The 72,089-nt window shown below is 39.3% G+C and overlaps 1 protein-coding gene across 1 annotated transcript; it reads left to right on the plus strand.

Annotated features, from left to right (window-relative positions):
- Positions 1-26,916: 26,916 nt before the first annotated feature.
- On the plus strand, positions 26,917-57,552 carry LOC137032370 (mucin-2-like; the record flags this gene model as incomplete). Its single annotated transcript, XM_067404126.1, has 7 exons — positions 26,917-27,705; positions 28,839-28,900; positions 29,084-29,244; positions 53,627-54,915; positions 55,742-55,803; positions 55,986-56,146; positions 57,545-57,552. Coding segments are annotated over 7 exons (2,532 nt in total), but the record flags the coding sequence as incomplete, so codon positions are not given.
- Positions 57,553-72,089: the final 14,537 nt, after the last annotated feature.

The raw sequence follows: 72,089 nt of genomic DNA on the forward strand, positions 1-72,089 counted from the left end.
TTTACTATTTCATTTCAAGAAACAATGAGAACAAAAAACACTTAAAGTGTATTCTTGAAAATGACCCTTCATGCAGTCCGTAATGTAGCTGTATGTGAATATAAACAGTCTGCAAAGTTGTAAAGCTGAAAGTGCAGAATCGCTGAAACAAGTCATTTGTATTTCAAATCCCATTTCTACAAAGTTCACGTCACAAATTAATTCATTTGCACAATGTCAGCCTATGTTCTGCATCCCGCAAAAACTTGAACCCCCCTTAAACGCTGTAGCTCATTCGAGATGTGTGGATAACATGTCCACAAGACGCTGTGCTCTGCTCTGTGAAAGGAAATTTAGTTTATTTTTTCTTCCAAAGGATGAGGCTGTGAAGAATCAGTTGTTAAAGATGGGACAGTACCTGCTTTATTTGTACCAACTTGCTCCTCAGAATCAAGTAAGTGTGATTAATTATTGATGTATTTTATTCCGAGTGTTCAAAATAACAGCGGCTAACCCATTTCTGCAGATTGTCTGTTGTTCTTACTACTTTGAGCAATGATAAAGGATGGAGCAAGATTTGTTTTACAAACTTTAATGCTACTTCAGTCATTCAAGTTAGTGCTCGGCTAACGTATGCGCTTGTAATTGATTCTGTTAATAATACAGTTCCCACATGTGGACCGCAATAAATTAGAAATATACACATTGGTCTGGAGATACACTTGTTGATGCTGATGGTGAGGAATTACAGTTGCAAAATCTCACGATGAACGTCAAACTGAGTAGCGCATCACTGAGAAACGTTTTGCTCAAGCCGTAATTGCTATGGAGGTTTGGGTTGAATAACTAGTTCTTCCAATATTTGATCGTCATGGTCAGATTGATATGCTAAAATAAATGCCATTGTTACTGTCTTTACAGTGTGTACAATTGCTGAGCTTTAGGAAGCTCCAGGGATGTAAGCTGGAGACCAATCACAACAGACTGGGCCATCTGGCCAATCAGAGCAGGCTCGCGGAAAGGAGGGAGTTAGAGAGACTGATTCATCCGATGAGTTGTTTGAGAATTATTGAAAAATGTGGTGATGTGCATTGTATATTATGAGAAAATGAAAGTGTTTTTTGACCTTTGATGCATGTAAACCTGTTGTGTAAGGCCTTCTAAACAGAATTAGGAACCTTTCAAATAGCATAATAGGGGCACTTTAAACATAAAAGTGGGAACACAAGACCATAATTATGACCATTCCATTACATCAATTGATATTTGTAGACAACATTGATAACATTATGACTGTGGTAATATTTGTAGACATTAACAATGTTAAAATCATTAAAATTATGCATAGTCATTGTTAATATGATCTAAAGCTTTCTCAGAGAGTTTTATTAAAAAAAACTGACAATCAGTTATTTGTGTATGTTTAACAATCCTAAAATGGCTTTGCACTGCATATCCACAATGTGAGAATGAAAACATAGTGCTGTTGAAGATTTGTGTTTTTCCATGTCTGCTGGATATTATATTATATTATATTATATTATATTATATTATATTATATTATATTATATTATATTATATTATATTATATTATATTATATTATATTATATTATATTATATTATATAAACCCCTTCTCAGAGAACTGGTTTCACATCATCTGTGTCCACCACATCAGTGGATACTTTAAGTAAGTGTAAAGTGGAGGGTGGTTCACAGTAACACCCACCACACCCATCTATTCACTTCTAAGAGTTGATTGTAATGACATGAATGACAACTGATTGATTTACTTTACTTGAACAGCAAGGTGACATTTAAACACAAAATGACAAGACTAAACTTCTTTATTCTTATACTTTTATGACTAACTATATTGCTGCTTATTGCTTGTTACATATATATCAAATATCTCAGAAATGTTTCACAAATGTTTAATGTCCTAATAATGATTTTAATGAAACTAGGTCAAAAGTGCAAACATATTACACAATATGAACACAGCAGTAAATGTACTACTGATCAATAAGAAACTGACAATAACTAAATTAGAGAATACCAGTGTGTTATTTGTAATATTCTAAACTGGAAGACAGATATATGAAAAAATATCACAAGTTCTTATGATACTGAATACTTTTCTACCCAATCCCCACTAAGAGTTTATCTATTGAGAATTGAAACTTTCAAAATATATTTGGGAAACGTTCCCAGAAGCAGTGAATGTGAAGAATGCTTTGGTTAAATAGGTGTCTTTTGACATCTTTCATGTAGAGCAAGCATGAGCGTTTGACGTAGAAAAATAAGCATACACTGTAAAAAAAAAAAAAAAAAAAAAAAACATCCTGTAAAAAACGAATAATTTTCAGGTTAATCTCTGAAAATTGAAGGTTTTTATGAGTTATTTTATCAAGCTGCTGTCAATCTACAGTTATTTACTTTTAAAATATAGATTTTCCATGTACAATGACTAAGAAATTATTTATAAAAATGTAATTAACACATAAATTCAAAAACAAATGTTTGCATTTTACAGTATTAATCTTTATTTTTAGAGAACCACTCACAACTACAATCAATCTATAAATTAATTACTTAGAAATGCATAAAAATAAAAACCTGTACAACCAATTTCTGTTAAACTAACAAAATATAGTACCGAATACATTTAATCAAAGGAACATGCACATGTACGGTATTATTTTGTATTTTGTACTTAATATACTAAAAAAATCATCTTTAGTACTTCTTAAGATCATCTTAAGAACATCTAAGTGTATTCATCAACTGTGCTATTTTGAGACAGCATTAAATATGAACTAAAATGTACTTTTAATATACTATCTCTGTATTTAAAATATATATATTTAGTTACCACTTGTACTATCAGTGCTATCTAAATATATATATATATATATATATATATATATATATATATATATATATATATATATATATATATGCAAATGTACTGCATGATGATCTAAATGAAAACATGCATGTATATTCACACCTGATAGTAGATAGACTGAGCTATGTTAATTTATCATTTAATTGGTACACATACTTTTTAGTTGTCTTTAGTTACAAATAGATAAAAAAAATAAAAATAAAAATAAAAACTAGAACAACAGCAGCAAGTTGAAAAGAAAAAGAAAAACTCCAGACAGTAATCTCAGGTTTCCATAACACAATGCGCACTATAAAAATGCCATATCATATGATATTGTCACATTTAGATTTTTATCATCAGCCTTTTGAAGACAGGCCTTGTCTTGTTGCTTAACAGCCTCTATTTATAAAAAGAAAAAAAAAAGTAATTTTTCTTTAGCATCATCATGGCTATAATAAATTGGTATGCAAACAATATATACTGTTGACAGACAATAATACAAAAAAATAAATAAAAATAAAAATAAAAAATCAATCACAGACTCTGTCAAGAAGCATTCCATTGCTCATTTATGCATTTCAGTAATGGCAACCCTCAGGACGTCATCCCACTCTCTTTAAAAGGCAGTATTGACACAGGTGAGCCTTAATTGCTAAAACTTGAGCACAGCACAACTTGCAAGCCAACTTAAAGCCATTGAGCCAAAAGTGGATTTACAATTTTCGTTTTACAGTTCATTGTTCAATATTTTTGCTCAAGGATTGGTAAGCACATGTTTGTGTTCATTTTAGTTTTAAGCGGGAAATTTTAATTCTAAATTTATATAATCAGAAATAAGCAAAAAGGATAACATGACAAAAATAAATAAGGAATTGTGTAGATTTGCTGTAGTCTTTTCACGAAGTATGTAAAAAAGCTGATTAAAGTAGAGGTGTGTAGAATGTGTCCTGTTACTACTTGTAATTTGTAAGGTGTTTAATATGAATTTCTTCTTTTTATACATGGTCTTTATTTTTTTTAAAACTCTAACATTTTTAACAGATATTTCGCCCCTTGGAATTATAAGGTTCTATCTGCATTCTGAACAGTTTTGAGATATTGAGCTTCAGAGTTTTTGCAGAGTTTAATTCGACTTTGAATAAAAAGTCCAAAAATGTACTCAACATTACCAAAAACATCACATAATGTAAATAAGTTGTCACAGAATAAGAATATGTGAATATACTCAATTTTGACAAATATATCAGATAGAACCTTATAATTTTGAGGGGATAATTTTACTATTATTTCTGATGCTGTTTAAACTTTTGGAAAATTGTTACACACAATTAAAGTACTGTTTTATTTTAGGTTTATTCTAGCAGATAACAGACAGTTGTATGAACCGATACTGGTTGTTCCTCTATAGGGTGCAGTACTGTTTTTATGTGTTTGTGCTTTGTTTTCCTCCAGCATATCTTTGATGATGAAAAATGCGTACGTGTATCCTCAGTGATATATTGCTTACTTTGCAGACTCTCTTCTTCACCACTTGACTCAGGATGGAGAGGAGAGCTTTATTTATAATATGGATTTTTATCTGTAAGTGAATTATTTTTTTTATTATTATTATTATTTAATTGATTAAAAGCAGCTGCAAGCAAAAATATATTTGTGGGAATTTTTTTCTCATTTCAAAATCTGAAGTCACATATACTAAGAAACTTATAGCGCCCTCTATCATCTGAAATGTAATATTTTGTATGTAATAATTGTCTGGTGTCCACGTCAACCAAGTTTTGTGAATGTTGGATATAGTGGTCACAGTGTACAGATATTTTATTTAAAAAGAAAAATCTGATAAAATGACTTTGGTGTGTGTAGATTTTAGATGCAAATTTAGTGTAAAATGGATGAAAAGGTTATATACATATATACACTACCTTTCAAAAGTTTGGGATCGGCAAGATTTTTAATGTTTTTAAAGGAAGTTTTGTTTGCTCACCATGGTTGCATTTATTTGATGAAAAATACAGTTAAAACAGTAATATTGTGAAATATTAATACAATTTAGAAAAGCTGTTTTGAAAATATTTTAAAATGTAATTTATTCTTATTTGGCAAAGCTGAAATTTGAAAAGTGTCACATGATCCTTCAGAAATCATTCTAATATGATGATTTGCTGCTCAAGAAACATTTATTGTGTACAATTGTGCAAAATATTTGTGTACAATATTTTTTTTCAGGATTTTTTGATGTATAGAAAGTTCAAAAGAACAGCGTTTATTTGAAATATAATCTTTTGTAACATTATAAATATCTTTACTGTCACTTTTGATCAATTTAATGCATCCCTGCTGAATAAAAGTATTAATTTCTTTCATTTCTTTAAAAAAAATAAACATAAAAATTCTTACTGAAACTTTTGAACGGTAGTATTGTATTTCAGATAAATGCTGTTCTTTTGAACTTTTTATTTATCAAGGAATCCTGAAAAAAAAAAAGAGAACACAACTGTTTTCAACATTGATAATAATCATAAATGTTTCGTAAGCGCAAATCATTGTATCAGAATGATTTCTGAAGGATCATGTGACACTGAAGACTGGAGTAATGATGCTGAAAATTCAGCTTTGATCACAGGAATAAATTAATTTGTAAAATATATTAAAATAAAGCGAAACATGTACAGTCATGCCAAAAGTTTACATCCACCTTGCAGAATGTGCAAAATGTCAATTATTTTAACAAAAATGCCCAATGTTCTTCAGAAAAATCCTCCAGGTCCCGCAATTTCTTTGGTTTTCCAGCATCTTTTGCTTATTTGAATGCGCTTATATGATATTAAGATCCCTCTTTTCAAGCCTCATACACAACTATTGCAAGGTGAAAACACTCACTGATTTGGTCAGTTAAACTGCTCAGGACAAACTCATTAACAACCATCACAAAACAAAAGACAGCCGTGGTTAATCCGGGTACTGACACACAGTACTTCTGAAGAGGGTAATTTTTATGAATTCAACTTTCCTTTTTTTTTCTTTTTTGGTCTTTTGGACTATATGTAAAAATCTTCTATGTAACATATCTTATTCAGGACAGTATAAACAAAAAAATAACATGCATTTTGTATCATCCCTGTATCTCTCCCCACATTCAAAAATTAATAGAAAAGAAGAATTATCCCGTATTGTTCTTGAGACTGTAAATATTATAATGCCACCTTGTGGCTGATTCTTGTCAAATGTATACAGCTTCAATTTCCTTAACCAATTTTTTTTATTGTTCCTCATGCATGTCCCAATTTTGCCGTGTTAGACATGTTCCTGGGTGAACATATTTTGTTGATCCTGAAACAACATTACAGTCCAAAAATTTAATCATAATCAAATCCCTACCCATAAGTTATCCCTAAATTCAAAGTGAAATGATAGGTGGATAACAATGATGTTGAAGCACCTAACCCTGCTTGTAAGCTAAAACCTGACATAAACTGTAAACTTGTCCCTTAAATCTTATTGGTTAATTGCAATATTGTTCAAGAATCAATAAAGATGTTGATCCAGGAACATGTCCCCAGTGAAAAAAAGTATACTTTATTGTATTTTAAATATATTCCCTTTTTCTATAGTACATTGCAAATATACTAACAAAAATGTACTATCTTTAAATATATAAGTATCATATTTTCACAATACAACTTTTAACACACTTTAAAATAATTGTACTTTATTATATTTTTATTTTAGAAAAATATACTTGAAGTTTAAGTTCAGTTTATTTCTTAAAAGTGTATTTTTTTGCACTTTATAAAAATATATTTGAGGTATATTTTAACTGTGTGCTGAAAATGATCATTGTAACAATGCACTGAAAGTATATTTAAAAAATACATTATTTAATATCCTGAAGCTGTAGTGTATCTAAAGTTAAATTTGAGTATATTTTTTAAGTTTACTTATTCATCCTTGGAATTCATTATATTACTTGTGCTTATTTATTTCAGTATGACTAATGCATTAAAAGCCCATTTAATATATGCAGTGTAGCCTATAATTTACAAATATGAGTAAATATGTTTAATAAGGTTACACTGGCAGAATCATTTTACAATCGAACACACAAATCTATATTAAACAACACACCAACAGCACAAGTAATGTTACATGCGAAAAATATGTCGAGTGGTTAAACTTATCGGAATTCAAATGTCTCTTCAACTTGGTCTGTGACCAGTCAGATTTTGTTGCTCACTGCTTTCAGCCAATCAAAGCTGCTGACGTCACGGTCCTTGTCTGAATCCCCTCGCTCAGTCACTCAGGGGCTTTCAGGTGAATTATATTGTCGCAATGTATAATTTATTTAATAAAACACTGAAAGCGCAATACATTGCTCGATCTTCTGAATTCTGACCAGTTCAATCAAGTGACTTCGCAGACTGACAGATGGCGACGACAACCGGGAATTTAATGGCCTACGCGATCTTGAAAGAACCGGAGAAAAGTGCTGCTATTTGGAGGTAAGTTGTAGTCTACCAGTTAAAAAACTTTTTTTTATTTTCTTTAACAAACGGAGAGCGATATTTCAGCTTAATATCTCCTTTTTGAGTTTGTGTGTGGTGGTTTATGGCACATTGTATGCATCACCAAAAAATTCATATGATTGGTCAAATCGGCCCGTATTCTGTACGATATTAATTCATAAAGTGTTGTATGCTTGACTATGTACCGAAAAACAGTATCGACATGCCATACTGATACAGTTCCCTGCTGCTGTATTTAATGTTCAGAAATACTATTGGTTCAATATAGGATTCAGACAGACTATTGTAAACGTGAATAAAGAGTTAAACATGCGGTCTGACCTTATATCTTTTGTATATTCTGTTAACAGATGCTGTTCTTCACGAGTTTCTGCGGTCACTGCCTCTGTGTAAGCGGCCATCAGACACAATAATGAGAAGATCATCAGAAAATGGAATATAATGTTAATTTGTATTTGTGTATAGAGGGTCACCATCAGTCCAATATGTTTTTTTTCTTTAATGTAAAACATAGTAAGTTTTGCTGAATGTATGTTAAGTTTAAATAAAAACCATTGGATTTGTTAATGAAATGTCTCTTTATTAGTGATGTTGTTACATTTTATTTATTTTAATGGCCTTGAAAATAAATGCATTCAACTGTGGGAAAATGTGTTAAACTGTACTTAAATAGTAGCACAATTATAATACTGTATTGTGTGAGATTATGTAATTCAAAGAACAGTAGTCAACATTTGAAGTGGATCAAAAAAGTTCAGCAAAGTTGTTCTAAGGTTTTAGGACAGCTTGATTAAAGGTTTTGATCCGCTTCAAATGTTGACTATATTATACAAAATATAACTATTAACAAAGTGTATTGTTATTGACTGAAAAGTGTGTACTTTTTGGTATTTGGAATAAGCCAAAGGTACTGAGTATACAGTATATACTATAACCTGTAAAATAATATATTCATTGTATATTGCTTGTGTGTTCTGAAGACACTCGTAATTATTTTGTAATGTACTTAAATCATAAATAAAGTGTACTTATAACACAAAGTGTACTTATAACACAAATAAAGTATACTTATAACACAAATAAAAGTATACTTTTAACACAAATAAATTATACTTATAACACAAAGTATATTTATAACAGAAATAAAATATACTTATAACACAAATAAAGTATACTTATAACACAAATTAAGTACACTTTAATATCACTAATCAAGCATGTAATTAGTCCCTACACAGGCATATACTCAAAGTGCACTAAGTATACTTGAAGTTGTTCAAATTTAGCACACAAAAGTACACTAAATATACTTAAAGTTGTATTTTAATTGTACTTAATTACAACTAAAATATACTTAGTACAAAATTAGTTGTTTCAAAATAGCACACTTTGGGCCCTATTTTAACTATCTAAATGCAAAGTGTAAAGCGCACGGCGCAGGTGCACTCAGGGCGTGTCCAAATCCACTTTTGCTATTTTATCAACGGAAAAACGGTCTGGGCGCCGGGAGCATTTTTGAAATGGGTTGTCCCTATTCTCTTAATGAGTAATGGGCGTAACGTTCAATAAACCAATCAGAGTGTCATCTCCCATTCCCTTTAAGAGCGAGATGCGCTCGCGCCATGGCGGATTGCTATTTACATGGCGGAATTTGTTGGCGGAAAAGCTGAACGCTTTTCAAGCAAAGAAATAGGCTGAATTGAAAATAGGTAGCCTAATTCTAATACACGCAATGACTATTCATCATTACATTTTTATATTTAAGTAGCCTACACAATAATATTCTTTTACACTGTAATCCTTTTGTTTTTAATATTTGGCATGTTTGTGTGTTACGCATCCCTGTGTGTAATAAGCAAAGTCAACGCGCACTGTGGACGCGCCCAGAGGCGCAGTTTCTAACGCGCTCTAACGAAAAAATATTGCGCCATTGACTTTAGACTTTAGACCAGGTTTGAATTGGTCTATGGCACAGTCTATTTTCAGCTCCTTAAAATAGCAATGCGCCGGAAATGTGTCTGAACACACCTCTTTTTTAGACCAGCACGCCCATGGGCTCACTAACTGGTGCAAATGCATTAACTAATTTAAGGACGTGGCGCTGAATGGGAAAACGTGAACGGCGCCAGACGCAAACTAGCAAACACAATTGCGCTGCACCTTGAGTCACATTGCGCTGGGTGTATTATAGGGCCCTTTAAGTTAAGTAATCATTAACACACTTGAAATATACTAATAATTAGTCTTGCTGCAAGTATACTTAGCATACTTTTTTTCACTAGGGGTGGCACTTGTTGAAACCAGGTTCTGCATTAAGCGTAGTTAATGACACATTTATATATAACATTTTAGAAGAAGATTCTTACCAATTTTTCTAAGGTTTCGATTTTGCTTTCCGAACATATAGGACAATTAATAAAACTTTTTATTGTCATGCAAATGATAGTTTTAGCCTATGATTAGTAAATTATTTGGCACTGTTCATTAAATGACTTAAAGTTCAATATTTTTTGGGATTACTCACATGAAGTTCCATTGAAAGTAAACATTTTCTATTTTTTTAGTAGGTACAGTGGAAATCTCTATCACTCAAAGTTCATCACATAACACAACAGAATTAAAAACAACATTGTCAACTTTAGTGTCTCCCTCTTCAACTGCATTTCAAAGGACAACTGTGAGTACAACTGAAACAACTACACCAGAACCAACAACAGAATCGTCAACAACCTCAACAACTGACAGCACAACTGTTAATACAAATGAAACAACTACACCAGCAACAACAACAGAATCATCATCAGCCACAACAACTGAGAGCACAACTGTTAGTACAACTGAGACAAATAGACTACACACAACAACTGAGGGCACAACTGTTAGTACAATTGAAACAACTACACCAGCCACAACAACTGAGAGCACAACTGTTAGTACAACCGAAACAACTTCACCAGCAACAACAACAGAATCAACATCAGCAACAACAACTGAAAGCACAACTGTTGGCACAACTGAAACAACTACCCCAACCACAACAGCAGAATCAACACCAACCACAACAACTGAGAGCACAACTATTAGTACAACTGAAACAACTACACCAACCACAACAACTGAAAGCACAACTGTTAGTACAACTGAAACAACTACACCAACCACAACAACTGAGAGCACACATGTTAGTACAACTGAAACAACTACACCAGCCACAACAACAGAATCAACATCAGCCACTACAAGTGAGAGCACAACTGTTAGAAAAACTGAAACAACAACACCAGCCACAACAGCTGAAAGTACAACTGAGACAACTACACCAACCACAACAACTGAGAGCACAACTGTAAGTACAACTGAAACAACTACACCAACCACAACAACTGAAAGCACAACTGTTAGTACAACTGAAACAACTACACAAGCCACAACAACAGAATCAACATCATCCACAACAACTGAGAGCACAACTGCTAGTACAACTGAAACAACTACACCAACCACAACAACTGAAAGCACAACTGTTAGTACAACTGAAACAACTACACCAGCCACAACAACAGAATCAACAACAGCCATAAAAACTGAGAGAACAGCTGTTAGTACAACTGAAACAACTACACCAACCACAACAACTGAGAGCACAACTGTTAGTAAAACTGAAACAACACCAGCCACAACAACTGAAAGTACAACTGTTAGTACAACTGAAACAACTACACCAGCCACAACAACAGAATCAACATCACCCACAACAACTGTGAGTGCAACTGTTAGTACAACTGAAACAAATGCACCACCAACAACAACAACTGAGAGCACAACTGTAAGTACAACTGAAACAACTACACCAGCCACAACAACAGAATCAACATCAGCCACAACAACTGAAAGCACAACTGTTAGTACAACTGAAACAACTACACAAGCCACAACAACAGAATCAACATCAGCCACAACAACTGAGAGCACAACTGTTAGTACAACTGAAACAACTACACCAGCCACAACAACAGAATTAACATCAGCTACAACAACTGAGAGCACAGCTGTTAGTACAACTGAAACAACTACAACGGCCATAACAACAGAATTAACATCAGCCATAACAACTGAAAGCACAACTGTTAGTACAACTGAAACAACCACACCAACCACAACAACTGAGAGCACAACTGTTAGTAAAACTGAAACAACACCAGCCACAACAACTGAGAGCACAACTGTTAGTACAACTGAAACAACTACAACGGCCATAACAACAGAATTAACATCAGCCATAACAACTGAGAGAACAGCTGTTAGTACAACTGAAACAACTACACCAACCACAACAACTGAGAGCACAACTGTTAGTAAAACTGAAACAACACCAGCCACAACAACTGAAAGTACAACTGAAACAACTACACAAGCCACAACAACTGAGAGCACAACTGTTAGTACAACTGAAACAACTACACCAGCCACAACAACAGAATCAACATCACCCACAACAACTGAGAGCACAACTGCTAGTACAACTGAAACAACTACACCAACCACAACAACTGAAAGTACAACTGTTAGTGCAACTGAAACATCTACACCAGCCACAACATCAGCCACAACAACTGTGAGTGCAACTGTTAGTACAACTGAAACAAATGCACCACCAACAACAACAACTGAGAGCACAACTGTAAGTACAACTGAAACAACTACACCAGCCACAACAACAGAATCAACATCAGCCACAACAACTGAAAGCACAACTGTTAGTACAACTGAAACAACTACACAAGCCACAACAACAGAATCAACATCAGCCACAACAACTGAGAGCACAACTGTTAGTACAACTGAAACAACTAGACCAGCCACAACAACAGAATTAACATCAGCTACAACAACTGAGAGCACAGCTGTTAGTACAACTGAAACAACTACACCAACCACAACAACTGAGAGCACAACTGTTAGTACAACAGAAACAACTACACAAGCCACAACAACAGAATCAACATCAGCCACAACAACTGAGAGCACAACTGTTAGTACAACTGAAACAACTACACCAGCCACAACAACAGAATTAACATCAGCTACAACAACTGAGAGCACAGCTGTTAGTACAACTGAAACAACTACACCAACCACAACAACTGAGAGCACAACTGTTAATACAACTGAAACAACTACACAAGCCACAACAACAGAATCAACATCAGCCACAACAACTGAGAGCACAACTGTTGGTACAACTGAAACAACTACACAAGCCACAACAACTGAAAGCACAACTGTTAGTACAACTGAAACAACTACACCAGCCTCAACAACAGAATCATCATCATCCACAACAACTGAAAGCACAACTGCTAGTACAACTGAAACAATCACACCAACCACAACAACCACAACAACTGAGAGCACAACTGTTAGTACAACTGAAACAACCACACCAACCACAACAACTGAGAGCACAACTGTTAGTACAACTGAAACAACCACACCAACCACAACAACTGAAAGCACAACTGTTAGTACAACTGAAACAACCACACCAACCACAACAACTGAGAGCACAACTCTTAGTAAAACTGAAACAACTACACCTACCACAATAACTGAAAGCAAAACTGTTAGTACAACTGAAACAACTACACCAACCAAAACAAATGAGACTACAACTGTAAGTACAACTGAAACAACTACACCAACCACAACAACTGAAAGCACAACTGTTAGTAATACTGAAACAACTACACCAGCCACAACAACAGAATCAACATCAGCCACAACAACTGAAAGCACAACTGTTAGTACAACTGAAATATCTACACCAGCCACAACAACTGAAAACACAATTGTTAGTACAACTGAAACAACTACACCAGCCACAACAACAGAATCAACACCAACGACAACAACTGAGAGCACGACTGTTAGTACAACTGAAACAACTACACCAGCCACAACAACAGAATTAAAATCAGACACAACTGAGAGCACAACTGTTAGTACAACTGAAACAACTACACCAACCACAACTGAGAGCACAACTGTTAGTACAACTGAAACAACTACACCAACCACAACAAAAGAATCAACATCGGCCACAACAACTGAGAGGACAACTGTTGGTACAACTGAAACAACTAAACCAACAACAACAACTGAAAGCACAACTGTTAGTACAACTGAAACAACTACACCAGCCACAACAACAGAATCAACATCAGCCACAACAACTGAGAGCACAACTGTTAGTACAACTGAAACAACTACACCAACCACAACAAATGAATCAAAATCGGCCACAACAACTGAGAGGACAACTGTTGGTACAACTGAAACAACTAAACCAACCACAACAACTGAAAGCACAACTGTTAGTACAACTGAAACAACTACACCAGCCGCAACAACAGAATCAACATCAGCCACAACAACAAAGAGCACAACTGTTAGTACAACTGAAACAACTACACCAACCACAACAACTGAGAGCACAAGTGTTAGTACAACTGAAACAACTACAACAGCAAAAACAACAGAATTAACATCAGCCATAACAACTGAAAGCACAACTGTTAGTACAACTGAAACAACTACAACAGCCATAACAACAGAATTAACATCAGCCATAACAACTGAGAGCACAACTGTTAGTACAACTGAAACAACCACACCAACCAAAACAACTGAGAGCACAACTGTTAGTACAACAGAAACAACGACACCAACCACAACAACAGAATTAACATCAGCCATAACAACTGAGAGCACAACAGTTAGTACAACTGAAACAAGCACAACAACAGAATTAACATCAGCCATAACAACTGAGAGCACAACTGTTAGTACAACTGAAACAACCACACCAAGCACAACAACTGAGAGCACAACTGTTAGTACAACTGAAACAACTACACCAGCCACAACAACAGAATTAACACCAACCACAACAACTGGGAGCACAACTGTTAGTACAACTGAAACAACTACACCAGCCACAACAACAGAATTAACATCAGCCACAACAACTGAGAGCACAACTGTTAGTACAACTGAAACAACTACACCAACCACAACAAAAGAATCAACATCGGCCACAACAACTGAGAGCACAACTGTTAGTACAACTGAAACAACTACACCAGCCACAACAACAGAATCAACATCAGCCACAACAACTGAAAGCACAACTCTTAGTAGAACTGAAACAACTACACCAGCCACAACAACTGAAAGCACAACTGTTAGTACAACTGAAACAACTACACCAGCAACAACAACAGAATCGTCAACAGCCACAACAACTGAGAGCACAACTGTTAGTACAACTGAAAAAACTACACCAGCAACAACAACAGAATCGTCAACAGCCACAACAACAGAATCATCATCAGCCACAACAACTGAGAGCACAACTGTTAGTACAACTGAAACAACTACACCAGCCACAACAACAGAATCAACATCAGCCACAGCAACTGAAAGCATAACCATTAGTACAGCCAAACCAACAATACCAGCCACAACAACTGAGAGCACAACTGTTGGCACAACTGAAACAACTACCCCAACCACAACAACTGAGAGCACAACTGTTAGTACAACTGAATCAACTACACTAGCCACAACAACTGAGAGCACAACTGTTAGTACAACTGAAACAACTACACCAGCCACAACAACAGAATCAACATCAGCCACAACAATTGAGAGCACAACTGCTAGTACAACTGAAACAACTACACCAGCGACAACAACTGAAAGCACAACTGTTAGTACAACTGAAACAACTACACCAGCCACAACAACAGAATTAACATCAGCCATAACAACTGAGAGCAAAACTGTTAGTACAACAGAAACAACTGCACCAACAACAACAACAACTGAGAGCACAACTGTTAGTACAACTGAAACAACTACACCAACCACAACAACTGAGAGCACAACTGTTGGTAAAACCGAAACAACTACACCAGCCACAAGAACAGAATTACAATCAGCCTCAACAACTGAGAGCACAACTGTTAGTACAACTGAAACAACTACACCTACCACAATAACTGAAAGCACAACTGTTAGTACAACTGAAACAACTACACCAGCCACAACAACAGAATCAGCATCAATCACAACAACTGAGAGCACAACTGTTAGTACAACTGAAACAACTACACTAGCCACAACAACAGAATCAACATCAGCCACTACAACTGAGAGCACAACTGTTAGTACAACTGAAACAACTACACCAACCAAAACAAAAGAATCAACATCGGCCACAACAACTGAGAGCACAACTGTTAGTACAACTGAAACAACTACACCAGCCACAACAACAGAATCAACATCAGCCACAACAACTGAAAGCACAACTCTTAGTAGAACTGAAACAACTACATCAGCCACAACAACTGTTAGTACAACTGAAACAACTACACCAACCACAACAACTGAGAGCTCAATTGTTAGTACAAGTGAAACAACTATACCAACCACAACAAGTGAGAGCACAACTGTTAGTACAACTGATACAACTACACCAGCCACAACAACTAAGAGCACAACTGTTAGTACAACTGAAACAACGATACCAACAACAACTGAAAGCACAACTGAAACAACTACACCAACCACAACAACAGAATCAATATCAGCCACAACAACTGTTAGTACAACTGATACAACTACACCAGCCACAACAACTAAGAGCACAACTGTTAGTACAACTGAAACAACTACACCAGCAACAACAACAGAATCGTCAACAGCCACAACAACAGAATCATCATCAGCCACAACAACTGAGAGCACAACTGTTAGTACAACTGAGACAACTACACTACACACAACAACTGAGAGCACAACTGTTAGTACAACTGAAACAACTACACCAGCCACAACAACAGAATCAACATCAGCCACAGCAACTGAAAGCATAACCATTAGTAGAGCCGAACCAACAATACCAGCCACAACAACTGAGAGCACAACTGTTGGCACAACTGAAACAACTACCCCAACCACAACAACTGAGAGCACAACTGTTAGTACAACTGAATCAACTACACTAGCCACAACAACTGAGAGCACAACTGTTAGTACAACTGAAACAACTACACCAGCCACAACAACAGAATCAACATCAGCCACAACAATTGAGAGCACAACTGCTAGTACAACTGAAACAACTACACCAGCGACAACAACTGAAAGCACAACTGTTAGTACAACTGAAACAACTACACCAGCCACAACAACAGAATTAACATCAGCCATAACAACTGAGAGCAAAACTGTTAGTACAACAGAAACAAATGCACCAACAACAACAACAACTGAGAGCACAACTGTTAGTACAACTGAAACAACTACACCAACCACAACAACTGAGAGCACAACTGTTGGTAAAACCGAAACAACTACACCAGCCACAAGAACAGAATTACAATCAGCCACAACAACTGAGAGCACAACTGTTAGTACAACTGAAACAACTACACCTACCACAATAACTGAAAGCACAACTGTTAGTACAACTGAAACAACTACACCAGCCACAACAACAGAATCAGCATCAATCACAACAACTGAGAGCACAACTGTTAGTACAACTGAAACAACTACACTAGCCACAACAGAATCAACATCAGCCACTACAACTGAGAGCACAACTGTTAGTACAACTGAAACAACTACACCAACCAAAACAAAAGAATCAACATCGGCCACAACAACTGAGAGCACAACTGTTAGTACAACTGAAACAACTACACCAGCCACAACAACAGAATCAACATCAGCCACAACAACTGAAAGCACAACTCTTAGTAGAACTGAAACAACTACACCAGCCACAACAACTGTTAGTACAACTGAAACAACTACACCAACAACAACTGAGAGCTCAATTGTTAGTACAAGTGAAACAACTATACCAACCACAACAAGTGAGAGCACAACTGTTAGTACAACTGATACAACTACACCAGCCACAACAACTAAGAGCACAACTGTTAGTACAACTGAAACAACGATACCAGCCACAAGAACAGAATTACAATCAGCCACAACAACTGAGAGCACAACTGTTAGTACAACTGAAACAACTACACCTACCACAATAACTGAAAGCACAACTGTTAGTACAACTGAAACAACTACACCAGCCACAACAACAGAATCAGCATCAATCACAACAACTGAGAGCACAACTGTTAGTACAACTGAAACAACTACACTAGCCACAACAACAGAATCAACATCAGCCACTACAACTGAGAGCACAACTGTTAGTACAACTGAAACAACTACACCAACCAAAACAAAAGAATCAACATCGGCCACAACAACTGAGAGCACAACTGTTAGTACAACTGAAACAACTACACCAGCCACAACAACAGAATCAACATCAGCCACAACAACTGAAAGCACAACTCTTAGTAGAACTGAAACAACTACACCAGCCACAACAACTGTTAGTACAACTGAAACAACTACACCAACCACAACAACTGAGAGCTCAATTGTTAGTACAAGTGAAACAACTATACCAACCACAACAAGTGAGAGCACAACTGTTAGTACAACTGATACAACTACACCAGCCACAACAACTAAGAGCACAACTGTTAGCACAACTGAAACAACGATACCAACAACAACTGAAAGCACAACTGAAACAACTACACCAACCACAACAACAGAATCAATATCAGCCACAACAACTGTTAGTACAACTGATACAACTACACCAGCCACAACAACTAAGAGCACAACTGTTAGTACAACTGAAACAACTACACCAGCAACAACAACAGAATCGTCAACAGCCACAACAACAGAATCATCATCAGCCACAACAACTGAGAGCACAACTGTTAGTACAACTGAGACAACTACACTACACACAACAACTGAGAGCACAACTGTTAGTACAACTGAAACAACTACACCAGCCACAACAGAATCAACATCAGCCACAACAACTGAAAGCATAACCATTAGTACAGCCGAACCAACAATACCAGCCACAACAACTGAGAGCACAACTGTTGGCACAACTGAAACAACTACCCCAACCACAACAACTGAGAGCACAACTGTTAGTACAACTGAATCAACTACACTGGCCACAACAACTGTTAGTACAACTGAAACAACTACACCAGCCACAACAACAGAATTAACATCAGCCATAACAACTGAGAGCAAAACTGTTAGTACAACAGAAACAAATGCACCAACAACAACAACAACTGAGAGCACAACTGTTAGTACAACTGAAACAACTACACCAGCAACAACAACAGAATCGTCAACAGCCACAACAACAGAATCATCATCAGCCACAACAACTGAGAGCACAACTGTTAGTACAACTGAAAAAACTACACCAGCAACAACAACAGAATCGTCAACAGCCACAACAACAGAATCATCATCAGCCACAACAACTGAGAGCACAACTGTTAGTACAACTGAAACAACTACACCAGCCACAACAACAGAATCAACATCAGCCACAGCAACTGAAAGCATAACCATTAGTACAGCCAAACCAACAATACCAGCCACAACAACTGAGAGCACAACTGTTGGCACAACTGAATCAACTAAACTAGCCACAACAACTGAGAGCACAACTGTTAGTACAACTGAAACAACTACACCAGCCACAACAACAGAATCAACATCAGCCACAACAATTGAGAGCACAACTGCTAGTACAACTGAAACAACTACACCAGCGACAACAACTGAAAGCACAACTGTTAGTACAACTGAAACAACTACACCAGCCACAAGAACAGAATTACAATCAGCCACAACAACTGAGAGCACAACTGTTAGTACAACTGAAACAACTACACCTACCACAATAACTGAAAGCACAACTGTTAGTACAACTGAAACAACTACACCAGCCACAACAACAGAATCAGCATCAATCACAACAACTGAGAGCACAACTGTTAGTACAACTGAAACAACTACACTAGCCACAACAACAGAATCAACATCAGCCACTACAACTGAGAGCACAACTGTTAGTACAACTGAAACAACTACACCAACCAAAACAAAAGAATCAACATCGGCCACAACAAATGAGAGCACAACTGTTAGTACAACTGAAACAACTACACCAGCCACAACAACAGAATCAACATCAGCCACAACAACTGAAAGCACAACTCTTAGTAGAACTGAAACAACTACACCAGCCACAACAACTGTTAGTACAACTGAAACAACTACACCAACCAAAACAAAAGAATCAACATCGGCCACAACAACTGAGAGCACAACTGTTAGTACAACTGAAACAACTACACCAGCCACAACAACAGAATCAACATCAGCCACAACAACTGAAAGCACAACTCTTAGTAGAACTGAAACAACTACACCAGCCACAACAACTGTTAGTACAACTGAAACAACTACACCAACCACAACAACTGAGAGCTCAATTGTTAGTACAAGTGAAACAACTATACCAACCACAACAAGTGAGAGCACGACTGTTAGTACAACTGATAGAACTACACCAGCCACAACAACTAAGAGCACAACTGTTAGTACAACTGAAACAACGATACCAACAACAACTGAAAGCACAACTGAAACAACTACACCAACCACAACAACAGAATCAATATCAGCCACAACAACTGTTAGTACAACTGATACAACTACACCAGCCACAACAACTAAGAGCACAACTGTTAGTACAACTGAAACAACTACACCAGCAACAACAACAGAATCGTCAACAGCCACAACAACAGAATCATCATCAGCCACAACAACTGAGAGCACAACTGTTAGTACAACTGAGACAACTACACTACACACAACAACTGAGAGCACAACTGTTAGTACAACTGAAACAACTACACCAGCCACAACAACAGAATCAACATCAGCCACAGCAACTGAAAGCATAACCATTAGTAGAGCCGAACCAACAATACCAGCCACAACAACTGAGAGCACAACTGTTGGCACAACTGAAACAACTACCCCAACCACAACAACTGAGAGCACAACTGTTAGTACAACTGAATCAACTACACTAGCCACAACAACTGAGAGCACAACTGTTAGTACAACTGAAACAACTACACCAGCCACAACAACAGAATCAACATCAGCCACAACAATTGAGAGCACAACTGCTAGTACAACTGAAACAACTACACCAGCGACAACAACTGAAAGCACAACTGTTAGTACAACTGAAACAACTACACCAGCCACAACAACAGAATTAACATCAGCCATAACAACTGAGAGCAAAACTGTTAGTACAACAGAAACAAATGCACCAACAACAACAACAACTGAGAGCACAACTGTTAGTACAACTGAAACAACTACACCAACCACAACAACTGAGAGCACAACTGTTGGTAAAACCGAAACAACTACACCAGCCACAAGAACAGAATTACAATCAGCCACAACAACTGAGAGCACAACTGTTAGTACAACTGAAACAACTACACCTACCACAATAACTGAAAGCACAACTGTTAGTACAACTGAAACAACTACACCAGCCACAACAACAGAATCAGCATCAATCACAACAACTGAGAGCACAACTGTTAGTACAACTGAAACAACTACACTAGCCACAACAGAATCAACATCAGCCACTACAACTGAGAGCACAACTGTTAGTACAACTGAAACAACTACACCAACCAAAACAAAAGAATCAACATCGGCCACAACAACTGAGAGCACAACTGTTAGTACAACTGAAACAACTACACCAGCCACAACAACAGAATCAACATCAGCCACAACAACTGAAAGCACAACTCTTAGTAGAACTGAAACAACTACACCAGCCACAACAACTGTTAGTACAACTGAAACAACTACACCAACAACAACTGAGAGCTCAATTGTTAGTACAAGTGAAACAACTATACCAACCACAACAAGTGAGAGCACAACTGTTAGTACAACTGATACAACTACACCAGCCACAACAACTAAGAGCACAACTGTTAGTACAACTGAAACAACGATACCAGCCACAAGAACAGAATTACAATCAGCCACAACAACTGAGAGCACAACTGTTAGTACAACTGAAACAACTACACCTACCACAATAACTGAAAGCACAACTGTTAGTACAACTGAAACAACTACACCAGCCACAACAACAGAATCAGCATCAATCACAACAACTGAGAGCACAACTGTTAGTACAACTGAAACAACTACACTAGCCACAACAACAGAATCAACATCAGCCACTACAACTGAGAGCACAACTGTTAGTACAACTGAAACAACTACACCAACCAAAACAAAAGAATCAACATCGGCCACAACAACTGAGAGCACAACTGTTAGTACAACTGAAACAACTACACCAGCCACAACAACAGAATCAACATCAGCCACAACAACTGAAAGCACAACTCTTAGTAGAACTGAAACAACTACACCAGCCACAACAACTGTTAGTACAACTGAAACAACTACACCAACCACAACAACTGAGAGCTCAATTGTTAGTACAAGTGAAACAACTATACCAACCACAACAAGTGAGAGCACAACTGTTAGTACAACTGATACAACTACACCAGCCACAACAACTAAGAGCACAACTGTTAGCACAACTGAAACAACGATACCAACAACAACTGAAAGCACAACTGAAACAACTACACCAACCACAACAACAGAATCAATATCAGCCACAACAACTGTTAGTACAACTGATACAACTACACCAGCCACAACAACTAAGAGCACAACTGTTAGTACAACTGAAACAACTACACCAGCAACAACAACAGAATCGTCAACAGCCACAACAACAGAATCATCATCAGCCACAACAACTGAGAGCACAACTGTTAGTACAACTGAGACAACTACACTACACACAACAACTGAGAGCACAACTGTTAGTACAACTGAAACAACTACACCAGCCACAACAGAATCAACATCAGCCACAACAACTGAAAGCATAACCATTAGTACAGCCGAACCAACAATACCAGCCACAACAACTGAGAGCACAACTGTTGGCACAACTGAAACAACTACCCCAACCACAACAACTGAGAGCACAACTGTTAGTACAACTGAATCAACTACACTGGCCACAACAACTGTTAGTACAACTGAAACAACTACACCAGCCACAACAACAGAATTAACATCAGCCATAACAACTGAGAGCAAAACTGTTAGTACAACAGAAACAAATGCACCAACAACAACAACAACTGAGAGCACAACTGTTAGTACAACTGAAACAACTACACCAGCAACAACAACAGAATCGTCAACAGCCACAACAACAGAATCATCATCAGCCACAACAACTGAGAGCACAACTGTTAGTACAACTGAAAAAACTACACCAGCAACAACAACAGAATCGTCAACAGCCACAACAACAGAATCATCATCAGCCACAACAACTGAGAGCACAACTGTTAGTACAACTGAAACAACTACACCAGCCACAACAACAGAATCAACATCAGCCACAGCAACTGAAAGCATAACCATTAGTACAGCCAAACCAACAATACCAGCCACAACAACTGAGAGCACAACTGTTGGCACAACTGAATCAACTAAACTAGCCACAACAACTGAGAGCACAACTGTTAGTACAACTGAAACAACTACACCAGCCACAACAACAGAATCAACATCAGCCACAACAATTGAGAGCACAACTGCTAGTACAACTGAAACAACTACACCAGCGACAACAACTGAAAGCACAACTGTTAGTACAACTGAAACAACTACACCAGCCACAAGAACAGAATTACAATCAGCCACAACAACTGAGAGCACAACTGTTAGTACAACTGAAACAACTACACCTACCACAATAACTGAAAGCACAACTGTTAGTACAACTGAAACAACTACACCAGCCACAACAACAGAATCAGCATCAATCACAACAACTGAGAGCACAACTGTTAGTACAACTGAAACAACTACACTAGCCACAACAACAGAATCAACATCAGCCACTACAACTGAGAGCACAACTGTTAGTACAACTGAAACAACTACACCAACCAAAACAAAAGAATCAACATCGGCCACAACAAATGAGAGCACAACTGTTAGTACAACTGAAACAACTACACCAGCCACAACAACAGAATCAACATCAGCCACAACAACTGAAAGCACAACTCTTAGTAGAACTGAAACAACTACACCAGCCACAACAACTGTTAGTACAACTGAAACAACTACACCAACCAAAACAAAAGAATCAACATCGGCCACAACAACTGAGAGCACAACTGTTAGTACAACTGAAACAACTACACCAGCCACAACAACAGAATCAACATCAGCCACAACAACTGAAAGCACAACTCTTAGTAGAACTGAAACAACTACACCAGCCACAACAACTGTTAGTACAACTGAAACAACTACACCAACCACAACAACTGAGAGCTCAATTGTTAGTACAAGTGAAACAACTATACCAACCACAACAAGTGAGAGCACGACTGTTAGTACAACTGATAGAACTACACCAGCCACAACAACTAAGAGCACAACTGTTAGTACAACTGAAACAACGATACCAACAACAACTGAAAGCACAACTGAAACAACTACACCAACCACAACAACAGAATCAATATCAGCCACAACAACTGTTAGTACAACTGATACAACTACACCAGCCACAACAACTAAGAGCACAACTGTTAGTACAACTGAAACAACTACACCAGCAACAACAACAGAATCGTCAACAGCCACAACAACAGAATCATCATCAGCCACAACAACTGAGAGCACAACTGTTAGTACAACTGAGACAACTACACTACACACAACAACTGAGAGCACAACTGTTAGTACAACTGAAACAACTACACCAGCCACAACAACAGAATCAACATCAGCCACAACAACTGAAAGCATAACCATTAGTACAGCCGAACCAACAATACCAGCCACAACAACTGAGAGCACAACTGTTGGCACAACTGAAACAACTACACTGGCCACAACAACTGTTAGTACAACTGAAACAACTACACCAGCCACAACAACAGAATCAACATCAGCCACAACAATTGAGAGCACAACTGCTAGTACAACTGAAACAACTACACCAGCCACAACAACTGAAAGCACAACTGTTAGTACAACTGAAACAACTACACCAGCCACAACAACTGAGAGCACAACTGTTAGTACAACTGAATCAACTACACTGGCCACAACAACTGTTAGTACAACTGAAACAACTACACCAGCCACAACAACAGAATCAACATCAGCCACAACAATTGAGAGCACAACTGCTAGTACAACTGAAACAACTACACCAGCCACAACAACTGAAAGCACAACTGTTAGTACAACTGAAACAACTACACCAGCCACAACAACAGAATTAACATCAGCCATAACAACTGAGAGCAAAACTGTTAGTACAACAGAAACAAATGCACCAACAACAACAACAACTGAGAGCACAACTGTTAGCACAACTGAAACAACTACACCAGCCACAACAACAGAATCAACATCAGCCACAACAACTGAGATCACAACTGTTGGTACAACTGAAACAACTACACCAACCACAACAACTGAGAGCACAACTGTTGGTAAAACCGAAACAACTACACCAGCCACAAGAACAGAATTACAATCAGCCACAACAACTGAGAGCACAACTGATAGTACAACTGAAACAACTACACCTACCACAATAACTGAAAGCACAACAGTTAGTACAACTGAAACAACTACACCCACTACAACAACTGAGAGCACAACTGTTAGTACAACTGAAACAACTACACCAGCCACAACAACAGAATCAGCATCAATCACAACAACTGAGAGCACAACTGTTAGTACAACTGAAACAACTACACCAGCCACAACAACAGAATCAACATCAGCCACTACAACTGAGAGCACAACTGTTAGTACAACTGAAACAACTACACCAGCCACAACAACAGAATCAACTCCAACGACAACAGCTGAGAGCACAACTGTTAGTATAACTGACACAACTACACCAGCCACAACAACTGAGAGCACAACTTTTAGTAAAACTGACACAACTACACCAGCCACAACAACTGAGAGCACAACTGTTAGTACAACTGAAACAACTACACCTACCACAATAACTGAAAGCACAACTGTTAGTACAACTGAAACAACTACACCAACTACAACAACTGAGAGCACAACTGTTAGTACAACTGAAACAACTACACCAGCCACAACAACAGAATCAGCATCAATCACAACAACTGAGAGCACAACTGTTAGTACAACTGAAACAACTACACTAGCCACAACAACAGAATCAACATCAGCCACAACAACTGAGAGCACAACTGTTAGTACAACTGAAACAACTACACCAGCCACAACAACTGAAAGGACAACTGTTAGTACAACTGAAACATCTAAACCAGCCACAACAACTGAAAACACAATTGTTAGTACAACTGAAACAACTACACCAGCCACAACAACAGAATCAACTCCAACGACAACAGCTGAGAGCACAACTGTTATTATAACTGAAACAACTACACCAACCACAACAACTGAGAGCACAACTTTTAGTAAAACTGACACAACTACACCAGCCACAACAACTGAAAACACAATTTTTAGTACAACTGAAACAACTACACCAGCCACAACAACAGAATCAACACCAACGACAACAACTGAGAGCACAACTGTTAGTACAACTGAAACAACTACACAAGCCACAACAACAGAATCAACATCAGCCACAACAACTGAGAGCACAACTGTTAGTACAACTGAAACAACCAGACCAACCACAACAACAGAGAGCACAGCTGTTAGTACAACTGAAACAACTAAACCAACCACAACAACTGAGAGCACAGCTGTTAGTACAACTGAAACAACTACACCAACCACAACAACTGAGAGCACAACTGTTAGTACAACTGAAACAACTACACCAGCTGCAACAACAGAATTAACATCAGCCACAACAACTGAGAGCACAACTCTTGGTACAACTGACACAACTAAACCAACCACAACAACTGAAAGCACAACTGTTAGTACAACTGAAACAACTACACAAGCCACAACAACAGAATCAACATCAGCCAAAACAACTGAGAGCACAACTGTTAGTACAACTGAAACAACTACACAAGCCACAACAACTGAAAGCACAACTGTTAGTACAACTGAAACAACTACACCAGCCACAACAGAATCAACATCAGCCACAACAACTGAGACCACAACTGTTAGTAAAACTGAAACAACTACACCAGCCACAACAACAGAATTAACATCAGCCACAACAACTGAGACCACAACTGTTAGTACAACTGAAACAACTACACCAGCCACAACAACAGAATTAACATCAGCCATAACAACTGAGAGCACAACTGTTAGTACAATTGAAACAACCACACCAACCACAACAACTGAGAGCATAACTGTTAGTACAACTGAAACAACCACACCAACCACAACAACTGAGAGCACAACTGTTAGTACAACTGAAACAACCACACCAACCACAACAACTGAGAGCACAACTGTTAGTACAACTGAAACAACCACACCAACCACAACAACTGAGAGCACAACTGTTAGTACAACTGAAACAACCACACCAACCACAATAAGTGGGAGCACAACTGTTACTACAACTGAAACAACTACACCAGCCACAACAACAGAATTAACATCAGCCATAACAACTGAGAGCACAACTGTTAGTACAATTGAAACAACCACACCAACCACAACAACTGAGAGCATAACTGTTAGTACAACTGAAACAACCACACCAACCACAACAACTGAGAGCACAACTGAAACAACCACACCAACCACAACAACTGAGAGCACAACTGTTAGTACAACTGAAACAACCACACCAACCACAACAACTGAGAGCACAACTGTTAGTACAACTGAAACAACCACACCAACCACAATAAGTGGGAGCACAACTGTTACTACAACTGAAACAACTACACCAGCCACAACAACAGAATCAACATCAGCCACAACAACTGAGAGCACAACTCTTAGTAGAACTGAAACAACTACACCAACCACAACAACTGTCAGTACAACTGAAACAACTACACCAACCACAACAACTGAGGGCTCAATTGTTAGTACAAGTGAAACAACCATACCAACCACAACAACTGAGAGCACAACTGTTAGTACAACTGAGACAACTACACCAGCCACAACAACTAAGAGCACAACTGTTAGTACAACTGAAACAATTACACCAACAACAACTGTAAGCACAACTGAATCAACTACACCAGCCACAACAACTGAGAGCACAACTGTTAGTACAACTGAAACAACTACACCAGCCACAACAACTGAGAGCACAACTGTTAGTACAACTGAAACAACTACACCAGCCACAACAACTGAGAGCACAACTGTAAGTACAACTGAAACAACTACACCAGCCACAACAACTGAGAGCACAACTGTTAGTACAACTGAAACAACTACACCAGCCACAACAACTGAGAGCACAACTGTTAGTACAACTGAAACAACTACACCACCACCACCAACAACAACAACTGAAAGCACAACTGTTAGTACAACTGAAACAACTACACCAACCATAACAACAGAATCAACATCCGCCACAACGACTCAGAGCACAACTGTTAGTACAACTGAAACAACCACACAACCAACAACAACAACTGAGATCACAACTGTTAGTACAACTGAAACAACTACACAACCAACAACAACTGAGAGCACAACTGTTAGTACAACTGAAACAACTACACAACCAACAACAACTGAGAGCACAACTGTTAGTACAACTGAAAGAGCTACACCACCACCAACAATTGAGAGCACAACTGTTAGTACAACTGAAACAACTACACAACCAACAACAACAACAACAACAACTGAGAGCACAACTGTTAGTAACACTGAAACAACTACACCAACCACAACAACAGAATCATCATCTGCCACAACAACTCCTGCTGAAAAATCCACCTCTAATGTTGCAGAAACATCTACAACATCAACAGAACTCTCAACTACTTCTACAACTGAAATGTCTCCTTTAACAACTAATGCAAATACAGTATCTGACAATGTGAAGCTAATAAATTTTGAGTTCAGCTCTTTTGAGGCATTTATAAATGAACTCCTCGATTCAAAATCTCAAGTTTATATTGAAAGGGCAACGCGTGTTAAAAACAACGTGAGTTAAAACCCATGTTGCTGATTCCATTTAATGAAATATATTTCATGGTTAATAAAAAATTAACTATTACAATCATTGATAATTACAATATTTGTGACACCCAATTATAAGTGTGTGTTGTAACTGTCTATCATTTGTTACAGCTTGAACCAGTCTTCAAAATCAGGTTTCCTTCCTTCCTAGGAGTTAGGGTCCTAGGATTCAGGTAAATATAGAATATTTTAATTGTGCTTACGCTCTCGGTCTGTATGTGTGTGTGTGTGTGTGTGAGTGAGTGAGAGAGAGAGAGAGAGAGAGAGTGAAAGCAAAAAAAATGCAGTAAACCATTTAAGTAGTGGTGATTTTAAAATGAACTGTGTATTTCATTATTTTTTTAAATGTATTTCAGACCTGGGTCAGTCATCACTGAAGCAGAATTAGCCTTCAACTCTAAATACCTGTACAACTCTACAACTGTACCATCAAGTAGTGAGATTAAAACCATATTAATGAATGACTCAATTGTCAGTGACCTGAACATTATTGCTGGATCTATCCAAGTCGGTGCAGGTAGGTCTGACAACACATAAAAGGGAGGCTTTTACTTTATGTATCTTGTATACATGGTTTATGAGGACACAAATGTATATAATGACATGGGTCTTCCTGTGTCCTCCTAAACCAACTGGCTTAAAAAAAACATACTAAACAGTGTTTTTTGAAATTCAAAAAAATGCAGTTCTCTCAGACAGTTTCCTGTGATGGGTAGGTTTACGGTTAGGGGTAGTGTAGGGGGATAGAATATACAGTATAAAAACCATTACGTCTATGGAGAGTCCCCGTAAACCATATATACATGTATATGTGTGTGTGTGTGTGTGTGTGTTACTTTACATTCCTTTTGCCATTAATTGTAAAAATCCAGTGAGATTTTTGTATGAACAAGGAGTCTGAAAGCAGCAGGTATGCTCCACATGGAGATCTGATCTCACCATCATCGAGTCCCTCTGGGATTACATGATGAAATAGAAAAAAACTGAGATAGACTAAATCCAGAAGAACTGTGGCAATGTTTCCAAGACACTTGGGGAAACCTACCTTTAAAGCTACCTGAAAAACTATGTGCAAGTATACCTTGGACAAATGCTTTTTAAAACGCATAGGGTGGTCACACCAAATATTGGTTTGATTTAGTTAATAGAAGTTAATTGATAAATAAAATCTATTTATGACATTATTTTTGATAGCATCCAAACTTAACAGCATTTTTAAACAAATGCCAAAAACAATACTGTATCTTTGAAGACAGGTTTCTTCAAGAGCCTTGGAGATGTTGCTCAGTTCTTCTATCACAATTTTTTTTTTTTCTTAATGTAATCCCAGATGGACTCAATGGTGAGATCAGATCTCCATGTGGAGCATGTTGTCAGTCACCATGTGCATAAAAAAATCTCACTAGATTATTACAACTAATGGCAAAGAGAAATATTTGGAAATGTAAACTGATATTTCCTGACACACTACAGAAAAGGATATAACTGTCTTAAATTCTTTTAAAGACTTTTCAACAGTACTTTGTTTGTAAGGGATAATCCACAGCTATCTGTGCATGACATGGAGGCAAAGAACCACCTGACGCAAACTGTTTAATGCATGTGGATTATCCCTCTTATACCTTGGTCATTTACCAGCAGCGACTACCTAAAGCTGTTATTAATGTTGGCAGTCTAATATTTGGAAAAATGACAGTTATGTTTGTCAGTTATGCCTCGTTAGGTCTAGAATTCTGCCCGCTTTGAATCAGACACAGAGATAAAGTTATGTGGAAGATTACATTTATTTGAATGAATGAATACAGCATTTATTAGAATTCATTACTGAGAGAGAGAAATACACATCTGTGTCTGTTCAGCATCTTAAGGGAGTTTAATTACTTAAAAACTGTGTTATCCCCGACAGCTGTTGAGAAATGCAGCAATTAAGCAGTGATTAGCAAAGCTATTTTATTATTAAGAGTCGTGGAGCAGCATTGATAACAAGTTTCTGTGCTCCTGAATGTTTCTGTGTGTGTGCAGCAGCATGATCTCCAAGTGACGTATGCGTGTGTATGCTTCAATGAAAACAGCACATTAATATAGAACAGCGATTAAACTGACTTGGAACTACCTGTGCATTAAAAAGTTTTACTGCACACCTTCCAGCCAATCAGAATCAAGTATTCAGACAGAACATGATATACAGACGGTGTTTACGGAGCATGACTGATGATCCAAAATAGCTTGAGTTGACTATTAAAAAGAAAAGCATCAATACACAGATAAAATATATTGTTTAAATTATTATTGCTTTTAGTTATTATTTTGGAATAAATGTAGAAATGCTTAAAATACTAACTTGATGAGAATGACTTGGTTTTGACAAATAGAACATTTATTAAAATATATTGTTAATGTAAAATTACAAGATATAATTGTATTTGTTTTTTTTTCTTTATTGATGTAATGTAAAGTAATGTTCATTTAACAAGGAAGGTGTGTCAATGTTAAGAATAATGCACATGATTTAAGTTGAATCATACATAAATAAAAAACGTGACTCCTCATTTCAGAAAACCACTGCACGCTACTGATATGTATGTGTATTTGTGTGTTTGTGTGTGTGTGTGTCTGTGTATGTGGTAATGATTTAATTCCAATTAAACTGATCTATCTTATATCAGCAGTTGCACCAGTGATGACCTCTACCACAGATCACACAAGTTTTGGGACTGAGAGCACAACCGAGAGCACAACACTTGGTATAACTGAAACAACTACGATAGATACAATATCAGAATCATCATCAGCCACAACAACTAAGAGCACAACTGTTAGTACAACTGTTACAATGACACCAGCCACAACAACAGAATCAACATCAGCCACAACAACTGAGAGTACAACTGTTAGCACAACTGAAACAACTACACCAGCCACATTAACTGAGACCACAACTGTTACTACAACTGAAACAACTACACCAGCCACAACAACTGAGAGCACAACTATTAGTACAACTGAAACAACTACACCAGCCACAACTGAGAGCACAACTGTTAGTACAAATGAAACAACTATACCAACTACAGCAACAGAATCAAAATCAGTCACAACAACTGAGAGCACAACTGATAGTACAACTGAAACAACTCCACCAGCCACAACTGAGAGCACAACTGATAGTACAACTGAGACAACAACAACAGCCACAACAACTGAGAGCACAACTGTTAGTACAACTGAAACAACTACACCAGCCACAACAACTGAGACAACTGTTAGTACAACTGAAACAACTACCACAACCACAACAACTGAATCAACACCAGCCACAACAACTGAGAGCACAACTGTTAGTACAACTGAAACAACTACACCAGCCACAACAAATGAGAGCACAACTGTTAGTACAACTGAAACAACTACACCAGCCACAACAACTGAGAGCACAACTGTTAGTACAACTGAAAAAACAATACCAGCCATAACAACTGAGAGCAAAACAACAGAATTAAAATCAGACACAACTGAGAGCACAACTGTTAGTACAACTGAAACAACTACACCAACCACAACAACTGAGAGCACAACTGTTAGTACAAGTGAAACAACTACACAAGCCACAACAACAGAATCAACATCAGCCACAACAACTGAGAGCACAACTGTTAGTACAACTGAAACAACTACACCAACCACAACAACTGAAAGCACAACTGTTAGTACAACTGAAACAACTACACCAGCCACAACAACAGAATCAACATCAGCCACAACAAGTGAGAGCACAACTGTTAGTACAACTGAAACAACTACACCAACCACAACAAGTGAGAGCACAACTGTTAGTACAAGTGAAACAACTACACCAACCACAACAACTGAAAGCACAACTGTTAGTACAACTGAAACAACTACACCAGCCACAACAACAGAATCAACATCAGCCACAACAAGTGAGAGCACAACTGTTAGTACAACTGAAACAACTACACCAGCCACAACAACAGAATCAACATCAGCCACAACAAGTGAGAGCACAACTGTTGGTACAACTGAAACAACTACACCAACCACAACAACTGAGAGCACAAATGTTAGTACAACTGAAACAACTACAACAGCAATAACAACAGAATTAACATCAGCCATAACAACTGAGAGCACAACTGTTAGTACAACTGAAACAACCACACCAAGCACAACAACTGAGAGCACAACTGTTAGTACAACTGAAACAACTACACCATCCACAATAACAGAATTAACATCAGCAATAACAACTGAGAGCAGAACTGTTGGTACAACTGAAACAACTACACCAACCACAACAACTGGGAGCACAACTGTTAGTACAACTGAAACAACTACACCAGCCAAAACAACAGAATTAAGATCAGCCACAACAACTGACAGCACAACTGTTAGTACAACTGATACAACCACACCAGCCACAACAACAGAATTAACATCAGCCACAACAACTGAGAGCACAACTGTTAGTACAACTGAAACAACTACACCAACCACAACAAAGGAATCAACATCGGCCACATCAACTGAGAGCACAACTGTTAGTACAACTGAAACAACTACACCAGCCACAACAACAGAATCAACATCAGCCACAACAACTGAGAGCACAACTCTTAGTAGAACTGAAACAACTACACCAACCACAACAACTGTTAGTACAACTGAAACAACTACACCAACCACAACAACTGAGAGCTCAATTGTTAGTACAAGTGAAACAACTATACCAACCACAACAACTGAGAGCACAACTGTTAGTACAACTGAGACAACTACACCAACCACAACAACAGAATCAACATCAGCCAAAACTGTTAGTACAACTGATACAAATACACCAGCCACAACAACTAAGAGCACAACTGTTAGTACAACTGAAACAACGACACCAACCACAACAACAGAATCAATTTCAGCCACAACAACTGTTAGTACAACTGATACAACTACACCAGCCACAACAACTAAGAGCACAACTGTTAGTACAACTGAAACAACTACACCAGCAACAACAACAGAATCGTCAACAGCCACAACAACAGAATCATCATCAGCCACAACAACTGAGAGCACAACTGTTAGTACAACTGAGACATCTACACTACACACAACAACTGAGAGCACAACTGTTAGTACAACTGAATCAACTACACCAGCCACAACAACTGAGAGCACAACTGTTAGTACAACTGAAACAACTACACCAGCCACAACAACTGAGACAACTGTTAGTACAACTGAAACAACTACCACAACCACAACAACTGAATCAACACCAGCCACAACAACTGAGAGCACAACTGTTATTACAACTGAGACAACTACACCAGCCACAACAACTGAGAGCACAACTGTTAGTACAACCGAAACAAGTACACCAGCCACAACAACTGAGAGCACAACTGTTAGTACAACTGAATCAACTACACCAGCCACAACAACTGAGAGCACAACTGTTAGTACAACCGAAACAAGTACACCAGCCACAACAACTGAGAGCACAACTGTTAGTACAACTGAGACAACTACACCAGCCACAACAACTGAGAGCACAACTGTTAGTACAACCGAAACAAGTACACCAGCCACAACAACTGAGAGCACAACTGTTAGTACAACTGAAACAACTACACCAGCCACAACAACTGAGAGGACAACTGTTATTACAACTGAGACAAATACACCAGCCACAACAACTGAGAGCACAACTGTGAGTACAACTGAAACAAGTACACCAGCCGCAACAACTGAGAGCACAACTGTTAGTACAACTGAAACAACTACACCAGCCACAACAACTGAGAGCATAACTGTTAGTACAACTGAAACAACCACACCAACCAGAACATCTGAGAGCACAACACTTAGTAAAACTGAAACAACTACACCTACCACAATAACTGAAAGCACAACTGTTAGTACAACTGAAACAACTACACCAACCACAACAACTGAGAGCACAACTGTTAGGAAATCTGAAACAACTACACCAGCAACAACAACAGAATCGTCAACAGCCACAACAACAGAATCATCATCAGCCACAACAACTGAGAGCACAACTGTTATTACAACTGAGACAACTACACCAGCAACAACAACAGAATCGTCAACAGCCACAACAACAGAATCATCATCAGCCACAACAACTGAGAGCACAACTGTTATTACAACTGAGACAACTACACCAGCCACAACAACTGAGAGCACAACTGTTAGTACAACCGAAACAAGTACACCAGCCACAACAACTGAGAGCACAACTGTTAGTACAACTGAATCAACTACACCAGCCACAACAACTGAGAGCACAACTGTTAGTACAACCGAAACAAGTACACCAGCCACAACAACTGAGAGCACAACTGTTAGTACAACTGAGACAACTACACCAGCCACAACAACTGAGAGCACAACTGTTAGTACAACCGAAACAAGTACACCAGCCACAACAACTGAGAGCACAACTGTTAGTACAACTGAAACAACTACACCAGCCACAACAACTGAGAGGACAACTGTTATTACAACTGAGACAAATACACCAGCCACAACAACTGAGAGCACAACTGTGAGTACAACTGAAACAAGTACACCAGCCGCAACAACTGAGAGCACAACTGTTAGTACAACTGAAACAACTACACCAGCCACAACAACTGAGAGCATAACTGTTAGTACAACTGAAACAACCACACCAACCAGAACATCTGAGAGCACAACACTTAGTAAAACTGAAACAACTACACCTACCACAATAACTGAAAGCACAACTGTTAGTACAACTGAAACAACTACACCAACCACAACAACTGAGAGCACAACTGTTAGGAAATCTGAAACAACTACACCAGCCGCAACAACAGAATCAACATCAGCCACAACAACTGAGATCACAACGGTTGGTACAACTGAAACAACTACACCAACCACAACAACTGAAAGCACAACTGTTAGTACAACTGAAATATCTACACCAGCCACAACAACTGAAAACACAATTGTTAGTACAATTGAAACAACTACACCAGCGACAACAACAGAATTAACATCAGCCATAACAACTGAGAGCAAAATTGTTAGTACAACAGAAACAAATGCACCAACAACAACAACTAAGAGCACAACTGTTAGTACAACTGAAACAACTACACCAGCCACAACAACAGAATCAACATCAGCCACAACAACTGAGATCACAACGGTTGGTACAACTGAAACAACTACACCAACCACAACAGCTGAGAGCACAACTGTTGGTACAACCGAAACAACTACACCAGCCACAAGAACAGAATTACAATCAGCCACAACAACTGAGAGCACAACTGTTAGTACAACTGAAACAACTACACCAACCACAACAACTGAGACTACAACTGTTAGTACAACTGAAACAACTACACCAGCCACAACAACAGAATCAGCATCAATCACAACAACTGAGAGTATAACTGCTAGTACAACTGAAACAACTACACTAGCCACAACAACAGAATCAACATCAGCCACAACAACTGAGAGCACAACTGTTAGTACAACTGAAACAACTACACCAGCCACAACAACTGAAAGCACAACTGTTAGTACAACTGAGAGGACAACTGTTGGTACAAATGAAACAACCAGACCAACCACAACAACAGAGAGCACAACTGTTAGTACAACTGAAACAACTACACCAATCACAACAACTGAGAGCACAGCTGTTAGTACAACTGAAACAACTACACCAACCACAACAACTGAGAGCACAACTGTTATTACATCTGAAACAACTACACCAGCTGCAACAACAGAATTAACATCAGCCACAACAAGTGAGAGCACAACTGTTAGTACAACTGAAACAACTACACAAGCCACAACAAAAGAATCAACATCAGCCACAACAACTGAGAGCACAACTGTTAGTACAACTGAAACAACTACACAAGCCACAACAACTGAAAGCACAACTGTTAGTACAACTGAAACAACTACACCAGCCACAACAACAGAATCATCATCATCCACAACAACTGAGAGCACAACTGCTAGTACACCTGAAACAACCACACCAACCACAACAACTGAGAGCACAACTGTTAGTAAAACTGAAACAACCACACCAACCACAACAACTGAGAGCACAACTGTTAGTAAAACTGAAACAACCACACCAACCACAAAAACTGAGAGCACAACTGTTAGTACAACTGAAACAACCACACCAACCACAACAACTGAGAGCACAACTGTTAGTACAACTGAAACAACTACACCAACCACAAAAACTGAGAGCACAACTGTTAGTACAACTGAAACAACCACACCAACCACAACAACTGAAAGCACAACTGTTAGTACAACTGAAACAACTACACCAACCACAATAACTGAGAGCACAACTCTTAGTAGAACTGAAACAACTACACCAACCACAAAAACTGTCAGTACAACTGAAACAACTACACCAACCGCAACAACTGAGGGCTCAATTGTTAGTACAAGTGAAACAACTATACCAACCACAACAACTGAGAGCACAACTGTTAGTACAACTGAGACAGCAACACCAACCACAACAACAGAATCAACATCAGCCACAACAACTGTTAGCACAACTGATACAACTACACCAGCCACAACAACTAAGAGCACAACTGTTAGTACAACTGAAACAACTACACCAACAACAACTGAAAGCACAACTGAAACAACTACACCAACCACAACAACAGAATCAATATCAGCCACAACAACTGTTAGTACAACTGATACAGCTACACCAGCCACAACAACTAAGAGCACAACTGTTAGTACAACTGAATCAGCTACACCAGCCACAACAACTGAGATTACAACTGTTAGTACAACTGAAACAACTACACCAGCCATAACAACTGAGAGCAAAACTGTAAGTACAACTGAAACAACTACACCAGCCACAACAACTGAGAGCACAACTGTTAGTACAACTGAAACAACTACACCAGCCACAACAACTGTTAGTACAACTGAAACAACTACACCACCACCAACAACAACAACAACTGAAAGCACAACTGTTAGAACAACTGAAACAACTACACCAACCACAGCAACAGAATCAACATCAGCCACAACTCAGAGCACAACTGTTAGTACAACTGAAACAACTACACCAACAACAACTGAAAGCACAACTGAAACAACTACACCAACCACAACAGAATCAATATCAGCCACAACAACTGTTAGTACAACTGATACAGCTACACCAGCCACAACAACTAAGAGCACAACTGTTAGTACAACTGAAACAACAACACCAACAACAACTGTAAGCACAACTGAAACAACTACACCAACTGAGAGCACAACTGTTAGTACAACTGAATCAGCTACACCAGCCACAACAACTGAGATTACAACTGTTAGTACAACTGAAACAACTACACCAGCCATAACAACTGAGAGCACAACTGTAAGTACAACTGAAACAACTACACCAGCCACAACAACTGAGAGCACAACTGTTAGTACAACTGAAACAACTACACCAGCCACAACAACTGAGAGCACAACTTTTAGTACAACTGAAACAACTACACCACCACCACCAACAACAACAACTGAAAGCACAACTGTTAGAACAACTGAAACAACTACACCAACCACAGCAACAGAATCAACATCAGCCACAACTCAGAGCACAACTGTTAGTACAACTGAAACAACTACACCAACAACAACTGAAAGCACAACTGAAACAACTACACCAACCACAACAGAATCAATATCAGCCACAACAACTGTTAGTACAACTGATACAGCTACACCAGCCACAACAACTAAGAGCACAACTGTTAGTACAACTGAAACAACAACACCAACAACAACTGTAAGCACAACTGAAACAACTACACCAACTGAGAGCACAACTGTTAGTACAACTGAATCAGCTACACCAGCCACAACAACTGAGATTACAACTGTTAGTACAACTGAAACAACTACACCAGCCATAACAACTGAGAGCACAACTGTAAGTACAACTGAAACAACTACACCAGCCACAACAACTGAGAGCACAACTGTTAGTACAACTGAAACAACTACACCAGCCACAACAACTGAGAGCACAACTGTTAGTACAACTGAAACAACTACACCACCACCAACAACAACAACTGAAAGCACAACTGTTAGAACAACTGAAACAACTACACCAACCACAGCAACAGAATCAACATCAGCCACAACTCAGAGCACAACTGTTAGTACAACTGAAACAACTACACCAACAACAACTGAAAGCACGACTGAAACAACTACACCAACCATAACAACAGAATCAACATCAGCCACAACAAATCAGAGCACAACTGTTAGTACAACTGAAACAACCACACAACCAACAACAACTGAGAGCACAACTGTTAGTACAACTGAAACAACTACACAACCAACAACAACAACAACTGAGAGCACAACTGTTAGTACAACTGAAACAACTACACAACCAACAACAACTGAGAGCACAACTGTTAGTACAACTGAAACAACTACACAACCAACAACAACTGAGAGCACAACTGTTAGTAACACTGAAACAACTACACCAACCACAACAACAGAATCATCATCTGCCACAACAACTCCTGCTGAAAAATACACCTCTAATGTTGCAGAAACATCTACAACATCAACAGAACTCTCAACTGCTTCTACAACTGAAATGCCTTCTTTAACAACTAATGCAAATACAGTATCTGACAATGTGAAGCTAATACATTTTGAGTTCAGCTCTTTTGAGGCATTTATAAATGAACTCCTCGATTCAAAATCTCAAGTTTATATTGAAAGGGCAACGCGTGTTAAAAACAAAGTGAGTTAAAACCCATATTGCTGATTCCATTTAATGAAATATATTTCATGGTTAATAAAAAATTAACTATTACAATCATTGATAATTACAATATTTGTGACACCCAATTATACGTGTGTGTTGTAACTGTCTATCATTTGTTACAGCTTGAACCAGTCTTCAAAATCAGGTTTCCTTCCTTCCTAGGAGTTAGGGTCCTAGGATTCAGGTAAATATAGAATATTTTAATTGTGCTTACGCTCTCGGTCTGTATGTGTGTGTGTGTGTGTGTGTGAGTGAGTGAGAGAGAGAGAGAGAGAGAGAGAGAGAGAGTGAAAGCAAAAAAAATGCAGTAAACCATTTAAGTAGTGGTGATTTTAAAATGAACTGTGTATTTCATTATTTTTTTAAATGTATTTCAGACCTGGGTCAGTCATCACTGAAGCAGAATTAGCCTTCAACTCTAAATACCTGTACAACTCTACAACTGTACCATCAAGTAGTGAGATTAAAACCATATTAATGAATGACTCAATTGTCAGTGACCTGAACATTATTGCTGGATCTATCCAAGTCGGTGCAGGTAGGTCTGACAACACATAAAAGGGAGGCTTTTACTTTATGTATGTGTTCTTGTATACATGGTTTATGAGGACACAAATGTATATAATGACATGGGTCTTCCTGTGTCCTCCTAAACCAACTGGCTTAAAAAAAACATACTAAACAGTGTTTTTTGAAATTCAAAAAAATGCAGACAGTTTCCTGTGATGGGTAGGTTTACGGGTAGGGGTAGTGTAGGGGGATAGAATATACAGTATAAAAACCATTACGTCTATGGAGAGTCCCCGTAAACCATATATACATGTATGTGTGTGTGTGTGTGTGTGTGTGTGTGTGTTACTTTACATTCCTTTTGCCATTAATTGTAAAAATCCAGTGAGATTTTTGTATGAACAAGGAGTCTGACAGCAGCAGGTATGCTCCACATGGAGATCTGATCTCACCATCATCGAGTCCCTCTGGGATTACATGATGAAATAGAAAAAAACTGAGATAGACTAAATCCAGAAGAACTGTGGCAATGTTTCCAAGACACTTTAAAGCTACCTGAAAAACTATGTGCAAGTATACCTTGGACAAATGCTTTTTAAAACGCATAGGGTGGTCACACCAAATATTGGTTTGATTTAGTTAATAGAAGTTAATTGATAAATAAAATCTATTTATGACATTATTTTTGATAGCATCCAAACTTTACAGCATTTTTAAACAAATGCCAAAAACAATACTGTATCTTTGAAGACAGGTTTCTTCAAGAGCCTTGGAGATGTTGCTCAGTTCTTCTATCACAATTTTTTTTTTTTCTTAATGTAATCCCAGATGGACTCAATGGTGAGATCAGATCTCCATGTGGAGCATGTTGTCAGTCACCATGTGCATAAAAAAATCTCACTAGATTATTACAACTAATGGCAAAGAGAAATATTTGGAAATGTAAACTGATATTTCCTGACACACTACAGAAAAGGATATAACTGTCTTAAATTCTTTTAAAGACTTTTCAACAGTACTTTGTTTGTAAGGGATAATCCACAGCTATCTGTGCATGACATGGAGGCAAAGAACCACCTGACGCAAACTGTTTAATGCATGTGGATTATCCCTCTTATACCTTGGTCATTTACCAGCAGCGACTACCTAAAGCTGTTATTAATGTTGGCAGTCTAATATTTGGAAAAATGACAGTTATGTTTGTCAGTTATGCCTCGTTAGGTCTAGAATTCTGCCCGCTTTGAATCAGACACAGAGATAAAGTTATGTGGAAGATTACATTTATTTGAATGAATGAATACAGCATTTATTAGAATTCATTACTGAGAGAGAGAAATACACATCTGTGTCTGTTCAGCATCTTAAGGGAGTTTAATTACTTAAAAACTGTGTTATCCCCGACAGCTGTTGAGAAATGCAGCAATTAAGCAGTGATTAGCAAAGCTATTTTATTATTAAGAGTCGTGGAGCAGCATTGATAACAAGTTTCTGTGCTCCTGAATGTTTCTGTGTGTGTGCAGCAGCATGATCTCCAAGTGACGTATGCGTGTGTATGCTTCAATGAAAACAGCACATTAATATAGAACAGCGATTAAACTGACTTGGAACTACCTGTGCATTAAAAAGTTTTACTGCACACCTTCCAGCCAATCAGAATCAAGTATTCAGACAGAACATGATATACAGACGGTGTTTACGGAGCATGACTGATGATCCAAAATAGCTTGAGTTGACTATTAAAAAGAAAAGCATCAATACACAGATAAAATATATTGTTTAAATTATTATTGCTTTTAGTTATTATTTTGGAATAATTGTAGAAATGCTTAAAATACTAACTTGATGAGAATGACTTGGTTTTGACAAATAGAACATTTATTAAAATATATTGTTAATGTAAAATTACAAGATATAATTGTATTTGTTTTTTTTTTCTTTATTGATGTAATGTAAAGTAATGTTCATTTAACATGGAAGGTGTGTCAATGTTAAGAATAATGCACATGATTTAAGTTGAATCATACATAAATAAAAAACGTGACTCCTCATTTCAGAAAACCACTGCACGCTACTGATATGTATGTGTATTTGTGTGTTTGTGTGTGTGTGTGTCTGTGTATGTGGTAATGATTTAATTCCAATTAAACTGATCAAAACTATCTTATATCAGCAGTTGCACCAGTGATGACCTCTACCACAGATCACACAAGTTTTGGGACTGAGAGCACAACCGAGAGCACAACACTTGGTATAACTGAAACAACTACGATAGATACAATATCAGAATCATCATCAGCCACAACAACTAAGAGCACAACTGTTAGTACAACTGTAACAATGACACCAGCCACAACAACAGAATCAACATCAGCCACAACAACTGAGAGCACAACTGTTAGCACAACTGAAACAACTACACCAGCCACATTAACTGAGACCACAACTGTTACTACAACTGAAACAACTACACCAGCCACAACAACTGAGAGCACAACTATTAGTACAACTGAAACAACTACACCAGTCACATCAACTGAGAGCACAACAGTTAGTACAACTGAAACAACTATACCAACTACAGCAACAGAATCAAAATCAGTCACAACAACTGAGAGCACAACTGATAGTACAACTGAAACAACTCCACCAGCCACAACTGAGAGCACAACTGATAGTACAACTGAAACAACAACAACAGCCACAACAACTGAGAGCTCAACTGTTAGTACAACTGAAACAACTACACCAGCCACAACAACTGAGACAACTGTTAGTACAACTGAAACAACTACCACAACCACAACAACTGAATCAACACCAGCCACAACAACTGAGAGCACAACTGTTAGTACAACTGAAACAACTACACCAGCCACAACAAATGAGAGCACAACTGTTAGTACAACTGAAACAACTACACCAGCCACAACAACTGAGAGCACAACTGTTAGTACAACTGAAACAACTACACCAGCCACAACAACTGAGAGCAGAACTGTTAGTACAACTGAAACTACTACACCAGCCACAACAACTGAGAGCACAACTGTTAGTACAACTGAAACAACTACACCAGCCACAACAACTGAGAGCAGAACTGTTAGTACAACTGAAACAACTACACCAGCCACAACAACTGAGAGCGGAACTGTTAGTACAACTGAAACAACTACACCAGCCACAACAACTGAGAGCACAACTGTTAGTACAACTGAAACAACTACACCAGCCACAACAACTGAGAGCACAACTGTTAGTACAACTGAAACAACTACACCAGCCACAACAACTGAGAGCACAACTGTTAGTACAACTGAAACAACTACACCAGCCACAACAACTGAGACAACTGTTAGTACAACTGAAACAACTACCACAACCACAACAACTGAATCAACACCAGCCACAACAACTGAGAGCACAACTGTTAGTACAACTGAAACAACTACACCAGCCACAACAAATGAGAGCACAACTGTTAGTACAACTGAAACAACTACACCAGCCACAACAACTGAGAGCACAACTGTTAGTACAACTGAAAAAACAATACCAGCCATAACAACTGAGAGCAAAACAACAGAATTAAAATCAGACACAACTGAGAGCACAACTGTTAGTACAACTGAAACAACTACACCAACCACAACAACTGAGAGCACAACTGTTAGTACAAGTGAAACAACTACACAAGCCACAACAACAGAATCAACATCAGCCACAACAACTGAGAGCACAACTGTTAGTACAACTGAAACAACTACACCAACCACAACAACTGAAAGCACAACTGTTAGTACAACTGAAACAACTACACCAGCCACAACAACAGAATCAACATCAGCCACAACAAGTGAGAGCACAACTGTTAGTACAACTGAAACAACTACACCAACCACAACAAGTGAGAGCACAACTGTTAGTACAAGTGAAACAACTACACCAACCACAACAACTGAAAGCACAACTGTTAGTACAACTGAAACAACTACACCAGCCACAACAACAGAATCAACATCAGCCACAACAAGTGAGAGCACAACTGTTAGTACAACTGAAACAACTACACCAGCCACAACAACAGAATCAACATCAGCCACAACAAGTGAGAGCACAACTGTTGGTACAACTGAAACAACTACACCAACCACAACAACTGAGAGCACAAATGTTAGTACAACTGAAACAACTACAACAGCAATAACAACAGAATTAACATCAGCCATAACAACTGAGAGCACAACTGTTAGTACAACTGAAACAACCACACCAAGCACAACAACTGAGAGCACAACTGTTAGTACAACTGAAACAACTACACCATCCACAATAACAGAATTAACATCAGCAATAACAACTGAGAGCAGAACTGTTGGTACAACTGAAACAACTACACCAACCACAACAACTGGGAGCACAACTGTTAGTACAACTGAAACAACTACACCAGCCAAAACAACAGAATTAAGATCAGCCACAACAACTGACAGCACAACTGTTAGTACAACTGATACAACCACACCAGCCACAACAACAGAATTAACATCAGCCACAACAACTGAGAGCACAACTGTTAGTACAACTGAAACAACTACACCAACCACAACAAAGGAATCAACATCGGCCACATCAACTGAGAGCACAACTGTTAGTACAACTGAAACAACTACACCAGCCACAACAACAGAATCAACATCAGCCACAACAACTGAAAGCACAACTCTTAGTAGAACTGAAACAACTACACCAACCACAACAACTGTTAGTACAACTGAAACAACTACACCAACCACAACAACTGAGACCTCAATTGTTAGTACAAGTGAAACAACTATACCAACCACAACAACTGAGAGCACAACTGTTAGTACAACTGAGACAACTACACCAACCACAACAACAGAATCAACATCAGCCACAACTGTTAGTACAACTGATACAAATACACCAGCCACAACAACTAAGAGCACAACTGTTAGTACAACTGAAACAACGACACCAACCACAACAACAGAATCAATTTCAGCCACAACAACTGTTAGTACAACTGATACAACTACACCAGCCACAACAACTAAGAGCACAACTGTTAGTACAACTGAAACAACTACACCAGCAACAACAACAGAATCGTCAACAGCCACAACAACAGAATCATCATCAGCCACAACAACTGAGAGCACAACTGTTAGTACAACTGAGACATCTACACTACACACAACAACTGAGAGCACAACTGTTAGTACAACTGAATCAACTACACCAGCCACAACAACTGAGAGCACAACTGTTAGTACAACTGAAACAACTACACCAGCCACAACAACTGAGACAACTGTTAGTACAACTGAAACAACTACCACAACCACAACAACTGAATCAACACCAGCCACAACAACTGAGAGCACAACTGTTAGTACAACTGAAACAACTACACCAGCCACAACAAATGAGAGCACAACTGTTAGTACAACTGAAACAACTACACCAGCCACAACAACTGAGAGCACAACTGTTAGTACAACTGAAAAAACAATACCAGCCATAACAACTGAGAGCAAAACAACAGAATTAAAATCAGACACAACTGAGAGCACAACTGTTAGTACAACTGAAACAACTACACCAACCACAACAACTGAGAGCACAACTGTTAGTACAAGTGAAACAACTACACAAGCCACAACAACAGAATCAACATCAGCCACAACAACTGAGAGCACAACTGTTAGTACAACTGAAACAACTACACCAACCACAACAACTGAAAGCACAACTGTTAGTACAAGTGAAACAACTACACCAACCACAACAACTGAGAGCACAACTGTTAGTACAAGTGAAACAACTACACAAGCCACAACAACAGAATCAACATCAGCCACAACAACTGAGAGCACAACTGTTAGTACAACTGAAACAACTACACCAACCACAACAACTGAAAGCACAACTGTTAGTACAACTGAAACAACTACACCAGCCACAACAACAGAATCAACATCAGCCACAACAAGTGAGAGCACAACTGTTAGTACAACTGAAACAACTACACCAACCACAACAAGTGAGAGCACAACTGTTAGTACAAGTGAAACAACTACACCAACCACAACAACTGAAAGCACAACTGTTAGTACAACTGAAACAACTACACCAGCCACAACAACAGAATCAACATCAGCCACAACAAGTGAGAGCACAACTGTTAGTACAACTGAAACAACTACACCAGCCACAACAACAGAATCAACATCAGCCACAACAAGTGAGAGCACAACTGTTGGTACAACTGAAACAACTACACCAACCACAACAACTGAGAGCACAAATGTTAGTACAACTGAAACAACTACAACAGCAATAACAACAGAATTAACATCAGCCATAACAACTGAGAGCACAACTGTTAGTACAACTGAAACAACCACACCAAGCACAACAACTGAGAGCACAACTGTTAGTACAACTGAAACAACTACACCATCCACAATAACAGAATTAACATCAGCAATAACAACTGAGAGCAGAACTGTTGGTACAACTGAAACAACTACACCAACCACAACAACTGGGAGCACAACTGTTAGTACAACTGAAACAACTACACCAGCCAAAACAACAGAATTAAGATCAGCCACAACAACTGACAGCACAACTGTTAGTACAACTGATACAACCACACCAGCCACAACAACAGAATTAACATCAGCCACAACAACTGAGAGCACAACTGTTAGTACAACTGAGACAACTACACCAACCACAACAACTGAGAGCACAACTGTTAGTACAACTGAAACAACTACACCAACCACAACAACAGAATCAATACCAACCACAACAACTGAGAGCACAACTGTTAGTAAAACTGAAACAACTACACCAGCCACAACAACTGAGAGCACAACTGTTATTACAACTGAAACAACTACTCCAGCCACAACAACTGAGAGCACAACTGTTAGTACAACTGAAACAACTACACCAACCACAGCAACAGAATCAATACCAACCACAAAAACTGAGAGCACAACCGTTAGTACAACTGAAACCACTACACCAGCCACAACAACAGAATCTACACAAGCCACAACAACTGAGAGCACAACTGTTAGTACAACTGAAACAATTACACCAGCCACAACAACTGAGAGCACAACTATTAGTACAACTGAAACAATTACACCAGCCACAACAACTGAGAGCACAACTGTTATTACAACTGAAACAATTACACCAGCCACAACAACTGAGAGCACAACTGTTATTACAACTGAAACAACTACACCAACCGCAACAACTGAGAGCACAACTGTTAGAACAACTGAGAGCACAACTGTTAGTACAACTGAAACAACTACACCACCCACAACAACAGAGAGCACAACTGTTAGTACAACTGAAACAACTACACCAGCCACAACAACTGCAAGCACAACTGTTAGTACAACTGAAACAACTACACCAACCACAAAAACTGTTAGTACAATTGAAACAATTACACCAGCCACAACAACAGAATCTACACAAGCCACAACAACTGAGAGCACAACTGTTACTCCAACTGAGACAACAACACAAGCCACAACAACTGAGAGCACAACTGTGAGTCCAACTGAGACAACTACACCAGTCACATCAACTGCGAGCACAACAGTTAGTACAACTGAAACAACTACAGCAGCCACAACTGAGAGCACATCTGTTGGTACAAATGAAACAACTATACCAACTACAGCAACAGAATCAAAATCAGTCACAACAACTGTTAGCACAACTGAAACAACTACACCAGCCACATTAACTGAGACCACAACTGTTACTACAACTGAAACAACTACTCCAGCCAAAACAACTGTTAGTACAACTGAGACAACTACACCAACCACAACAACTGAGAGCACAACTATTAGTACAACTGAGACAACTACACCAACCACAACAACTGACAGCACAACTTTTAGTACAACTGAAACAACTACACCAGCCACAACAACTGTTAGTAAAACTGAAACAATTACATCAGCCACAACAACAGAATCTACACAAGCCACAACAACTGAGAGCAGAACTGTTACTCCAACTGAGACAACAACACAAGCCACAACAACTGAGAGCACAACTGTGAGTCCAACTGAGACAACTACACCAGCAACAACAACTGAGAGCACAACTGTTATTACAACTGAAACAACAACACAAGCCACAACAACTGAGAGCACAACTGTGAGTCCAACTGAGACAACTACACCAGCCACAACAACTGAGAGCAAAACTGTTAGTACAACTGAAACAACTACACCACCCACAACAACTGTTAGTACAACTGAGACAGCTACACCACGAACAACAACTGAAAGGACAACTGTTAGTACAACTGAGACAACTACACCAGGAACAACAACTGAGAGAACAACTGTTAGTACAACTGAGACAACTACACCAGCAACAACAACAACTGAGAGGACAACTGTTAGTACAACTGAGAGCACAACTGAAACAACTACACCAACCACAACTACTGAGAGCAAAACTGTTAGTACAACTGAAACAACTACACCACCCACAACAACTGTTAGTACAACTGAGACAGCTACACCACGAACAACAACTGAAAGGACAACTGTTAGTACAACTGAGACAACTACACCAGGAACAACAACTGAGAGAACAACTGTTAGTACAACTGAGACAACTACACCAGCAACAACAACAACTGAGAGGACAACTGTTAGTACAACTGAAACAACTACAACAACAACAGAATCAATACCAACCACAACAACTGAGAGCACAACTGTTAGTGCAACTGAGACAACTACATCAGCCACAACAACTGAGAGCACAACTATTAGTACAACTGAAACAATTACACCAACCACAACAACTGAGAGCACAACTGTTAGTACAACTGAAACAACTACACCACCCACAACAACTGAGAGCACAACTGTTAGTACAACTGAAACAACTACACCAGCCACAACAACTGCAAGCACAACTGTTAGTACAACTGAGACAACTACACCAGCGACAACAACAACTGAGAGGACAATAGTTAGTACAATTGAAACAACTACACCACCACCACCAACAACAACAACAACAACAGAATCAATACCAACCACAACAATTGAGAGCACAACTGCTAGTGCAACTGAGACAACTACACCAGCCACAACAACTGAGAGCACAACTGTGAGTCCAACTGAGACAACTACACCAGCCACAACAACTGAGAGCACAACTGTTATTACAACTGAAACAACTACACCAACCACAACAACTGACAGCACAACTGAAACAACTACACCAGCCACAACAACTGTTAGCACAACTGAAACAATTACATCAGCCACAACAACAGAATCTACACAAGCCACAACAACTGAGAGCACAACTGTTACTCCAACTGAGACAACAACACAAGCCACAACAACTGAGAGCACAACTGTTACTCCAACTGAGACAACAACACAAGCCACAACAACTGAGAGCACAACTGTGAGTCCAACTGAGACAACTACACCATCAACAACAACTGAGAGCACAACTGTTATTACAACTGAAACAAATACACCAGCCACAACAACTGAGATCACAACTATTAGTACAACTGAGACAACTACACCAACCACAACAACTGAGAGCACAACTGTTAGTACAACTGAAACAACTACACCAGCCACAACAACTGTTAGTACAATTGAAACAATTACACCAGCCACAACAACAGAATCTACACAAGCCACAACAACTGAGAGCACAACTGTTACTCAAACTGAGTCAACAACACAAGCCACAAAAACTGAGAGCACAACTGTGAGTCCAACTGAGACAACTACACCAGCCACAACAACTGAAAGCACAACTGTTACTACAACTGAGACAACAACAACAGCCACAACAACTGAGAGCACAACTATTAGTACAACTGAAACAACTACACCAGTCAAATCAACTGCGAGCACAACAGTTAGTACAACTGAAACAACTACACCAGCCACAACTGAGAGCACAACTGTTAGTACAAATGAAACAACTATACCAACTACAGCAACAGAATCAAAATCAGTCACAACAACTGAGAGCACAACTGTTAGCACAACTGAAACAACTACACCAGCCACATTAACTGAGACCACAACTGTTACTACAACTGAAACAACTACACCAGCCACAACAACTGAGAGCAGAACTGTTAGTACAACTGAAAGAACTACACCAACCACAACAACTGAGAGCACAACTGTTAGAACAACTGAGAGCACAACTGTTAGTACAACTGAAACAACTACACCACCCACAACAACTGAGAGCACAACTGTTAGTACAACTGAAACAACTTCACCAGCCACAACAACTGCAAGCACAACTGTTAGTACAACTGAGACAACTACACCAGCGACAACAACTGAGAGCACAACTGTTACTACAACTGAGGCAACAACACCAGCCACAACAACTGTTAGTACAACTGAGACAACTACAGCAAACACAACAACTGAGAGCACAACTGTTAGTACAACTGAAACAACTACACCAACCACAACAACAGAATCAATACCAACCACAACAACTGAGAGCACAACTGTTAGTACAACTGAAACAACTACACCAGCCACAACAACTGAGAGCACAACTGTTATTACAACTGAAACAAATACTCCAGCCACAACAACTGTTAGTACAACTGAAACAAGTACACCAGCTGCAACAACAGAATTAACATCAGCCACAACAATTGAGAGCACAACTCTTGGTACAACTGAAACAACTAAACCAACCACAACAACTGAAAGCACAACTGTTAGTACAACTGAAACAACTACACCAACCACAACAGAATCAACATCAGCCACAACAAGTGAGAGCACAACTGTTAGTACAACTGAAACAACTACACCAACCACAACAACTGAGAGCAGAACTGTTAGTACAACTGAAAGAACTACACCAACCACAACAACTGAGAGCACAACTGTGAGTCCAATTGAGACAACTACACAAGCCACAACAACTGAGAGCACAACTGTTACTACAAATGAGACAACAACACCAGCCACAACAACTGGGATCACAACTGTGAGTGCAACTGAGAGAAATACACCAGCCACAACAACTGAGAGCACACTTGTTAGTACAACTGAAACAACTACACCAGCCACAACAACTGAGAGCACAACTGTTAGTACAACTGAAACAACTACTCCAGCCACAACAACTGTTAGTACAACTGAGACAACTACAGCAAACACAACAACTGAGAGCACAACTGTTAGTACAACTGAAACAACTACACCAACCACAACAACAGAATCAATACCAACCACAACAACTGAGAGCACAACTGTTAGTACAACTGAGACAACTACACCAACCACAACAACTGAGAGCACAACTGTTAGTACAACTGAAACAAGTACACCAGCTGCAACAACAGAATTAACATCAGCCACAACAATTGAGAGCACAACTCTTGGTACAACTGAAACAACTAAACCAACCACAACAACTGAAAGCACAACTGTTAGTACAACTGAAACAACTACACCAACCACAACAGAATCAACATCAGCCACAACAAGTGAGAGCACAACTGTTAGTACAACTGAAACAACTACACCAACCACAACAACTGAGAGCACAACTGTTAGTACAACTGAGACAACTACACCAACCACAACAACTGAGAGCACAACTGTTAGAACAACTGAGAGCACAACTGTTAGTACAACTGAAACAACTACACCACCCACAACAACTGAGAGCACAACTGTTAGTACAACTGAAACAACTTCACCAGCCACAACAACTGCAAGCACAACTGTTAGTACAACTGAGACAACTACACCAGCGACAACAACAACTGAGAGGACAATAGTTAGTACAACTGAAACAACTACACCACCACCAACAACAACAACAACAACAGAATCAATACCAACCACAAAAATTGAGAGCACAACTGTTAGTGCAACTGAGACAACTACACCAGCCACAACAACTGAGAGCACAACTGTTACTCCAACTGAGACAACAACACAAGCCACAACAACTGAGAGCACAACTGTGAGTCCAACTGAGACAACTACACCAGCAACAACAACTGAGAGCACAACTATTAGTACAATTGAGACAACTACACCAACCACAACAACTGACAGCACAACTGTTAGTGCAACTGAAACAACTACACCAGCCACAACAACTGTTAGCACAACTGAAACAATTACATCAGCCACAACAACAGAATCTACACAAGCCACAACAACTGAGAGCACAACTGTTACTCTAACTGGGACAACAACACAAGCCACAAAAACTGAGAGCACAACTGTGAGTCCAACTGAGACAACTACACCAGCAACAACAACTGAGAGCGCAACTGTTATCACAACTGAAACAAATACACCAGCCACAACAACTGAGATCACAACTATTAGTACAACTGAGACAACTACACCAACCACAACAACTGAGAGCACAACTGTTGGTACAACCGAAACAACTACACCAGCCACAACAACTGTTAATACAATTGAAACAATTACACCAGCCACAACAACAGAATCTACACAAGCCACAACAACTGAGAGCACAACTGTTACTCAAACTGAGTCAACAACACAATCCACAAAAACTGAGAGCACAACTGTGAGTCCAACTGAGAAAACTACACCAGCAACAACAACTGAGTGCACAACTGTTATTACAACTGAAACAACTACACCAGCCACAACAACTGAGATCACAACTATTAGTACAACTGAGACAAGTACACCAACCACAACAACTGAGAGCACAACTGTTAGTACAACTGAAACAACTACACCAGCCACAACAACTGAGAGCACAACTGTTATTACAACTGAAACAACTACACCAGCCACAACAACTGAGAGCACAACTGTTAGTACAACTGAAACAACTACACCAGCCACAACAACTGCAAGCACAACTGTTAGTACAACTGAAACAACTACACCAGCCACAACAACTGTTAGTACAATTGAAACAATTACACCAGCCACAACAACAGAATTTACACAAGCCACAACAACTGAGAGCACAACTGTTACTCAAACTGAGTCAACAACACAAGCCACAAAAACTGAGAGCACAACTGTGAGTCCAACTGAGACAACTACACCAACCACAACAACTGAGAGCAGAACTGTTAGAACAACTGAGAGCACAACTGTTAGTACAACTGAAACAACTACACCACCCACAACAACTGAGAGCACAACTGTTAGTACAACTGAAACAACTACACCAGCCACAACAACTGCAAGCACAACTGTTAGTACAACTGAGACAACTACACCAGCGACAACAACAACTGAGAGGACAATAGTTAGTACAACTGAAACAACTACACCAACCACAACAACTGACAGCACAACTGTTAGTACAACTGAAACAACTACACCAGCCACAACAACTGTTAGCACAACTGAAACAATTACATCAGCCACAACAACAGAATCTACACAAGCCACAACAACTGAGAGCACAACTGTTACTCAAACTGAGTCAACAACACAAGCCACAAAAACTGAGAGCACAACTGTGAGTCCAACTGAGACAACTACACCAGCCACAACAACTGAAAGCACAACTGTTACTACAACTGAGACAACAACACCAGCCACAACAACTGAGAGCACAACTATTAGTACAACTGAAACAACTTCCCCAGTTACATCAACTGCAAGCACAACAGTTCGTACAACTGAAACAACTACACCAGCCACAACTGAGAGCACAACTGTTAGTACAAATGAAACAACTATACCAACTACAGCAACAGAATCAAAATCAGTCACAACAACTGAGAGCACAACTGATAGTACAACTGAAACAACTCCACCAGCCACAACTGAGAGCACAACTGATAGTACAACTGAGACAACAACACCAGCCACAAAAACTGAGAGCACAACTGTTAGTACAACTGAAACAACTACACCAGCCACAACAACTGAAATCACAACTATTAGTACAACTGAGACAACAACACCAACCACAACAACTGAGAGCACAACTGTTAGAACAACTGAGAGCACAACTGTTAGTACAACTGAAACAACTACTGGAAGCACAACTGTTAGTACAACTGAGACAACTACACCAGGAACAACAACTGAAAGGACAACTGTTAGTACAACTGAGACAACTACACCAGGAACAACAACTGAGAGGACAATTGTTAGTATAACTGAGACAACTACACCAGCAACAACAACAACTGAGAGGACAACTGTTAGTACCACTGAAACAACTACACCAACCACAACAACTGAGTGGGCAATAGTTAGTACAACTGAAACATCTACACCAACAACAACAACAGAATCAATACCAACCACAACAACTGAGAGCACAATCGTGAGTGCAACTGAGACAACTACACCAGCAACTACAACTGAGAGCACAACTGTTAGTACACCTGAGACAACTACACCAGCCACAACAACTGAGAGCACAACTGTAAGTACAATTGAAACAACTACACCAGCCACAACAACTGTTACTACACCTGAGACAACTACACCAGCCACAATAACTGAGAGCACAATTGTGAGTGCAACTGAGACAACTACACCAGCAACTACAACTGAGAGCACAACTGTTAGTAAACCTGAGACAACTACACCAGCAACAACAACTGAGAGCACAACTGTAAGTACAATTGAAACAACTACACCAGCCACAACAACTGTTACTACACCTGAGACAACTACACCAGCCACAATAACTGAGAGCACAACTGTGAGTCCAATTGAGACAACTACACAAGCCACAACAACTGAGAGCACAACTTTTACTACAACTGAGACAACAACACCAGCCACAACAACTGAGAGGACAACTGTTAGTACAACTGAAACAACTACACCAACCACAACAACTGAGTGGGCAATAGTTAGTACAACTGAAACATCTACACCAACAACAACAACAGAATCAATTCCAACCACAACAACTGAGAGCACAACTGTTAGTGCAACTGAGACAACTACACCAGCGACAACAACTGAGATCACAACTGTTAGTACAACTGAAACAACTACACAAGCCACAACAACTGAGAGCACAGCTGCTATTACAACTGAAACAACTACACCAGCCACAACAACTGAGAGCACAACTGTTAGTACAACTGAGACAACTACACCAACCACAACAACTGAGAGCACAACTGTTAGTACAACTCCTGCTGAAAAATACACCTCTAATGTTGCAGAAACATCTACAACATCAACAGAACTCTCAACTGCTTCTACAACTGAAATGCCTTCTTTAACAACTAATGCAAATACAGTATCTGACAATGTGAAGCTAATACATTTTGAGTTCACAACAACAGCTCTTTTGAGGCATTTATAAATGAACTCCTCGATTCAAAATCTCAAGTTTATATTGAAAGGGCAACGCGTGTTAAAAACAAAGTGAGTTAAAACCCATATTGCTGATTCCATTTAATGAAATATATTTCATGGTTAATAAAAAATTAACTATTACAATCATTGATAATTACAATATTTGTGACACCCAATTATACGTGTGTGTTGTAACTGTCTATCATTTGTTACAGCTTGAACCAGTCTTCAAAATCAGGTTTCCTTCCTTCCTAGGAGTTAGGGTCCTAGGATTCAGGTAAATATAGAATATTTTAATTGTGCTTACGCTCTCGGTCTGTATGTGTGTGTGTGTGTGTGTGAGTGAGTGAGAGAGAGAGAGAGAGAGAGAGTGAAAGCAAAAAAAATGCAGTAAACCATTTAAGTAGTGGTGATTTTAAAATGAACTGTGTATTTCATTATTTTTTAAATGTATTTCAGACCTGGGTCAGTCATCACTGAAGCAGAATTAGCCTTCAACTCTAAATACCTGTACAACTCTACAACTGTACCATCAAGTAGTGAGATTAAAACCATATTAATGAATGACTCAATTGTCAGTGACCTGAACATTATTGCTGGATCTATCCAAGTCGGTGCAGGTAGGTCTGACAACACATAAAAGGGAGGCTTTTACTTTATGTATGTGTTCTTGTATACATGGTTTATGAGGACACAAATGTATATAATGACATGGGTCTTCCTGTGTCCTCCTAAACCAACTGGCTTAAAAAAAACATACTAAACAGTGTTTTTTGAAATTCAAAAAAATGCAGACAGTTTCCTGTGATGGGTAGGTTTACGGGTAGGGGTAGTGTAGGGGGATAGAATATACAGTATAAAAACCATTACGTCTATGGAGAGTCCCCGTAAACCATATATACATGTATGTGTGTGTGTGTGTGTGTGTGTGTGTGTGTTACTTTACATTCCTTTTGCCATTAATTGTAAAAATCCAGTGAGATTTTTGTATGAACAAGGAGTCTGACAGCAGCAGGTATGCTCCACATGGAGATCTGATCTCACCATCATCGAGTCCCTCTGGGATTACATGATGAAATAGAAAAAAACTGAGATAAAACGCATAGGGTGGTCACACCAAATATTGGTTTGATTTAGTTAATAGAAGTTAATTGATAAATAAAATCTATTTATGACATTATTTTTGATAGCATCCAAACTTTACAGCATTTTTAAACAAATGCCAAAAACAATACTGTATCTTTGAAGACAGGTTTCTTCAAGAGCCTTGGAGATGTTGCTCAGTTCTTCTATCACAATTTTTTTTTTTTCTTAATGTAATCCCAGATGGACTCAATGGTGAGATCAGATCTCCATGTGGAGCATGTTGTCAGTCACCATGTGCATAAAAAAATCTCACTAGATTATTACAACTAATGGCAAAGAGAAATATTTGGAAATGTAAACTGATATTTCCTGACACACTACAGAAAAGGATATAACTGTCTTAAATTCTTTTAAAGACTTTTCAACAGTACTTTGTTTGTAAGGGATAATCCACAGCTATCTGTGCATGACATGGAGGCAAAGAACCACCTGACGCAAACTGTTTAATGCATGTGGATTATCCCTCTTATACCTTGGTCATTTACCAGCAGCGACTACCTAAAGCTGTTATTAATGTTGGCAGTCTAATATTTGGAAAAATGACAGTTATGTTTGTCAGTTATGCCTCGTTAGGTCTAGAATTCTGCCCGCTTTGAATCAGACACAGAGATAAAGTTATGTGGAAGATTACATTTATTTGAATGAATGAATACAGCATTTATTAGAATTCATTACTGAGAGAGAGAAATACACATCTGTGTCTGTTCAGCATCTTAAGGGAGTTTAATTACTTAAAAACTGTGTTATCCCCGACAGCTGTTGAGAAATGCAGCAATTAAGCAGTGATTAGCAAAGCTATTTTATTATTAAGAGTCGTGGAGCAGCATTGATAACAAGTTTCTGTGCTCCTGAATGTTTCTGTGTGTGTGCAGCAGCATGATCTCCAAGTGACGTATGCGTGTGTATGCTTCAATGAAAACAGCACATTAATATAGAACAGCGATTAAACTGACTTGGAACTACCTGTGCATTAAAAAGTTTTACTGCACACCTTCCAGCCAATCAGAATCAAGTATTCAGACAGAACATGATATACAGACGGTGTTTACGGAGCATGACTGATGATCCAAAATAGCTTGAGTTGACTATTAAAAAGAAAAGCATCAATACACAGATAAAATATATTGTTTAAATTATTATTGCTTTTAGTTATTATTTTGGAATAATTGTAGAAATGCTTAAAATACTAACTTGATGAGAATGACTTGGTTTTGACAAATAGAACATTTATTAAAATATATTGTTAATGTAAAATTACAAGATATAATTGTATTTGTTTTTTTTTTCTTTATTGATGTAATGTAAAGTAATGTTCATTTAACATGGAAGGTGTGTCAATGTTAAGAATAATGCACATGATTTAAGTTGAATCATACATAAATAAAAAACGTGACTCCTCATTTCAGAAAACCACTGCACGCTACTGATATGTATGTGTATTTGTGTGTTTGTGTGTGTGTGTGTCTGTGTATGTGGTAATGATATAATTCCAATTAAACTGATCAAAACTATCTTATATCAGCAGTTGCACCAGTGATGACCTCTACCACAGATCACACAAGTTTTGGGACTGAGAGCACAACCGAGAGCACAACACTTGGTATAACTGAAACAACTACGATAGATACAATATCAGAATCATCATCAGCCACAACAACTAAGAGCACAACTGTTAGTACAACTGTAACAACTACACCAGCCACAACAACAGAATCAACATCAGCCACAACAACTGAGAGCACAACTGTTAGCACAACTGAAACAACTACACCAGCCACATTAACTGAGACCACAACTGTTACTACAACTGAAACAACTACACCAGCCACAACAACTGAGAGCAGAACTGTTAGTACAACTGAAACTACTACACCAGCCACAACAACTGAGAGCACAACTGTTAGTACAACTGAAACAACAACACCAGCCACAAGAAAAGAATCAAAATCAGCCACAACAGCTGAGAGCACAACTATTGCTACAACTGTAACAATGACACCAGCCACAACAACAGAATCAACATCAGCCACAACAACTGAGAGTACAACTGTTAGCACAACTGAAACAACTACACCAGCCACAACAACTGAGAGCACAACTGTTAGTACAACTGAAACAACTACACCAGCCACAACAACTGAGAGCACAACTGTTAGTACAACTGAGACAACAACACCAGCCACAACAACTGAGAGCACAACTGTTAGTACAACTGAAACAACTACACCAGCCACAACAACTGAGAGCACAACTGTTAGTACAACTGAAACAACTACACCAGCCACAACAACTGAGAGCACAACTGTTAGTACAACTGAAACAACTACACCAGCCACAACAACTGAGAGCACAACTGTTAGTACAACTGAAACAACTACACCAGCCACAACAACTGAGAGCACAACTGTTAGTACAACTGAAACAACTACACCAGCCACAACAACTGAGAGCACAACTGTTAGTACAACTGAAACAACTACACCAGCCACAACAACTGAGAGCACAACTGTTAGTACAGCTGAAACAACTACACCAGCCACAACAACTGAGAGCACAACTGTTAGTACAACTGAAACAACTACACCAGCCACAACAACTGAGAGCACAACTGTTAGTACAACTGAAACAACTACACCAGCCACAACAACTGAGAGCACAACTGTTAGTACAACTGAAACAACTACACCAGCCACAACAACTGAGAGCACAACTGTTAGTACAACTGAAACAACTACACCAGCCACAACAACTGAGAGCACAACTGTTAGTACAACTGAAACAACTACACCAGCCACAACAACTGAGAGCACAACTGTTAGTACAACTGAAACAACTACACCAGCCACAACAACTGAGAGCACAACTGTTAGTACAACTGAAACAACTACACCAGCCACAACAACTGAGAGCACAACTGTTAGTACAACTGAAACAACTACACCAGCCACAACAACTGAGAGCAGAACTGTTAGTACAACTGAAACAACTACACCAGCCACAACAACTGAGAGCACAACTGTTAGTACAACTGAAACAACAACACCAGCCACAAGAAAAGAATCAACATCAGCCACAACAGCTGAGAGCACAACTATTGCTACAACTGTAACAATGACACCAGCCACAACAACAGAATCAACATCAGCCACAACAACTGAGAGTACAACTGTTAGCACAACTGAAACAACTACACCAGTCACATTAACTGAGACCACAACTGTTACTACAACTGAAACAACTACACCAGCCACAACAACTGAGAGCACAACTGTTACTACAACTGAGGCAACAACACCAGCCACAATAACTGAGAGCACAACTGTGAGTCCAATTGAGACAACTACACAAGCCACAACAACTGAGAGCACAACTGTTAGTACAACTGAAACAACTACACCAGCCACATTAACTGAGACCACAACAGTTACTACAACTGAAACAACTACACCAGCCACAATAACTGAGAGCACAACTGTTAGTACAACTGAAACAACTACACCAGCCACAACAACTGAGAGCACAACTGTTAGTACAACTGAAACAACTACACCAGCCACAACAACTGAGAGCACAACTGTTAGTACAACTAAAACAACTACACCAGTCACAACAACTGAGAGCAGAACTGTTAGTACAACTGAAACAACTACACCAGCCACAACAACTGAGAGCACAACTGTTAGTACAACTGAAACAACCACACCAGCCACAACAACTGAGAGCACAACTGTTAGTACAACTGAAACAACTACACCAGCCACAACAACTGAGAGCACAACTGTTAGTACAACTGAAACAACTACACCAGCCACAACAACAGAATCAACACCAGCCACAACAACTGAGAGCACAACTGTTAGTACAACTGAATCAACTACACCAGCCACAACAACTGAGAGCACATCTGTTAGTACAACTGAAAAAACTACACCAGCCACAACAACTGAGAGCAGAACTGTTAGTACAACTGAAACAACTTCACCAGCCATAACAACTGAGAGCAGAACTGTCAGTACAACTGAAACAACTACACCAGCCACAACAACTGAGAGAACAACTGTTACTACAACTGAGACAACAACACCAGCCACAATAACTGAGAGCACAACTGTGAGTCCAACTGAGACAACTACACCAGCAACTACAACTGAGAGCACAACTGTTAGTACAACTAAAACAACTACACCAGCCACAACAACTGAGAGCAGAACTGTTAGTACAACTGAAACAACTACACCAGCCACAACAACTGAGAGAACAACTGTTACTACAACTGAGACAACAACACCAGCCACAATAACTGAGAGCACAACTGTGAGTCCAACTGAGACAACTACACCAGCAACTACAACTGAGAGCACAACTGTTAGTACACTTGAGACAACTACACCAGCCACAACAACTGAGAGCACAACTGTTACTACAACTGAGACGACAACACCAGCCACAACAACTGAGACCACAACTGTTACTACAACTGAGACAACAACACCAGACACAATAACTGAGAGAACAACTGTAAGTCCAATTGAGATAACTGCACAAGCCACAACAACTGAGAGCACACTTGTTAGTACAACTGAAACAACTACACCAGCCACAACAACTGAGAGCACAACTGTTAGTACAACTGAAACAACTACACCAACCACAACAACAGAATCAACACCAGCCACAACAACTGAGAGCACAACTGTTAGTACAACTGAAACAACTACACCAGCCACATTAACTGAGACCACAACAGTTACTACAACTGATACAACAACACCAGCCACAACAACTGAGAGCACAACTGTTAGTACAACTGAAACAACTACACCAGCCACAACAACTGAGAGCACAACTGTTAGTACAACTGAAACAACTACTCCAGCCACAACAACTGTTAGTACAACTGAGACAACTACACCAACCACAACAACTGAGAGCACAACTGTTAGTACAACTGAAACAACTACACCAACCACAACAACAGAATCAATACCAACCACAACAACTGAGAGCACAACTGTTAGTAAAACTGAAACAACTACACCAGCCACAACAACTGAGAGCACAACTGTTATTACAACTGAAACAACTACTCCAGCCACAACAACTGAGAGCACAACTGTTAGTACAACTGAAACAACTACACCAACCACAGCAACAGAATCAATACCAACCACAAAAACTGAGAGCACAACCGTTAGTACAACTGAAACCACTACACCAGCCACAACAACAGAATCTACACAAGCCACAACAACTGAGAGCACAACTGTTAGTACAACTGAAACAATTACACCAGCCACAACAACTGAGAGCACAACTATTAGTACAACTGAAACAATTACACCAGCCACAACAACTGAGAGCACAACTGTTATTACAACTGAAACAATTACACCAGCCACAACAACTGAGAGCACAACTGTTATTACAACTGAAACAACTACACCAACCGCAACAACTGAGAGCACAACTGTTAGAACAACTGAGAGCACAACTGTTAGTACAACTGAAACAACTACACCACCCACAACAACAGAGAGCACAACTGTTAGTACAACTGAAACAACTACACCAGCCACAACAACTGCAAGCACAACTGTTAGTACAACTGAAACAACTACACCAGCCACAACAACTGTTAGTACAATTGAAACAATTACACCAGCCACAACAACAGAATCTACACAAGCCACAACAACTGAGAGCACAACTGTTACTCCAACTGAGACAACAACACAAGCCACAACAACTGAGAGCACAACTGTGAGTCCAACTGAGACAACTACACCAGTCACATCAACTGCGAGCACAACAGTTAGTACAACTGAAACAACTACAGCAGCCACAACTGAGAGCACATCTGTTGGTACAAATGAAACAACTATACCAACTACAGCAACAGAATCAAAATCAGTCACAACAACTGTTAGCACAACTGAAACAACTACACCAGCCACATTAACTGAGACCACAACTGTTACTACAACTGAAACAACTACTCCAGCCAAAACAACTGTTAGTACAACTGAGACAACTACACCAACCACAACAACTGAGAGCACAACTATTAGTACAACTGAGACAACTACACCAACCACAACAACTGACAGCACAACTTTTAGTACAACTGAAACAACTACACCAGCCACAACAACTGTTAGTAAAACTGAAACAATTACATCAGCCACAACAACAGAATCTACACAAGCCACAACAACTGAGAGCAGAACTGTTACTCCAACTGAGACAACAACACAAGCCACAACAACTGAGAGCACAACTGTGAGTCCAACTGAGACAACTACACCAGCAACAACAACTGAGAGCACAACTGTTATTACAACTGAAACAACAACACAAGCCACAACAACTGAGAGCACAACTGTGAGTCCAACTGAGACAACTACACCAGCCACAACAACTGAGAGCAAAACTGTTAGTACAACTGAAACAACTACACCACCCACAACAACTGTTAGTACAACTGAGACAGCTACACCACGAACAACAACTGAAAGGACAACTGTTAGTACAACTGAGACAACTACACCAGGAACAACAACTGAGAGAACAACTGTTAGTACAACTGAGACAACTACACCAGCAACAACAACAACTGAGAGGACAACTGTTAGTACAACTGAGAGCACAACTGAAACAACTACACCAACCACAACTACTGAGAGCAAAACTGTTAGTACAACTGAAACAACTACACCACCCACAACAACTGTTAGTACAACTGAGACAGCTACACCACGAACAACAACTGAAAGGACAACTGTTAGTACAACTGAGACAACTACACCAGGAACAACAACTGAGAGAACAACTGTTAGTACAACTGAGACAACTACACCAGCAACAACAACAACTGAGAGGACAACTGTTAGTACAACTGAAACAACTACAACAACAACAGAATCAATACCAACCACAACAACTGAGAGCACAACTGTTAGTGCAACTGAGACAACTACATCAGCCACAACAACTGAGAGCACAACTATTAGTACAACTGAAACAATTACACCAACCACAACAACTGAGAGCACAACTGTTAGTACAACTGAAACAACTACACCACCCACAACAACTGAGAGCACAACTGTTAGTACAACTGAAACAACTACACCAGCCACAACAACTGCAAGCACAACTGTTAGTACAACTGAGACAACTACACCAGCGACAACAACAACTGAGAGGACAATAGTTAGTACAATTGAAACAACTACACCACCACCACCAACAACAACAACAACAACAGAATCAATACCAACCACAACAATTGAGAGCACAACTGCTAGTGCAACTGAGACAACTACACCAGCCACAACAACTGAGAGCACAACTGTGAGTCCAACTGAGACAACTACACCAGCCACAACAACTGAGAGCACAACTGTTATTACAACTGAAACAACTACACCAACCACAACAACTGACAGCACAACTGAAACAACTACACCAGCCACAACAACTGTTAGCACAACTGAAACAATTACATCAGCCACAACAACAGAATCTACACAAGCCACAACAACTGAGAGCACAACTGTTACTCCAACTGAGACAACAACACAAGCCACAACAACTGAGAGCACAACTGTGAGTCCAACTGAGACAACTACACCATCAACAACAACTGAGAGCACAACTGTTATTACAACTGAAACAAATACACCAGCCACAACAACTGAGATCACAACTATTAGTACAACTGAGACAACTACACCAACCACAACAACTGAGAGCACAACTGTTAGTACAACTGAAACAACTACACCAGCCACAACAACTGTTAGTACAATTGAAACAATTACACCAGCCACAACAACAGAATCTACACAAGCCACAACAACTGAGAGCACAACTGTTACTCAAACTGAGTCAACAACACAAGCCACAAAAACTGAGAGCACAACTGTGAGTCCAACTGAGACAACTACACCAGCCACAACAACTGAAAGCACAACTGTTACTACAACTGAGACAACAACAACAGCCACAACAACTGAGAGCACAACTATTAGTACAACTGAAACAACTACACCAGTCAAATCAACTGCGAGCACAACAGTTAGTACAACTGAAACAACTACACCAGCCACAACTGAGAGCACAACTGTTAGTACAAATGAAACAACTATACCAACTACAGCAACAGAATCAAAATCAGTCACAACAACTGAGAGCACAACTGTTAGCACAACTGAAACAACTACACCAGCCACATTAACTGAGACCACAACTGTTACTACAACTGAAACAACTACACCAGCCACAACAACTGAGAGCAGAACTGTTAGTACAACTGAAAGAACTACACCAACCACAACAACTGAGAGCACAACTGTTAGAACAACTGAGAGCACAACTGTTAGTACAACTGAAACAACTACACCACCCACAACAACTGAGAGCACAACTGTTAGTACAACTGAAACAACTTCACCAGCCACAACAACTGCAAGCACAACTGTTAGTACAACTGAGACAACTACACCAGCGACAACAACTGAGAGCACAACTGTTACTACAACTGAGGCAACAACACCAGCCACAACAACTGTTAGTACAACTGAGACAACTACAGCAAACACAACAACTGAGAGCACAACTGTTAGTACAACTGAAACAACTACACCAACCACAACAACAGAATCAATACCAACCACAACAACTGAGAGCACAACTGTTAGTACAACTGAAACAACTACACCAGCCACAACAACTGAGAGCACAACTGTTATTACAACTGAAACAAATACTCCAGCCACAACAACTGTTAGTACAACTGAAACAAGTACACCAGCTGCAACAACAGAATTAACATCAGCCACAACAATTGAGAGCACAACTCTTGGTACAACTGAAACAACTAAACCAACCACAACAACTGAAAGCACAACTGTTAGTACAACTGAAACAACTACACCAACCACAACAGAATCAACATCAGCCACAACAAGTGAGAGCACAACTGTTAGTACAACTGAAACAACTACACCAACCACAACAACTGAGAGCAGAACTGTTAGTACAACTGAAAGAACTACACCAACCACAACAACTGAGAGCACAACTGTGAGTCCAATTGAGACAACTACACAAGCCACAACAACTGAGAGCACAACTGTTACTACAAATGAGACAACAACACCAGCCACAACAACTGGGATCACAACTGTGAGTGCAACTGAGAGAAATACACCAGCCACAACAACTGAGAGCACACTTGTTAGTACAACTGAAACAACTACACCAGCCACAACAACTGAGAGCACAACTGTTAGTACAACTGAAACAACTACTCCAACCACAACAACTGTTAGTACAACTGAGACAACTACAGCAAACACAACAACTGAGAGCACAACTGTTAGTACAACTGAAACAACTACACCAACCACAACAACAGAATCAATACCAACCACAACAACTGAGAGCACAACTGTTAGTACAACTGAGACAACTACACCAACCACAACAACTGAGAGCACAACTGTTAGTACAACTGAAACAAGTACACCAGCTGCAACAACAGAATTAACATCAGCCACAACAATTGAGAGCACAACTCTTGGTACAACTGAAACAACTAAACCAACCACAACAACTGAAAGCACAACTGTTAGTACAACTGAAACAACTACACCAACCACAACAGAATCAACATCAGCCACAACAAGTGAGAGCACAACTGTTAGTACAACTGAAACAACTACACCAACCACAACAACTGAGAGCACAACTGTTAGTACAACTGAGACAACTACACCAACCACAACAACTGAGAGCACAACTGTTAGAACAACTGAGAGCACAACTGTTAGTACAACTGAAACAACTACACCACCCACAACAACTGAGAGCACAACTGTTAGTACAACTGAAACAACTTCACCAGCCACAACAACTGCAAGCACAACTGTTAGTACAACTGAGACAACTACACCAGCGACAACAACAACTGAGAGGACAATAGTTAGTACAACTGAAACAACTACACCACCACCAACAACAACAACAACAACAGAATCAATACCAACCACAAAAATTGAGAGCACAACTGTTAGTGCAACTGAGACAACTACACCAGCCACAACAACTGAGAGCACAACTGTTACTCCAACTGAGACAACAACACAAGCCACAACAACTGAGAGCACAACTGTGAGTCCAACTGAGACAACTACACCAGCAACAACAACTGAGAGCACAACTATTAGTACAATTGAGACAACTACACCAACCACAACAACTGACAGCACAACTGTTAGTGCAACTGAAACAACTACACCAGCCACAACAACTGTTAGCACAACTGAAACAATTACATCAGCCACAACAACAGAATCTACACAAGCCACAACAACTGAGAGCACAACTGTTACTCTAACTGGGACAACAACACAAGCCACAAAAACTGAGAGCACAACTGTGAGTCCAACTGAGACAACTACACCAGCAACAACAACTGAGAGCGCAACTGTTATCACAACTGAAACAAATACACCAGCCACAACAACTGAGATCACAACTATTAGTACAACTGAGACAACTACACCAACCACAACAACTGAGAGCACAACTGTTGGTACAACCGAAACAACTACACCAGCCACAACAACTGTTAATACAATTGAAACAATTACACCAGCCACAACAACAGAATCTACACAAGCCACAACAACTGAGAGCACAACTGTTACTCAAACTGAGTCAACAACACAATCCACAAAAACTGAGAGCACAACTGTGAGTCCAACTGAGAAAACTACACCAGCAACAACAACTGAGTGCACAACTGTTATTACAACTGAAACAACTACACCAGCCACAACAACTGAGATCACAACTATTAGTACAACTGAGACAAGTACACCAACCACAACAACTGAGAGCACAACTGTTAGTACAACTGAAACAACTACACCAGCCACAACAACTGAGAGCACAACTGTTATTACAACTGAAACAACTACACCAGCCACAACAACTGAGAGCACAACTGTTAGTACAACTGAAACAACTACACCAGCCACAACAACTGCAAGCACAACTGTTAGTACAACTGAAACAACTACACCAGCCACAACAACTGTTAGTACAATTGAAACAATTACACCAGCCACAACAACAGAATTTACACAAGCCACAACAACTGAGAGCACAACTGTTACTCAAACTGAGTCAACAACACAAGCCACAAAAACTGAGAGCACAACTGTGAGTCCAACTGAGACAACTACACCAACCACAACAACTGAGAGCAGAACTGTTAGAACAACTGAGAGCACAACTGTTAGTACAACTGAAACAACTACACCACCCACAACAACTGAGAGCACAACTGTTAGTACAACTGAAACAACTACACCAGCCACAACAACTGCAAGCACAACTGTTAGTACAACTGAGACAACTACACCAGCGACAACAACAACTGAGAGGACAATAGTTAGTACAACTGAAACAACTACACCAACCACAACAACTGACAGCACAACTGTTAGTACAACTGAAACAACTACACCAGCCACAACAACTGTTAGCACAACTGAAACAATTACATCAGCCACAACAACAGAATCTACACAAGCCACAACAACTGAGAGCACAACTGTTACTCAAACTGAGTCAACAACACAAGCCACAAAAACTGAGAGCACAACTGTGAGTCCAACTGAGACAACTACACCAGCCACAACAACTGAAAGCACAACTGTTACTACAACTGAGACAACAACACCAGCCACAACAACTGAGAGCACAACTATTAGTACAACTGAAACAACTTCCCCAGTTACATCAACTGCAAGCACAACAGTTCGTACAACTGAAACAACTACACCAGCCACAACTGAGAGCACAACTGTTAGTACAAATGAAACAACTATACCAACTACAGCAACAGAATCAAAATCAGTCACAACAACTGAGAGCACAACTGATAGTACAACTGAAACAACTCCACCAGCCACAACTGAGAGCACAACTGATAGTACAACTGAGACAACAACACCAGCCACAAAAACTGAGAGCACAACTGTTAGTACAACTGAAACAACTACACCAGCCACAACAACTGAAATCACAACTATTAGTACAACTGAGACAACAACACCAACCACAACAACTGAGAGCACAACTGTTAGAACAACTGAGAGCACAACTGTTAGTACAACTGAAACAACTACTGGAAGCACAACTGTTAGTACAACTGAGACAACTACACCAGGAACAACAACTGAAAGGACAACTGTTAGTACAACTGAGACAACTACACCAGGAACAACAACTGAGAGGACAATTGTTAGTATAACTGAGACAACTACACCAGCAACAACAACAACTGAGAGGACAACTGTTAGTACCACTGAAACAACTACACCAACCACAACAACTGAGTGGGCAATAGTTAGTACAACTGAAACATCTACACCAACAACAACAACAGAATCAATACCAACCACAACAACTGAGAGCACAACTGTTAGTGCAACTGAGACAACTACACCAGCCACAACAACTGAGATCACAACTGTTAGTACAACTGAAACAACTACACAAGCCACAACAACTGAGAGCACAGCTGCTATTACAACTGAAACAACTACACCAGCCACAACAACTGAGAGCACAACTGTTAGTACAACTGAGACAACTACACCAACCACAACAACTGAGAGCACAACAGTTAGTACAACTGAAACAACTACATTAGCCACAACAACTGCAAGCACAACTGTTAGTACAACTGAGACAACTACACCAGGAACAACAACTGAAAGGACAACTGTTAGTACAACTGAGACAACTACACCAGTAACAACAACAACTGAGAGGACAATAGTTAGTACAACTGAAACAACTACACCAACAACAACAACAACAACAACAACAGAATCAATACCAGCCACAACAACTGAGAGCAGAACTGTGAGTCCAACTGAGACAACTACACCAGCCACAACAACGGAGAGCACAACTGTTATTACAACTGAAACAACTACACCAGCCAAAACAACTGAGAGCACAACTCTGAGTCCAACTGAGACAACTACACCAGCAACTACAACTGAGAGCACAACTATTAGTACACCTGAGACAACTACACCAGCCACAAAAACTGAGAGCACAACTGTTACTACAACTGAGACAACAACACCAGCCACAACAACTGAGAGCACAATTGTGAGTGCAACTGAGACAACTACACCAGCAACTACAACTGAGAGCACAACTGTTAGTAAACCTGAGACAACTACACCAGCAACAACAACTGAGAGCACAACTGTAAGTACAATTGAAACAACTACACCAGCCACAACAACTGTTACTACACCTGAGACAACTACACCAGCCACAATAACTGAGAGCACAACTGTGAGTCCAATTGAGACAACTACACAAGCCACAACAACTGAGAGCACAACTTTTACTACAACTGAGACAACAACACCAGCCACAACAACTGAGAGGACAACTGTTAGTACAACTGAAACAACTACACCAACCACAACAACTGAGTGGGCAATAGTTAGTACAACTGAAACATCTACACCAACAACAACAACAGAATCAATTCCAACCACAACAACTGAGAGCACAACTGTTAGTGCAACTGAGACAACTACACCAGCGACAACAACTGAGATCACAACTGTTAGTACAACTGAAACAACTACACAAGCCACAACAACTGAGAGCACAGCTGCTATTACAACTGAAACAACTACACCAGCCACAACAACTGAGAGCACAACTGTTAGTACACCTGAGACAACTACACCAAACACAACAACTGAGAGCACAACTGTTAGTACAACTGAAACAACTACACCAGCCACAACAACTGCAAGCAGAACTGAGACAACTACACCAGGAACAACAACTGAAAGAACAACTGTTAGTACAACTGAGACAACTACACCAGTAACAACAACAACTGAGAGGACAATAGTTAGTACAACTGAAACAACTACACCAACAACAACAACAACAACAGAATCAATACCAGCCACAACAACTGAGAGCAGAACTGTAAGTCCAACTGAGACAACTACACCAGCCACAACAACTGAGAGCACAACTGTTATTACAACCGAAACAACTACACCAGCCAAAACAACTGAGAGCACAACTGTGAGTCCAACTGAGACAACTACGCCAGCAACTACAACTGAGAGCATAACTGTTAGTACACCTGAGACAACTACACCAGCCACAACAACTGAGAGCACAACTGTTACTACAACTGAGACAACAACACCAGCCACAACAACTGAGAGCACAATTGTGAGTGCAACTGAGACAACTACACCAGCAACTACAACTGAGAGCACAACTGTTAGTACACCTGAGACAACTACACCAGCCACAACAACTGAGAGCACAACTGTAAGTACAATTGAAACAACTACACCAGCCACAACAACTGTTAGTACACCTGAGACAACTACACCAGCCACAATAACTGAGAGCACAACTGTGAGTCCAATTGAGACAACTACACAAGCCACAACAACTGAGAGCACAACTTTTACTACAACTGAGACAACAACACCAGCCACAACAACTGCAAGCACAACTGTTATTACAACTGAAACAACTACACCAGCCACAACAACTGCAAGCACAACTGTTATTACAACTGAAACAACTACACCAGCCACAACAACTGAGAGCACAACTGTTAGTACAACTGAAACAACTACACCAGCCACAACAACTGAGAGCACAACTGTTAGTACAACTGAGACAACTACACCAACCACAACAACTGAGAGCACAACTGTTATTACAAATGAGACAACTACACCAGCCAAAACAACTGAGAGCACAACTGTGAGTCCATCTGAGACAACTACACCAGCAACTACAACTGAGAGCACAACTGTTAGTACACCTGAGACAACTACACCAGCCACAACAACTGAGAGCACAACTGTTACTACAACTGAGACAACAACACCAGCCACAACAACTGAGAGCACAATTGTGAGTGCAACTGAGACAACTACACCAGCAACTACAACTGAGAGCACAACTGTTAGTACAACTGAGACAACTACACCAGCCACAACAACTGAGAGCACAACTGTTAGTACAACTGAGACAACTACACCAACCACAAAAACTGAGAGCACAACTGTTATTACAACTGAAACAACTACACCAGCCACAACAACTGAGAGCACAACTGTTAGTACAACTGAAACAACTACACCAAAAACAACAACAGAGAGCACAACTGTTAGTACAACTGAAACAACTACACCAGCCACAAAAACTGAGAGCACACCTGTTACTACAACTGAGACAACTACACCAGCCAAAACAACTGAGAGCACAACTGTGAGTCCAACTGAGACAACTACACCAGCCACAACAACTGAGAGCACAACTGTT

This window comes from Chanodichthys erythropterus, chromosome 12 (assembly GCF_024489055.1).
Source record: "Chanodichthys erythropterus isolate Z2021 chromosome 12, ASM2448905v1, whole genome shotgun sequence".
Lineage (NCBI taxonomy): Eukaryota > Metazoa > Chordata > Actinopteri > Cypriniformes > Xenocyprididae > Chanodichthys > Chanodichthys erythropterus.